This window comes from Eretmochelys imbricata, chromosome 2 (genome assembly GCF_965152235.1).
Source record: "Eretmochelys imbricata isolate rEreImb1 chromosome 2, rEreImb1.hap1, whole genome shotgun sequence".
NCBI lineage: Eukaryota > Metazoa > Chordata > Testudines > Cheloniidae > Eretmochelys > Eretmochelys imbricata.
Genome location: NC_135573.1, coordinates 13167828 through 13239916, shown reverse-complemented (window position 1 = coordinate 13239916; position 72089 = coordinate 13167828).

Genomic DNA, 72089 nt, shown 5'->3' with positions numbered 1-72089 from the left:
CAGAGAGCTTTCTGAGTCCCTGAGTCCTAGAGAAATGCATTATATAGTCCCCTTTCCCCTGCTGAGTGTCTTTGCACTTTGCACCAACTGTAGCCCTTTCTAGGCCAAAAGCATTAACTCTTTCTTGCCAACACAGACAGTCCCTGCACATCCCATCACAGGGAAGTTGATAAATATTATTCTCACTTTACAGCTGGTGAAACTGAGGCACAGAGAGGTGAAGAGGTCCCTACAGTAAACCCCTGGCAGGATTAGAACTCAGGAGGGCCGGTTGGCTCCATGCACAATCCTCCATACCATACTATCTCCCTACAAGAAACCTCAGCCCAATGGCTTCACACACATTTATAGAGTGAGTTACTTTCTTGACATAGTCCTATCCACTTCCTAAACACAGCATTAATCTTACTATTCTTCAGGTGTCAAAAATGTACAGTGCATGCAGGAAAAGAGCTGGCAATTTATCTCAGAGTTCAGCTGCAGAATCTTAAGGAGACAAAGGAATGGCACAGAGTTGGTTTGACTCAGTTCTGTTGAAAACTCTGGTGTTGGCTGTCTAAGGGTTCAAGGAGCTCTTCTGTCCTTGTTTCTATTATCTCTTTCTCTGCTGAGAGATGACAGTGATCTGATCCGGGTTTAAAACACACCTTCCCGATAAAGTCTTCTCCCATAATTGATGCTCCTACACACACCTATCCAGGCTTCTCTCTCCTGTCTGAACGGTGAGAGATGGTGATAGATGCTATGTAAAAATCTCCGACTGACAGAGAGGTGAGAGTACTCTAATGCTTCTCAATCTTTTCCCTGTTGGGACCCCTACTATCTAGCCAGGAGCAAACTGGAGCCCCTCTTCCCATTTAGCCATCTAGAAAGGGCAGGAAAGTTGTGAATGACCCTGACACTTGTTGGAACCTCCCTAGTGCTACTACCCTAAGAACCCTTGTATTCGATAGATGGAAAGTTATGTAAGAGTTCTTTTAAGTATTAAATGTGAGGCCTTTCAGCTAACCTGAAGAAGTCATGACTAGACAGTGATGCCAGTAACAGTAGTAATGACTACATACATTTCATTAGGGTTTGGTGAACTCATTCGGCTTCATTTTGATCACTGGTTTGAAAGTTTGACTCTAAAGGAAACATAGATTCATAGCTAATAAGGCCAGAAAGGATCACTGTGATCATCTAGTCTGACCTTCTGTATAGCACAGGCACCAGGACTTCCCTAAATTAATTCCTGTTTGAAGTAGAGCATTTTTAATGCTTTAAAAAAAAAACAAAAAAAAAAACATCCAATTTTGATTTTAAAACTGCCAGTGAAGGATATGTGTTCAAATGGCTAATTATTCTCACTGTTAAAAATGTGTGCCTTATTTCTGGTCTGAATTTGTCTACCTTCAACCCCCAGCCATTGGATCTTGTTAAACCTTTGTCTGCGAGACTAAAGAACCCTCAACTATCAAATACCTGTTCCCCATGTAGGTACTTATAGAGTGTGATCTAGTCACTCTTTAGCCTTCTGTCCATTAAGTTAAGTAGATTGAGCTTCTTGACTCTTTCACTATGAGACATGTTTTCTGATCCTTTAATCAGTCTCATGGCTCTTCTCTGTACCCTCTCCAATTTATCAACATCCTTGAACTGTGGAGGACAGAACTGGACATGGTTATACCAGTAGTGATCACACCAGTGCCAAATAAAGAGGTAATATAACCTCTCTATTCTCATTCAATATTCCCTTGTGTATATTCCAAGGATCACTTTGGCTGCAGCATTGCAATGGGAGTTGTATTCAGCTGATTATCCACCCTAACCCCCAAGTCCTTTCAGAATTACTGCTTCTCACGATAGAGTCCTGCATCCTATAAGTATGGCTTGCGTTCTTTCTGTCTAGATGTATAATCTTGTATTTGGTAGTATTGAAACTTGTTATTTGCTTGTGCCCAGTTTACCAAGTGAACCAGATATCTCTATATCAGTGATGTTGTATTGCTTATTTACCATTCCCCCAGTCTTTGTGTCATCTGCAAATTTTATCAGTAACAATTTCATATTTTCTTCCACATCATTGATGTTAAATAGTATAGGGCCAAGGACCACCCCTGTGGGATCCCACTAGAAACACACCCACTTGGTGATGATTCCCTGTTTATGATTACATTTTGAGATCTGTCAGTTATCCACTTTTTAATCCATTTAATATGTACCATGTTAATTTTGCATCATAATTGTGTTAGTTTCTTAATCAAAATTTCTTACATTTATCTATATTACATCAAGCCTATTTCATTTGTCAGCTAAACTTGTAATTCCATCAAAGAAAGATATCAAGTTAGTTTGACAAGATCCATTTTCCATAAACCTATGTTGATTGGCATTAATTATATTGCTTTCTTCTAGTTCCTTAATAGTCAAGTCCCGTAGCCGCCACTCTGTTATTTTGCCTGGGATCAACGTCAGGTTGACATTGGAGCAGATGCAGCCACACACGACTTGTGGATACCCAGCTAAAAACAGTGTTGTGGTGCATCATGGGAACCCTTAAGTCGACTCTAACACCATGGCTACCTGTCCTGTCTAACATCACTCCTCTGCCGATACCCAGAACTGCTGAAACATTTAGTGAAGCTCAGCAAATCCAGGAAAATAGATATCTTCCTATTCACCAAGACCTTGACAACGCCTGCCCACAATGTCTTCAGTCCCGCAAGCCTTTCTGGGAACATTTGTTTAGCCTCATGCAATCAGGCTATGATCAGAAGGAGGCTTGGAAAGCAGATTGGGCTAAACAAGACTTAAAAAATATAAGTGCCAGATCCCATGCAGAAGGTTTCTGGGTTTGATCTTCCATGATCATCTTGGTCACCTCTGAACTGAATTCGAATCTACCAGGGTAGATGTGGATATCTAATACACAAATGGAAAATCAAGGACTCCCCAGTGTGCAAGTGTGGCTCCCAACAATAGACCATTGAACATATTACTATCTACTGCCCAATTTATAAATATGATGGAGGCATTACTGATGGGCAAGATCCCCTGGGACAATAACATGAGGGGGAAAGGAGTCCAGGAGAGCTGTCTGTATTTTAAAGAATCCTTATTGAGGTTACAGGGACAAACCATCCCGATGTGTAGAAAGAATAGTAAATATGGCAGGCGACCAGCTTGGCTTAACAGTGAAATCCTTGCTGATCTTAAATACAAAAAAGAAGCTTACAAGAAGTGGAAGATAGGACAAATGAACAGGGATGAGTATAAAAATATTGCTCGGGCTTGCAGGAGTGAAATCAGGAAGGCCAAATCACACCTGGAGTTGCAGCTAGCAAGAGATGTTAAGAGTAACAAGGAGGGTTTCTTCAGGTATGTTAGCAACAAGAAGAAAGTCAAGGAAAGTGTGGGCCCCTTCCTGAATGAGGGAGGCAACCTAGTGACAGAGGATGTGGAAAAAGCTAATGTACTCAATGCTTTTTTTGCCTCTGTCTTCACGGACAAGGTCAGCTCCCAGACTACTGCACTGGGCAGCACAGCATGGGGAGAAGGTGACCAGCCCCCTGTGGAGAAAGAAGTGGTTTGGGACTATTTAGAAAAGCTGGACCAGCACAAGTCCATGGGGCCGGATGCGTTGCATCTGAGAGTGCTAAAGGAGTTGGCGGATGTGATTGCAGAGCCATTGGCCATTATCTTTGAAAACTCATGGCAATCGGGGGAGGTCCCAGATGACTGGAAAAAGGCTAATGTAGTGCCCATCTTTAAAAAAGGGAAGAAGGAGGATCCTGGGAACTACAGGACAGTCAGCCTCACCTCAGTCCCTGGAAAAATCATGGAGCAGGTCCTCAAGGAATCAATTCTGAAGCACTTAGAGGAGAGGAAAGTGATCAGGAACAGTCAGCATGGATTCACCAAGGGCAAGTCATGCCTGACTAATCTAATTGCCTTCTATGACGAGATAACTGGCTCTGTGGATGAAGGGAAAGCAGTGGACGTGTTGTTCCTTGACTTTAGCAAAGCTTTTGACACGGTCTCCCACAGTATACTTGCCAGCAAGTTAAAGAAGTATGGGCTGGATGGACTATAAGGTGGATATAAAGCTGGCTAGAATGGACTATAAGGTGGATATAAAGCTGGCTAGATTGTCAGGCTCAAGAGATAGTGATCAATGGCTCCATGTCTAGTTGGCAGCCGGTATCAAGTGGAGTGCCCCAGGGGTCGGTCCTGGGGCCGGTTTTTTTCAATATCTTCATAAATGATCTGGAGGATGGTGTGGATTGCACCCTCAGCAAGTTTGCAGATGACACTAAACTGGGAGGAGTGGTAGATATGCTGGAGGGTAAGGATAGGATACAGAGGGACCTAGACAAATTAGAGGATTGGGCCAAAAGAAATCTGATGAGGTTCAACAAGGACAAGTGCAGAGTCCTGCACTTAGGACGGAAGAATCCCATGCACCGCTACAGACTAGGGACCAAATGGCTCGGCAGTAGTTCTGCAGAAAAGGACCTAGGGGTTACAGTGGACAAGAATCTGGATATGAGTCAACAGTGTGCCCTTGTTGCCAAGAAGGCCAATGGCATTTGGGGATGTATAAGTAGGGGCATTGCCAGCAGATCGAGGGACGTGATCGTTCCCCTCTATTCGACATTGGTGAGGCCTCATCTGCAGTACTGTGTCCAGTTTTGGGCCCCACATTAGAAGAAGGATGTGGAAAAATTGGAAAGAGTCCAGCGGAGGGCAGCAAAAATGATTAGGGGACTGGAACACATGAGTTATGAGGAGAGGCTGAGGGAACTGGGATTGTTTAGTCTGTGGAAGAGAAGAATGAGGGGGGATTTGATAGCTGCTTTCAACTACGTGAAAGATGCTTCCAAAGAGGATGGATCTAGACCGTTCTCAGTGGTACCTGATGACAGAACGAGGAGTAATGGTCTCAAGTTGCAGTGGGGGAGGTTTAGGTTGGATATTAGGAAAAACTTTTTCACTAGGAGGGTGGTGAAGCACTGGAATGTGTTACCTAGGGAGGTGGTGGAATCTCCTTCCTTAGATATTTTTAAGGTCAGGCTTGACAAAGCCCTGGCTGGGATGATTTAACTGGGGATCGGTCCTGCTTTGAGCAGGGGGTTTGTCATAAATATAAAGGGAAGGGTAAACCCCTTTGAAATTCCTCCTGGCCAGGGGAAAGCTCCTCTCACCTGTAAAGGGTTAAGAAGCTAAAGGTAACCTCGCTGGCACCTGACCAAAATGACCAATGAGGAGACAAGATACTTTCAAAAGCTGGGAGGAGGGAGAGAAACAAAGGGTCTGTGTGTCTGTCTATAGTCTGTCTGTATGCTGGGTCTTGGCCGGGGATAGACCAGGAATGGAGTCTTAGAACTTTTAGTAAGTAATCTAGCTAGGTATGTGTTAGATTATGATTTCTTTAAATGGCTGAGAAAAGAATTGTGCTGAATAGAATAACTATTTCTGTCTGTGTATCTTTTTTGTAACTTAAGGTTTTGCCTAGAGGGGTTCTCTATGTTTTTTAATCTAATTACCCTGTAAGATATCTACCATCCTGATTTTACAGGGGGGATTTCTTTATTTCTATTTACTTCTATTTTTTATTAAAAGTCTTCTTGTAAAAAACTGAATGCTTTTTCATTGTTCTCAGATCCAAGGGTCTGGGTCTGTAGTCACCTATGCAAATTGGTGAGGCTTTTTACCAAACCTTGTCCAGGAAGTGGGGTGCAAGGTTTTGGGAAGTATTTTGGGGGGAAGGACGCATCCAAACAGCTCTTCCCCAGTAACCAGTATTAGTTTGGTGGTGGTAGCGGCCAGTCCAAGGACAACGGGGGGAATATTTTGTACCTTGGGGAAGTTTTTGACCTAAGCTGGTAAAGATAAGCTTAGGAGGTTTTTCATGCAGGTCCCCACATCTGTACCCTAGAGTTCAGAGTGGGGGAGGAACCTTGACAGGGTTGGAGTAGATGACCTCCTGAGATCCCTTCCAACCCTGATATTCTTTGATTCTATGATTCTATGATTACTGCAATAAATTTTGCTACTCCTGATGTAGCCATTTGGCTTAATCAACTTCAGGTGAAATTGTAATTGCTGCTCTACCCCAGCCATACGAAAGAAGAAGGTGGCCTATAATTATTACCCAGGGCATCCCATTTACCCTTTTTAAATATTGGCACAATATTAGCTTTTTTCTGATCCTCTGGAACTTCTCCAGGGTTCCAAGACTTAATGAAAAACAACATTAACAGTTGAGAGAGCAACTTGGTCAGCGCTTTTAAAACTCTTGAATACAAGTTATCCGGACCTTTTGATTTTAAAAGGTCTAACTCTAGTTATTGCTGTTTAATGCCTTCTTAGTTACCTTTGGAAAATATTTCATCATTATCCTATGATATGATGACATATTTATCTCTTTCCCAAATGCAGCTCTGAAATATTTATTGAACTCTTCTTCCTTTCCTGTTTTTGTATTGACAATTCTACTATTTCCATCTAGTAATGGACAAATACCACTAAGAATCCTTTTGTTGCTAATATACTTGGAAAAATTCATTGTTCTTTCTTTCTTTCTTTCTTTCTTTCTTTCTTTCTTTCTTTCTTTCTTTCTTTCTTTCTTTCTAGCTGCTTTCACATCCCCTGTAAGCCAGGTTGGTTTGTTTACCAGTGTGGCGTTCTTTCTTGATTATGGGATTGTATTTTTGGGGAGACATCTAGTAAAATGTTTGAACATCTTATAAATTGAAGCGGCTCGTGTTTCATTTTAGAGATGTTGTGAAAAAGTTGAGAGGGGAAAATAGGTAGTGAAAAAGACAGAAAAGAGAGATCAACCAGAATGACAAAAATATACAGACACACACGCTGAAACGCTGTAGAGACACACTCTAGAGTATTTAGGGCACCCACTTGTGACATCCTAATTCTAATATGCTCTGGGAATTCTTTGGGGGAAGTTCTGTGGCCTGTGTTACACAGGAGATCAGACTAGATGATCACAATTGTTCCTTCTGGCATTGGAACATATGGATATAGAGCACAAGCTTCTTTTTAATTAATGATACATTTTCTGGCATCCCTACTATTCATCCAGGAGGACTGAGAAGTGCTTTAATATGACGTGGGGATAGTCTAGTGCTTTCACCACAAGACAATTCTGCAGAAGACCTCTGAAAATTTCTGTTAGTTAAAACTCAGGTATCTTCCACTGTATTCTTGCTCTTGAAAGAGTTTTTTAGGAGCCCATTTGCGACATATGGGCTAAATCCTGCAGTCCTTAATCAAGCAAAGACTGCCATTAAAGTCATGAAAAGTTTTTTACTGAATACAGACTTCAGAATATAACTCACTGAGAAGTGCATTTAAAAAAAAAATGGCCAATTGGTGATTACTTCATGTTCCCTTCCTCAATTTAAAGAGAAGTTTCAGGGGGAAGAGGGATTTCTCCATTGTCTAGCATCTATTATTTATGTACATGAAAGAACACCTGTGAACATGTAGGATATGAATCATATTTTTTTACCCAAATAAATGGACTGAACTGTGAATGTACTGTGTACTCTCTTGTATTAGGAACTTATAAGCTGTGAATTTTTGCCACAATTACTTTTTGAAGTCTGCCTTCTTTCAGAGTGATTTATGGACCCCTTAGTATGGGAAAATTATTTGATAACACACAGCAGCCTTGGGCAAAAATAGATTTTTTAAAAAAAAATCCAGAGCTGAGATAATACATTTTCTGTGAGATTGACTTGTTAACCCTTAAACCGACATTTTCCCTCCCACTGTGGCAGCCACAATGAATGAAAAATGGAAGACTGCAAGTTGCAGCACCCTGAAGGCTATCCACACTGGAGGTGTTTGAACTAAAATATGGTTACTCTTACTTAACAGTATAATTAACTTGAAAATGGCTATGTGGGCTTTAGCATCATCAGAGCCTTTGCAAGTTTCAGAATGTGTGCAAAATTTTCCTGATATGTCCGTGAAGAGATCTCAACACATGCAGGCACTGATGGATAGAGGCCAACTAGTGAAAATCCAGACACCAAGTGAATACTATACAGTATATTGTGATCTTATTGAAATGTTTAGGCCAGGTAATGAATTTTTATCTGACTAACCTACACGTTAGTGTTTATCACGAGTAATTCATTAGCAGTTCAAGGAGTTCCCCATCTCCATTCCTGTTCTATGTCTCAAACCTTGTCTTTTATCTCCTCTCATCCACCAGCCTTGAAACCCTAATCACAGAAATGTAGGACTGGAAGGGACCTCATTGATCATCGAGTCCAGTCTCCTGCACTGAGGCAGGACTAAGTATTGTCTAGAACATCTAGTCTAGTATTTGTCTAACCTGTTCTTAAAAACCTCCAATTGCAGAGATTCCACAACCTCCTTAGGTAATGTGTACCCTTATAGTTAGGAAGTTTTCCTTATAGTTAGGAAGTTTTTCTTGCTGTAGTTTAAGCCAATTACTTCTTGTCCTGTCCTTAGTGTTTAAGGAAAATAATTTATCACCCTCCTCCTTTTAGGAACTTGAAGACTGTGATCATGTCTCCTCTCAGTCTTCTCTTCTCCAGACTAAATAAACCCAGTTTTTTCAATCTTTCTTTCTAGGTCATGTTTTCTAGACCTTTAATCATTTTTGTTGATTTCTTCTGGACTTTCTCCAATTTGTCCACATTATTCCCAAAGTGTGGTGTCCAGAACTGGACACAGTATTACAGTTGAGGCCTTATCAGTGCTGAGTAGAGTTGAAAAATTACTTCTTGTGTCTTGCTTACAACACTCCTGCTAATACATCCGAGAATGATGTTTGCTTTTTGACTCATATTTAGTTTGTGGTCCACTATAACCCCCAGATGCTTTTCTGCAGTACTCCTTCCTGTGCAGTCATTTCCCATTTTGTATTTGTGCAATTGATTATTCCTTCCTAAGTGAAGTACTTTGCATGTGTCCTTATTGAATTTCATCCTATTTAATTTAGACCATTTCTCCAGTTTGTCCAGATCGTTTTGAATTATAACCCTGTCCTCCAAAGTACTTACAACCCCTCCCAGCTTGGTAACATCTGCAAACCTTATAAGTGTACTCTCAATGCCATTATCAAAATAATGTATGAAGATATTGAATAGACCCAAGCCCAGGATGGATCACTGTGGGACCCCACTCTATATGCCCTTTCAGCTTGATTGTGAACCACTGATAACTGCTCTCTGGGAGTGGCTGAGTCATTATGCAAAGTAACCTATTTCCCCTTGTTTTTTCCTAACCCCACCCTCCCCAGACGTTCTTGCTAAACCCTGGATTGGTGCTGGAAATGGCCCACCTTGTTTATCATACACATTATAAGGAGAGTGATCACTTTAGATAAGCTATTAGCAACAGGAGAGTGGGTTTGTTGGGGGTGGGTGGGGAGAAAACCTGGATTTGTGCTGGAAATGGCCCAACTTGATTATCATACACATTGTAAGGAGAGTGATCACTTTAGATAAGCTATTCCCAGCAGGAGAGTGGGGTGGGAGGAGAGAAAACCTTTTGTAATGGCAAGCACCCATTTTTTTCATGCTTTGTGTGTATAAAAAGATCTTCTGTACTTTCCACAGTATGCATCTGATGAAGTGAGCTGTAGCTCATGAAAGCTTATGCTCAAATAAATTGGTTAGTCTCTAATGTGCCACAAGTACTCCTTTTCTTTTTGTGAATACAGACTAACACAGCTGTTATTCTGAAACCTCTCTGAGCACTGTTTTCTACCAGTTGTGCACCCCCTTCTAATAGGTTCAAAATCCTTAATGAATTTGAGATATGTCACATCTACTGCTTCCCTCCTATCTGGAAGGCTTGTTATCCTGTCAAAGAAGAATATTAGATTGGTCTGAAATGATTTGTTCTTGACAAATCCATGTTGACTGTTAGTTACTGTATTTTCTTTGAGGTGCTTACAAATGAATTGATTATTTGCTCCTTTATTTTTCCAGGTACTGAAGTTAAGGTGACTGGTCTATAATTTCCTGAATAGTCCTTATTTCCCATTTTATAGATAGGTACTATATTTGCCCTTTTCCGGTCCTCTGGCATCTCACCTGTCCTCCACAAGTTCTCAGAGTTAATCAGAATGGTCCAGAGGTCTCTTCAGCCAGTTTCTTAAGTATTGTAGGATGTATTTCTTCAGGCCCTGCCAACTTGAAAACATCTAACTTGTCTAAGTAATTCTTAACTTGTTCTTTTCCTATTTTAGTCTCAGATCCTACTCCATATACACTGATGTTCACTATCTTAGTGGTAGGGTGATCAGATGTCCTGATTTTATAGAGAGAGTCTTGATATTTGGGGCAATTTTATTATATGGGCACCTAATACACCCGACCCACATCCCAATTTTTCACATTTGCTATCTGGTCACCCTAGTTAGTGTTCCAATCACTACTAACTTTTTTGGTGAAAACTGAAACAAAAAGGTATTTAATCATAGAATCATAGAATCATAGAATATCAGGGTTGGAAGGGACCCCTGAAGGTCATCTAGTCCAACCCCCTGCTCGAAGCAGGACCAATTCCCAGTTAAATCATCCCAGCCAGGGCTTTGTCAAGCCTGACCTTAAAAACTTCCAAGGAAGGAGATTCCACCACCTCCCTAGGCAACGCATTCCAGTGTTTCACCACCCTCTTAGTGAAAAAGTTTTTCCTAATATCCAATCTAAACCTCCCCCACTGCAACTTGAGGCCATTACTCCTCGTTCTGTCATCTGCTACCATTGAGAACAGTCTAGAGCCATCCTCTTTGGAACCCCCTTTCAGGTAGTTGAAAGCAGCTATCAAATCCCCCCTCATTCTTCTCTTCTGCAGGCTAAACAATCCCAGCTCCCTCAGCCTCTCCTCATAAGTCATGTGTTCTAGACCCCTAATCATTTTTGTTGCCCTTCGCTGGACTCTCTCCAATTTATCCACATCCTTCTTGTAGTGTGGGGCCCAAAACTGGACACAGTACTCCAGATGAGGCCTCACCAATGTCGAATAGAGGGGGACGATCACGTCCCTCGATCTGCTCGCTATGCCCCTACTTATACATCCCAAAATGCCATTGGCCTTCTTGGCAACAAGGGCACACTGCTGACTCATATCCAGCTTCTCGTCCACTGTCACCCCTAGGTCCTTTTCCGCAGAACTGCTGCCTAGCCATTCGGTCCCTAGTCTGTAGCGGTGCATTGGATTCTTCCGTCCTAAGTGCAGGACCCTGCACTTATCCTTATTGAACCTCATCAGATTTCTTTTGGCCCAATCCTCCAATTTGTCTAGGTCCTTCTGTATCCTATCCCTCCCCTCCAGCATATCTACCACTCCTCCCAGTTTAGTATCGTCCGCAAATTTGCTGAGAGTGCAATCCACACCATCCTCCAGATCATTTATGAAGATATTGAACAAAACCGGCCCCAGGACCGACCCCTGGGGGACTCCACTTGACACCGGCTGCCAACTAGACATGGAGCCATTGATCACTACCCGTTGAGCCCGACAATCTAGCCAGCTTTCTACCCACCCTATAGTGCATTCATCCAGCCCATACTTCCTTAACTTGCTGACAAGAATACTGTGGGAGACCGTGTCAAAAGCTTTGCTAAAGTCAAGAAACAATACATCCACTGCTTTCCCTTCATCCACAGAACCAGTAATCTCATGATAAAAGGTGATTAGATTAGTCAGGCATGACCTTCCCTTGGTGAATCCATGCTGGCTGTTCCTGATCACTTTCCTCTCATGCAAGTACTTCAAGATTGATTCTTTGAGGACCTGCTCCATGATTTTTCCAGGGACTGAGGTGAGGCTGACTGGCCTGTAGTTCCCAGGATCCTCCTTCTTCCCTTTTTTAAAGATTGGCACTACATTAGCCTTTTTCCAGTCATCCTGCTTAATGCTTTGGCCATTGCTGCATTTTCTGTTATTGTCATTCCCTCCTCATTGCGTAACATGTATACCATGTCCTTGGTCTTCCTCTTGCTTCTCATGTATTTGTAAAATGTTTTCTTGTTACCCTTAATGTCCCTAGCTAGTTTTTTTGTCTTTGTCTTTCTAATTTTGTTCCTACTTGCTTGTGTTGTTTGGTGGGGAATTTTTTGTATCCATCCTTTGTAATTTGACCTAGCTTCCTATTATTATATGAGTCTTTTTGAATGTCAGGTCATTGAAGATCTCCTGATTAAGCCATCATTTGTCTCTTACCATACTTCCTATCTTTCCTACGCATTGGAATACTTTTCTCTTGTGGCCTTAATAATCTTCTTTGAAACACTGCCAACACTCCTGCACTCTTTCTTTCCTCTAGCCATGTTTCCCATGGGATCTTACCTACCAGTTATCTGAGTTTGCTTAAGTCTGCCTTCTTGATGTCCATTGTCTTTATTCTACTGTTTTCCCTCCTACCATTCCATAGAATCATGAACTCTATCATTTCACAATCACTTTTACCCAAGCTGCCTCCCACCTACAAATTCTCAACTAGTTCCTCCCTATATATTAGAATCAAATCTAGTATAGCCTCTTGCCTGGTTGCTTTCTTCATATTCTGCAATAAAAAAAGATAAAAAAGATATAATAATAATTTTACCTCCTTCTCCCACTCCCATGTCTGTGCATGCCTTCATACTGTGCCCCATGGACCTGGTGGTTTTTTGCCTTCCTCTGCAGTGTGGGGCACTTGCTGCTTTGAATTAGAGTAAATGGTGGATTCCCTGTAACTTGAAGTTTTTAAATAAAGATTTGTGGACATTGTGACAGATTTCTGTTACCATTCTGCCTGAGGTGTCAGGTGATCAGGCTGAGGCCGCAGGATCGTTAAGGGAGGATATGATGGAGCACACCAAGTAACTGAGTTTTAAAGCTTTATTGGTAAAATAATAAAATAACAGCAGAGAGTGCTGGAGTGGGCGGAGAGGGTTCCCATATCACTCAGAGGAAGGAAGAAAGTGCTAGTGCCCCAAGCCCTAACCCACTTTTATACTCACACCTGCACTACCTGAAGCTGGCCAAGCCTGGGTGTAACATAAGAAGAAGAGGGGGAAGGGTGGACGGGAGTTCTTGTTCTGTGCACAGGTTGTCCAGGGTCCGCTGTTGATCTCCGATTTGCCTCAGCTCCCGGGAGGGTTTTTAAGTCCCTGGGGTCTCTTGGGGGCATCTCCTTCTGGGACCTTTGTTCCCCAAGCTCTGTGTACCAGTTCAAACTGGCCAGCCATGGCTTTCTCAGCATTCCCAAAACACACCAGCTTCAGGGCCATGAGACACTTATTTTTCTCTTGCTGAGCTTGTTGTCTCACGCCTTTTCGTGGCCCCTGCAATTTTGTTCAGCAACTCTCCTTACGGCTGGTCATGGGGCGGGGGGGAGTGGATTCCCTTGCTTCTGTCTTGGCAGGTATCAGAGTGTGTGCAATGGCTTTGGGCTAGAGTCAGCTCCTTATCTTTGGGTTTAGCTGGAACATCAAGTTAACCCGTTCCTTTCTCCTTTCCTCCCCCTTCAGCCTTTTGCCGCCTGTAAAGAAACCTTTCGTTCTGCATTCATACCTTTAACCCTTCCCAAAATTCTTTCCAATATAAACAACAGCATTATCAATATATGAGGCTGGTGTTTACCCAGGGGACTCCCGGGGGTGGGGGGGCAGCCATCTTGTGACAACATCAGTAACTCAGCCAGAGATTATGGGTTTATTACAGGAGTGGGTGAGTGCAGTGATGAGCTGCCAAAATCTTAACAACCAGTTCCCTCCTCACCCCATGAGGGGATCGTGGCCCACCCCTGCCCCCCGGGACCCCTGCCCCATCGAAGCCCCCATGTTCCCTGACGACCCCCCGGGGCCCCTGCCCCATCCACACCCTCCTCTGTCCCCTGACTGCCCCCAGAACCAGGCAGGAGTGTCTCATGGGCCACCGTAGTGGATGCCCCGACCCTAGGAGCCAGAGGGACCTGCCGGGGGGCAAGGTGGGGAGTCCCGGCAGTGCTTACCTGGGGCAGCTCCCAGGAAGCATCTAGCAGGTCCCTCTGGCTCCAAGGGGTGGGGTAGCGTAGCTGGGGGGAGCAGGGGGAGCAGCTGCTCTCCCCACCAATCACTTCAAAAGTGGCGCCTTAGGCACCGACTCCGTGGGTGCTCTGGGGTTGGAACACCCACAGGGAAAGTTTGGTGGGTGCAGAGAACCCACTGGCAGCTCCCCTCTCCGTGCTCAGCCCCAGCTCATCTCCGCTCCGCCTCCACCCATGAACGCGCTGCCCTGCTCTTCTTCTCTGCGCCCCCCTGACTTCCTGTGAATCAGCTGTTTGCGCGGGAAGCCTGGGAGGGCTGAGAAGCAGGCGGTGGCTTCATGCTCAGGCCCAGGGAGGCGGAGGCCAGCTGAGGCGGGGAGCAGTTCCCCTGCACACCCCCGAGTTACCTGCTGCGGCACGGGCGGCCCTCCTCGTCCCCCCCCCACCACCCCAGCTCACCTCCACTCTGCCTCTGTTTCTTTGGGCTTGATCACGAAGAAGCCACTTGCTTCTTAGCCCTTCAAGGCTTCCCGCGCGAACGGATGATTCGTGGGAAACTTGGGGGTTTGGGACGGACAAGCAGAGTGGGGCAGTGCATTCAGGGGACGAGACGGAGGCGGAGCAGAGGTGAGTTGGGGCCAGGTTTGGGGCAGGGCATGGAGCTGCTGGTTGGTGCTCTGCACCCACCAAATCCAGCCCCCGAGCACCCATGGAGTCAGTGCCTAAGGTGCCACTTTTGGCCGGTTGTTACATTTAGAAGCCCTTTTAGAACCAGTTGTCCCTCGCGGGACAACCGGTTCTAAAAGATCTTCTAAATTTAACAACCAGTTCCAGTGAACCGGTGCAAACCAGCTCCAGCTCACCACTGGGTGAGTGAGGTTCTGTGGCCTCCAATGTGCAGGAGTCCATGATGATCATGATGGTCTTTCCCGGCCTTAAAGTCAATGAGTTTATGAAGTCAATGAGAGGCTTTCCACATACCTCACTGGGTACTGAATTAGGACCTATAGTCTCCCTCATTCAAAATGCTGAGCACCCTCTTCTCCGGTTGAATTCAGTGCACGTTGAGCTGGCTCAGCACCTTACAGGAGTGCCCAGCTCTTTCAGGTTTGAGCTCTCTGAATGGCCATACTGGATCAGACTAATGGTCTATCTAACCCAGTATCATGTCTTCTCACAGTAGCCAGTGCCAGATGCTTCAGAGGGAATGAACAGAATTGGACAATTATCAAGTGATCCATACTCTGTCATCCAGTTCCTACTTCTGGCAATCAGAGGTTGAAGTTAACCCGGAGCATGAGGTTGCAGTGTGACCATCTTGGCTAATACTTATTGATTGACCTATCCTGCATGAACTTATCTAATTCTTGCTTGAACCCAGTTATACTTTTGTTTCCACAATATCCCCTGGCAATGAGTTCCACAGGTTGACTGCATTGTGTAAAGAAGTACTTCCTTATGTTCATTTTAAACCTGCTGTTTTAACCAAAAGCTATTTGTTTTATTCCACTATTACAACACTGTCCCTAGTGGTAAATACTGTTTATTTGTGGCATTTATATGGCCCCCATTACAGTAGTATCTAAGATCTCACAGGCTTAAATGTATTTATTCCTCTAACACTGCATGAGGTAAGGCAGCGCTATTATGCCCATGTTATAGATGGGAAACTGAGGCACGGAGAGGCTAAGTGAGTTGCGTGTGGTCACACAGGAAGTCTGTAGTGGAGCAGGGAATTGACTCCAGGATCTCCTAGGTTTCAAGACAGTGCCTCAACCATTCAACCATCCTTCCTCTCTCTAGTGGGCCATAGCACACTGGGTTGTTCTGTCATGCCATCCTGCCTTAATAGGAAGGATATTTTAGAAATCAGTTGTCATATCTAAGTGTGGCGTGCCCAGCAAATGGAGCCCAGGCAGAGTCTTGACATACTGTGGACTTCAGATTCTTTCCCAGTCAGGTAGTACTATGTAAAACACTTGTAAAATGTTTCAGAGTAGCAGCTGTGTTAGTCTGTATTCGCAAAAAGAAAAGGAGTACTTGTGGCACCTTAGAGACTAACCAATTTATTTGAGCATAAGCTTTCCTGAGCTACAGCTCACTTCATCGGATGCATTCAGTGGAAAATACAGTGGGGAGATTTATATACACAGAGAACATGAAACAATGGGTGTTACCATACACACTGTATCAAGAGTGATCAGGTAAGGTGAGCTATTACCAGCAGGAGAGCCGGGTGGGGGGGAAACCTTTTGTAGAGATAATCAAGGTAGGCCATTTCCAGCAGTTGACAAGAACATCTGAGGAACAGTGGGGGTTGGGAGGGGGATAAACATGGGGAAATAGTTTTACTTTGTGTAATGACCCATCCACTCCCAGTCTCTGTTCAAGCCTAAGTTAATTGTATCCAGTTTGCAAATTAATTCCAATTCAGCAGTCTCTCCCTGGAAGTTTTGTTGAAGTATTGCCACTTTTAGGTCTGTAATCGAGTGACCAGAGAGATTGAAGTGTTCTCCAACTGGTTTTTGAATATTATAATTCTTGACATCTGATTTGTGTCCATTTATTCTTTTACGTAGAGACTGTCCAGTTTGGCCAATGTACATGGCAGAGGGGCACTGCTGGCACATGATGGCATATTTCACATTGGTAGATGTGCAGGTGAACGAGCCTCTGATAGTGTGGCTGATGTGATTAGGCCCTATGATGGTGTCCCCTGAATAGATATGTGGACACTGTTGGCGACGGGCTTTGTTGCAAGGATAGGTTCCTGGTTTAGTGGTTCTGTGGTGTGGTGTGTGGTTGTTGGTGAGTATTTGTTTCAGGTTGGGGGGCTAAAATGTGTATTCTATTCCCTCTGGTGGTTGGTCCACATACAGGATAACTGTTCGCTATAGCTACCAGCAAGTGGAGTTACTCTTTTAGCTCAAGTAGTGGAGACCTGTACTTCAGTGCTGAAAGTTGTGGAGGAGGTGGCAGGGAAGCCAAAATGGAATTAATTAGTGGGCTTTCTGGTTCATAATTGGGATTAAGCCCTTATATTTTTAATGCAGGGCCTACTGGAATCAAAGTAGAAAGGACATTTACACCAAATGATGCGGGAAAATATTGTTCCTTCAGCATCCTATCACTAAAGTGACACAGCAGGACAGCTCAGAACTGTTTGTATTGGAATGAGGTAATACATTATTCTCCTCCTCTTGGGTTTCTCCTACCAGAAGACCTCTTAAGCACTTCCATTTTGGTGGAGAAAACCCCATGAGCTCCATCCCCATGTGCCTGTTATCATCTAGTCAGTCTCCCGCTGATAGCTATCTTCATGGGTTCCTGCTTCCTAGGATAGAAAAGCAACAGGGAGGGTGGGTGAGGGAACCTAGGAAGGGAATGAGGGAAGCAGCCAGTCAGGGGAAGGCCATGAAAGGTCGGGGATAATGTTTACTCATGATTCCAGCTCTATGCTAAGTGTCTCATCCACAGCCCATAGGGGTCAATGGGTGTCTTTCCAGTGACTTCAATGGGCTGTGGATCAGGCCCTACATGACAACTTGATGAAATGAGAAAACTAAACTTTCGTTCATTTGTCTTTTTCTATCACTGTTAACCCCCCAAATAAAGAGCTAAAGCCAGATACTCAGGTGCTGCACACTGGCCGAAGTAAGAGAATGACATATTCAGTGCAATGTATGTTCCTTAAACATCAGAAATGAAATGCCGGGCATGAAATTTAGCCCCTTGCTGTACATTTTGGCAGTATCTACTAATCAGATGAAGGGTTTTCAAACCTAGCCTCCAGTTTTGTGGTAAAGTTTTGTCCTTGAAATGAATTGCCTCCATTCCCCCTGGTTTTGTACCAGCAGGTCATTCATGTCTTTCCTTTGCAATTCTGGATGGGCAACATTGTCGGTAAAACTGGGCCCACAAAATGGAGATTCATTTTGAAAATCAGGCCCTTATTTGGTGTTTGAGATATGGGCTAGAGGCCCTGATATAGCAAAGAACCAAACATTTGTTTTAAGCATATTTTAACTCCCATTGACTTAAAGAATATGCTTAAGTGCTTTGTTGAACTGTAGTGGGAGAGCCCTGCAACTCGCCTGTTGTTAGAAATAATTGCTATCAACTAACTTCCTCATTCTTTGTATCTACAAAAAGAACAATAATATTAGTATATTGCAAGTATTCCCCACTGGCACATTGCAATTCATTTGGAGGTTCTGCTGAAGACATTTACAAAATCACATTTCTTTATCAACAGCCTGTACAAAGTTATTTCGAGAAGCTACAATGAACAAGACAGCCTTTCAATAATACTTTGTCAACATGCTTCCCCTCCCTGTGTCGAGGCAGATAAAACAACGGTAGTGAATACTGTGCACCTAGACCCTTCTATTAAATAAAACAGTGGTTGAAAAATAATCAGTACAGACCCAGCAGCTTCTCCTCCCACTTGTTTAATGTTCGTGCACCTGGATGCATATACACTCATGTTCATTTGTTTTGTGACACCGGAATTAAATACACCCTGACTTGCATATTCACAATCTGTGACAAACTGAGTAGTAGCATTACTCTCTGGTTTTTATTCCATTTTTCATGCATCGGGCTCCAGTCTCGTGCAGTGTCTGGGTTCAGTCACAGAATCTGTGCTGGCCGATCGGCTCCTCTCAGCAGAAGGTGCCACTCCTGCCGAGAGCCAGTAGAAGCTATTGTAGATGCTTTCATGGGAGCTGGGGATAATTCAGTCTGCCTAAAAAGACATAAGCTAATTTTGAAAGAAATCCTCTTGCTGTCGTCTGCTATAACACATTCAATTTAGATAAATACTTCAGCGGAGATTTCTTATGCATAATATATGCTGCTAAACAAATAGAAGCATGACCAGAACATTAATAGTATCCACATGATTGCTTAGGTTTAGCACCCTGGCTGTCCAGTGTTTTATCTAAAGTCTGGCAAACAAAGGCAGAATCAGAAAATTAACAATTTTCAAGTGACTGCTGAAGTTCAAAGAGTGCTTGTATTTTAATAACAAGCACTGAACGTGTTCCATGGACATGTTAGCCCACTGATCTATATGTTAATTAGGCTGTAATTTGAAAGGGAAGAATGACTCTACTGCTTTCATCTCATTTCCAGCACAGGCAGCCACGATTAGGCTGCACCACCCCTGCATATTCTGGGCTAGATTGTGCCCATGCTTGTGTGGTTGAGTAGGAGGAATTAAACCCCTACACACACTTCTCCCACTTCTAGTGTAAGATCAGTCTGGATGGCAGCTCCCAGGGTGAGAGTGGCAGAAGCAGCTAAGCAGGAGAAAGCCATAAAAAGCCTGGGGTGAAATCTACTCATGAGAGCAAGAGTTGCAGGTAGCTGGCTACACATGTGGATAGATCAATCTATCTCTCATGGCATCTAAGCTCCTGTAAAGATTATGTCCCTTGCTCCTTGCTACCCCATTCCATACGCCATGCAGCAAAGGGGTCACAGAGGAACTCAACTCTCTCCGAAACATAGTGTCTCCCAGCATCTTATCCAAAGAAGAGCTCTGTGTGGCTCAAAACCTTGTCTCTCCCACCCAACAGAAGTTGGTCCAATAAAAGATATTACCTCAGGCAACTTGTCTCTCTAGGGTCTCCCAGAGGTATTCATAGGGCAGTTCAAGTTACACACTACCCTAAGGGTACATCTAGCCCACGATGAATTCCATTTGAACTGCAAAGAGTCCGGTGGCACTTTAAAGACTAATAGATTCATTTGGACATTCCGTGGGTAAAAAATGCATCTGAAGAAGTGGGGTTTTTTTACCCACAAAGCTTATGCTCAAATAAATCTGTTAGTCTTTAAGGTGCCACCAGACTCCTCGTCATTTTTGTGGATACAGACTAACATGGCTACCCCTCTGATACCTGACTCCATTTGAACTGGGATCTTACGGTATAGTCCAAACACCTGGAATCCAGTGGGGTGTGTTTATAACACTGAACATATAGAATGTGAGGCTCCTGCGTTGGGTGAAGTACACTTTATTCTGCTCTGTGATATGAATCATAATTTTTAACAGAAAATGGGAATTAAAGATTCTGGCTTTCACTGATTAATCATGCACAAGAACACCTTGGAGAAATAACCACTGCAAGCTCTGAACTACGCACTTGAACAGAAACACTTTGGAGTGGGGGGGAAGCATGAGGTGATGCTGCTACTGAGCAACAGTAAAAAGCAAAATGCTGGCGAAGCTCTCAGTGGAAGTGATAAAACATGTTCATTTCGGTATTCGCTGGGCTGTTCAGACCAAACCTGGAAACAAAGCTGCATGCAAGTGAATATTTCAAAATATTAGAGCTACTTGTCATTTTCCTAGCTGGGAATAGTTCTGGTTGGCAAAATATTTGATATTATTTCTCACTTTCTGTTCCGGTCTTTTGTTAGGTGCTGATTGAACTTTTCAAAACATTTCATCATTGATATCTTGGCGAATGTATCACCAAATAACTGCATGTAGAGGAATTTCTGTGGGAGTGTATGATGGACTGGGGCCAGGTGTCTTGTGAAAATATACCAGACCACCTCCTCATCTGGTGAAAATCAACATAATTGTATTGAAATCCATGGAGCTGAGATGATATACGCCAGTTGAGGACCTGGCGCATTTTGAAGGAATAAGCGATATCGTTCCTTTGGGGTCAGAGGCCTGGAGCTGGCCTGGCTGTCTGATTAGCATAACCTGTTGCACCTAAGACAGAGGTGGTACTTAACTGGCTGATCCTTATGTAAAGAAAACAGCAGGAGGGGACGGAGGAGGAGGAGCGGGAACTGTAACACCCTGCAGGAAACCGAGGGGTTAGAGGTGGTATCCAGGAGGATTGCTACTAGAGTTACTACTGATGGGAAGTGCTTCAGAAAACCAAACAGACAATAGATGGGGACTGGTTGGGAGCTCTGAATTGCCAAAGTAAGAGCCAGGAAAATCTGGTTACTAGAATTATTGATGTGAAAGACTAATTTGGGGGAAAGGACTACAATGCTAGCACAGAGTTTGAATAAGAGTCTGCGAGGGCTTGATTATGTTTTGTTCATTTTTTCATTGCTCAGTGAAAGAAACTATCCCAGCTAAGAAATAGCTTCCCTGGATTCCTTGAGAAAACTTGGTTGAACCACTCAGAGTGAGATGACCCCCATTTGGACACTCAGATCAACTCTTTGAATCCTTGGGCTGAATCCTATTGACTCAAAATCAATAAAAGTTTTGCCATTGATTGCAAGGGGGTCCAGGATTTGGCCCTAGAATCTTAGGAGATGTCTATACTACCCGCTGGATCAGTGGGCAGCAATCGATCCAGCGGGCGTTGATTTATCGCATCTAGTCTAGACATGATAAATCGATCCCTGAGTGCTCTCCCATTGACTCCTGTACTCCACTGCCACGAGAGGCACAGGCAGAGTTGATGAGGGAGTGGCAGCAGTCGACTCACTGAAGCAATGACCCCGCGGTGAGTAGGTCTAAGTACGTCGACTTCGGCTACGTTATTCATGTAGCTGAAGTTGCGTAATTTAGGTCAATCCCCCCGCCTACTGTAGACCAGGCCTTAATGTTTCACATAAGAATGGCTATACTGTGTCATACCAATGGTCCTCTAATCCAGTATCCTGTTTTATAACAATAGCCAGTGCCAGATGCTTCAGAGGGAATGAACAGAACAGGACAATTATTGAGTGATCCATTCCCTTTCATTCAGGGCCAGCATCTAGCAGTCAGAGGCTTAGGGACACCCAAAGCATGGGGTTGTGTCCCTCACCATTTTAGCTAATAGCCATTAATGGACCTATCCTCCATGAACGCATCAAATTCTTATTTGAACCCAGTGATACTTTTGGCCTTCGCAACATCTCCTGAGAACTAGTTCTACAGGTTGACCGTGCGTTGAATGAAGAAGTATTTCTTTATGTTTGTTTTAATCCTGCTACCTATTAATTTCATTGGTTCTTGTGTTAGGCAAAGGTGTAAACAACACGTCCTTATTCACTTTCTCCACATCACTCATGATTGTATAGACTCTGTCATTTCCCTCCTCAGCCGTCTCTTTTCCAAGCTGAACGGTCCCAGTCCTTTTAATCTCTCCTCATGTCGAAGGTGTTCCAGACGCCTAATCATTTGTATTGCCCTTCCCTGTACTTCCAATTCGAATATATCTTTTTTGAGATGGGGCAATCAGAATTGCATGCAGTATTCAAGGTGTGGGTATACCATGGATTTATATAATGACTTTATGATATTTACTGTCTTATAATCGATCCCTTTCTTAATGGTTTCTAACATTCTGGCAGCTTTTTCTGGACACTGCCGTACATTGAGTGGATGTTTTCAGTTGCAGGGTGAATCCAATGAGTAACATTGAGCTCCTATAAATAAAGACACTCATTCCTTGCAAGCTAGTTAGAATTTTAAGGCTGTAGAAAGACTGATGCTGAAATGAACATTAATAGAAAGAAACAGCTCATGTTTGTGACTATTTGTGGCCCTGGGCTGATATCTGTGGACATGGAATGACTGGGGTGATCCTGATTTGGGGTTGGTTTCTTGTTCCTTTTTGCACATCCTTGTGGCCTTTCCCAGAACCATATCAATGAAAGATGAAATTTCCCTACTAGGCCACCTTCCCAATTTCCTTGCTAGTGCATTATCACTTCCTAGGGCATAGCTTCTGAGCACAGGTTCCTAGGGCATAGGTTCACAAACCAGTATCAGAGGGTCACAACTACCTTATGACTAGAGGGGAAGTGTCGCAAAATGTATGGGATGGGTTGTTGTAACATGGAGTCCTGCTATGGAAAAGGTTGTGTGTGCTTAATCTATTGATTGTGTATTGATTAGGTTATTGATTTAGTTTGCCCAGTTAGCAGTCTATAATTTAGTAGGTTGTCATCCCAAGATCAGTAGGGTACCAGATGTCCCGGTTTTATAGAGACAGTCCCAATATTTGAGGCTTTGTTTTATCTAGATACCTATTACCTCCCACCCTGTGTCGTGACTTTTCACACTTGCTGTCTGGTCACCCTAAAGCTTAGGCCTCAGTATTAGCAGAGTTACTGCTTTGGGAGCCCCGTGAGATACAGCAATGACAATAACCTTAGGTAAGACCCTCTGTAACTGTGAAAGTTTTATTATTATAATGATTAGTCGAATAAGTAAAACAATCCAAACAAGCAAAGTGAGATAGTACAATACTGTAAGAGCGACCAGCACCATTACATGTATATACTTACACATTCCTTGGGGAGAGCGCTAAATGTTGAGACAGAACCTAGTTTGAACTTGGCATGCCAATGAACAACTCCAATAGCTGTTCCTGAGACAAATTGTTTTATAGGTCACAGTGTCCCTCATATGTATGTAGGCATAGCTCTTCCCTCCTTTACCATATCTTAACTTCCTCACCCTCATAATGTTTGAGTGTCCTTATCCCATAGGTTAGTATATTAATTAAGTTAAGCTCATTAACATATACAGCAGCTGGGATTACTATGTTTATCTGCAGTTAGGCATCTTCTGATGGTCCCTACCAAAAATACTCTAAACTGGTACAAACTGCCTTCTTGCACCACTTTTGATTATTACAAAACAATAAGCAAAGTATTATGCCATCTTGTGACTTAAGGTTAACATTAGTTTGCTTGCTTATCCTAACTTACTGAGCAACTATTCCTACTCAGGCTATAAGGCCTTATGTTAACTGCCTAAGCTATTCTTATAAGTCTGGGCCTATATATCTCTTGTGTTTCTGCTCTCAGTTCCTTACCCCTTTATTTTATGATTATTCTATGGGCTACACTTGAGATCCACTAACTTAGAAGTTCATCCTTCAGCGATGTATCCAATCGAGTTCTAAATGTCCTCTGTGATGGGGGTTCTTCCACTTGGGAAGCTATTTCACAAACTGTTAAGGCATTTCCCCCAATCTCCAGATTGAATTTTCCTGAATTTTCATCCCATGAAAGCAAGATCGCAGTGCCTTACACAGACAAGAAGGATCCTGTTATAGGCATACCTCCACAGGACCAAGCTGAGTCACCAGCCCCTTGCGAGACCATGGTTAGTGCTGCCGTTGTCACTTCTCTGCTCCACAGGTGACCAGCAACCCCACCAGCTGAGCCATACCGACAAACATTATTGAATCTAAACTGGCCACTGGCATGTCCCTGACCTCCACCAACCAAAGTGTGAGAATGAATGTCTGCAGTTGGAGGCTTCTGAACACCACTGGGCAGCAGGTAAGTTAAAATCTCTGACTGATCTCTAATTTTAAATGTAAGTAACATTTTTCCCCACCGCTAATTTAAAATGACAGCTATTATGTCAGTGCTCAGCAATGTCAGCTGCTGCCAGAGGTCAGATTAAATTAAAAGGGAAGGTCCAGAAAAGCAACTTTTATTATCTCCCAGAAAGGTCGCACTCTTGATCTTTAATGGTAAACTTAGATTGTTTTTTTTTTGCACATGTGATTTTTGATTTATATTCTGGGCTTAAGATATTAAGTTTTACACTCGCGTCAAAGCCCCAGCAATGCTTGGTATCTACATAGAGTGTGATACTAAAAGACTCCTGTGTACCCTGATAAGGTCTCTCTCTGAGTCCAGCAATAATCAGCTAGACCTGTGGGATCCTTGAAAGGTCTGCCAACAGATTTTAGCCTCCCTCTGGAAGGCAATTACTGTGCCATCAGTTGAAGAGAGTGACCTATCTGCTTCTGGCATGCCTTTCAATTGCAGTCATGAAGTCCGGTTTTGAACTTGCTGTACTACCAACATGTAATGAAGCCCTAATAGCCAGTGCCATTAGTGCATTGAGCTGTCACATGCCTGCCAAACATCAATGTTTAAATAGAGGCTCCAGAATGGAAAATGCCTTTGTCTGTTCTAATTAGGATCAACACTTTTGCTTTCTTAATCAAAAGCTGTTTGCTTTGCTATCTGGGGCTAGCAACAGCAGAATGTGTTAAGAAAGCAAGTGATTCATTCAAGTTTCTTCATTATCCCATGTCTTCCACCTAACATGCATTGCCTGGAAAAGAAAAAGAAGAAAAAGCCTTTGTTCTCGCTCATCTTGCTCCAGTAAGAGAATTCTTTCCTCTGGGAAGAGATACTCCCCAGCCTTTGGCATCTGCAAAGCACTATTGTAGTTTCCTTGTCAGCCTTTGCATGTTGATTAGCTCCATTTGCCCCTCACAGCCATTTCGTTCATTCTCCTCCTCTGAACTCTGCTACCTTATGAAGAGGAGTGTCAATGGTGTGTTCATTTCAGTAAGAGACACTGGGCAATTCCGTACTCACTTTCTCTGTTTTCTCTTTTAAGGACTGACCCTAGGCCTGGTGATATTGAATGGTGCTTTGCTATTGATTTCACTGGATTCAGGGTCAGGTTTTTAAGGAGTATTTTCATCAACCCAATTTTTTTTAAAAAAGGTCTAATCTGGGGGCTAGCAGGGTTGTCACAGGGGTAGACTGCTAGTGTGAATCCAGGTCGGGTTGGCACTGTTCTATCTTTATGGTTATCTTTAGTGGCCTTTGAGGAATGGGTTTGGTGGTCTCAGCTCAGTCCCATTGCTGGAGCATAAATGGCCTGATTTTCAGAGGTGCTGAGCAGTGACTGCCTTGACTTCAGTTGGTGGTGGGGATGCTCAACAGTGCTGAAAGGTGTCTGCATCACCCACATTGGAACTCATTGGTGCCCGCACTGGGAGTCTCACTGGAGAGGCTGAGGACTGAATGGAATTGGAAAAATGAATTAACTAAAGGCAGTTCCTCTCTGGCTGAGGGATGACACACGCTCGGATTGAAGGTGGTGCAGCTATGTTGTATGTCTTACCTGTTCTATGGATAAACAAAGGAACTGAGACTTCTGGGCTTTCAGTCAGGCATGTTTCCTGAGCATTAAATTCAAACCAAGAAGTCACAGTAAGAGGGAAAGAAAGAGAAAAAAATGGAGGGGTTTTTTTGTGCTCTGAAATGGCACCCTTGCAATTGCAGTTTTCACACATGATTACATAGCTGTGCATGTATCTCTAGCACATTATTTATTTAGTTAGTTTAGTTTAGCTCATGGCATGTGGAAGCAATGCAAATAGTCATGCATACTACCCACCTCATAGTAACTGGACCATGACCTCACATAGCAACATAGGGTGTGGAAGGGAGCAAGCCTCTCTTTGTTGATTTAAAGGCCATCCAGGATCCCAGCCCCTGAGCTTGGCACCATGCCTTTGAAGAGCTGTGGCTAGATGACACAGTGTAGGATTACGTGAAAAAGTGAGCCAAAACAGTATGCTTAGTTTTCTATGTACTATATACCTACACCCTTGTACTGGCCTCTAGTGCTGAATATCTGAGAACCTAGCATGTACCCTTTCTGTTAGGCTGTAAATTGATTCATGTTGCAAACAATGTCCTTCTTTTTTATCTGCTCTCTCTTCATGCCATCCTGGTTCCCAGTTTCTCATTAGCAACTCCAAGCCACAGAGTAAATATCTTCTCTGCTAAATAGGCGTACTGAAGAGAAGAACATCCACACTGGCCACAGAATTGTAGCTAGTATGTATGGGAACAGAGAGTATTTATTTATTTAGAAATAAATACTCCAGTTCTCCTGCAATGAGTTAGGTGTTTCCACCTGTGTCTGACCAAGGAGGTGGGGAGTAAGGGGAGGATCCTAATTAAAGGGAGGATGCGAAATCTTTAAAGTAGGGCAATCTCTAGAAATAGAGTGGAGTTTGCCCAGAGTAGAGCAGCCTGGGCAGGAGGGGCTGTAGAAGATGACTTCAAGAAGGTTTTAGATTGTGGAGAGGGTCCTGCGTCTAGGGTTGAACTGTAAACGGAGGTGGCTGGTTGTAGGTGGGAGAAGACCCAGTGAGGAGGATTATGAGAGATGACCTACAGATTGAGTGATTCTGGCGGACTGGTGATAACATGAGACCTCTTTGAAGGGGGATTTTGAGGGTTAAAGAACCAATAAAGGGTTACTCAAAGTAGCAAAATATGCTGGATTTTTGCCATTGGACAAGAAAAAGAAAAACAGAGGGGGGAAACAGGTGTCTAGCAGGATTTGAATTGTGGCATCTGTTCTTCTGGGTTTGGCAGTCGGGACAGATAAAGGAATGAGGAAGAATACTGAGGTATGGCTTGCTTGCAGTGCTGGGACCAGCCAGGGTGGGATGCTCAGTGACAGTAAACCTGTTACACCTGCTCACCTTCATTCTGTTGCCTCAGCACTTTGATTAATTCTGTTGTTCAGCTGTGATCCCTACAGCAGTATCTTCCACTTCACAAGTGTCATCTGAGGGTAATTGATCAAGAAAAGAATTTTAATGTAATAGATTATGTCTTTTATACAAAGGATGTTGCTCTGGTCTTTTCAAAATAGAGTGGCTTCTACTTGACTGCTTAAGTGGTAATTGCTCTCTTTATAGTAATTATCTGAATGAGGTAGGTGACTGACATTGATTGGTATTAGTGACTGCGTCGTGAGTTCTTCCTGTTCGTGACCTGAAGCTTTTAGATAATGAGATTTTTCCTCCTCAGGGTAATAGATGTTTTTAGCTCTAGGCAGACACATTTGCATGGAAGCATTAGTCATATTTTTATTATATGTATCACTTCTCCTTCCTATTTGGTTGTCTAATAAACACTGTTTGTTTAAAGTTGGTGATGGAATTCTATTTGGGTCAGATTCACCCAGTGCAGTGGGCGGAAACAGAGGTCTATGCACCACATGAATTTTATTCTGATGGTTTAAGTACAATTTAAATGGCATGTAATCCTTGTTCTGGCGCTCTGGGCAGGGGTTAGTTTTACCCAGGAGTGTGACGTGGGGTGCAGTCCTTGTGCTGATTCTTTGCACCAGGGGTGAATTTCATTCCTTATGTATTGCCACAGCTTTTTTCTTTTCTAATTGGGTGCTCTGCAGCTATAGCGCCACTGGGACTTTGGGGGCTGGTTTTGCGGGACATGCATGTTTATGGAGCAGGTTTCTAGAGTTCTGATGAGCATACATTCGTGATAGCTTAGTGTTTGTATTTAACATTATTGAAAGCATGGCTGATCCATAGTCCATGTTGGACACAGTAGTCAATGTAACTGTTTCTGATTGCAGGATTGGGGCCCTAGGTAAGCAAAGTCTTAAATAAAAAGACATTCTCAACAGTGCATATTTTGATGCTGTGAGACTGTATTTAAAGATCAAAGACCCTGGTTCACCAAAGCATTTATGTACATGCTTATGTGATGACCACCATCTTGGTTGATACTTGGAATTGAACTGGTGATCTCCAGAGCAAAAAGCATGCTTATTTAATAACTTGAGCTAAAAAACAAGGTATTGTAGGTGTAACATATTCACATCCTATCTGAATTGATCATAGATGGGGACAGGTTACATACACAGAACAACTGGTTACTCTTGTAGTAAAGAGACAGAGCCTGAAGCACTGGGACTGGGGCAACATTTAAGGCCTAAACCAAAAGCTATAAATCCAAGTTAGGCCATTTATTAAAGCAAATGATTAGAAGTTTATTGTTTAGCACATAAAGTTATTGTTACTGTACTAGGCACTAAATCTTTATGTACATATATTTTAGCTAGGACATATACATTTTAATTTAGTACAAAATAAGATGGCTGTTAGGATACAGATATTCAGGCGTGTCTGCAAAGGCCTGTACTTTAAGAATTTAGGGTGTGTTCTTATCACTTGGCTAGTTAGTGGTATAAAAGAAAGAATCAAAATCACTGTCTGCCAGTGTAAGGGCCTTCTCTTACTGTGACAGTCTGAGGCCCTGTGCTTAGGCTAATGCCTTTGGCTAAGCAGCAGAGGCAGCCATAAGCTGGGAAGCAAACCGTCACATCCTCACATTCCAAACTAGTCACATGGAAAGAAGGTGCTATTGGGCTCTTAGGAATACAATCCTGTCCTGATAATGCCTATCGCCTCCAGAGAAAGGGAAGTGCCTAGGAAATGTAAAAGGAAAATTAGTTTGATAGCATCCTGTCTGGCAAGAACTCACTTATCAATAGCTGGAATGAGAAATCCTCACTTCTGTATTGTTTTGTTATTATAGTTCCCACTTTGCTATTGTTTGTCTGTATAATCTCTGTCTGGTTCTGTGATTGGTTCTGTCTGCTGTATAATTAATTTTGCTGGGTGTAAACTAATTAAGGTGGTGGGATATAATTGGTTACATAATCATGTCACAATATGTTAAGATTGGTTAGTTAAATTTCAGGAAAATGATTGGTTAAGGTATAGCTAAGCAGAACTCAAGTTTTACGATAAAGTCTGCAGTCAATCAGGAAGTGAGAGGGTGGGTATGTGGGTGGGGGAAATGGGAACAGGGAATGGGGGTAAAGAAATTGGAATCATGTTTGGCTAAGGGCAGGAATGGGAACAGGGACACAGGTGTAAGGCTCTGTGGTGTCAGAGCTGGGAAGGAGGATACTAAGGAAGGAAACTGGAATCATGCTTGCTGGAAGTTCACCCCAATAAACATTGAATTGTTTGCACCTTTGGACTTTGGGTATTGTTGCTCTCTGTTCATGCGAGAAGGACCAGGGAAGTAAGTGGGTGAAGGAATAAGCCCCCTAACAATGGCTTGACAAAATAATAAATAAAAATGTTTTGTTCAAAATATTAAAAACAAAAACGGTAACAAATATTATAAAACAAGTAAGGTGGTACGTATGTTGTTCATTTCCATTTTTTTTTATTATTATTTTTAAATGTCAGGGCACCTTGCCGTAAGCCTTTGTTTGGCCCTGGGGGCAGGGGAAAAGTTCTACTGCTGACCAAGCTCATTCACTGTAATGGGCATACATGCGTTAATATACCTACGAAATGTCCAGGGCACCAGGACTGTGGTTCGTCAGCAATGAACCTGGCCAACCGCCTTTGCCGCCAGCTAAGTCTGTGGCTTTTTTGGGTTGTACCATTAAGGTATGCTGGGTTAGCTGCCTGCACAGAGTTGGGACAGCACACCAAAAAACCACACATACATGCAAGCCAACTGACAACACTGGTGACACTTGCATCTATTCATATACAATAAGCACAGTGCATTACGCATGGAAGCAGGGCATGAATTTAAGGTTAAGCATGTGCTTAAGTGATTCCCTGAATGGGGATGGACTTACGGCTGTGCCTAAAGTAGTACGGTCTTGGTCCTGAATATTGAAGTTGATGGGAATGTTGCTTTAGGCTTCAATGGGAACAGAAGCAGACACAAAAATACCTTATGTTTCATGTTTAGGTAATCATACAATGGATCGGGCTTTTTAAATAAAAAAAAAATTCTGGATGTTAAGCTAAAATGCGTATGGTGATGGAAATATCATGCATATTTTTACCAGTCTGTGCTGAATATGAAAGAGCACCAGAAAGCAGTTGGGCTAAGTATGTCAACTGGTTTAGTCCAGGTGTGTCATTCACTATTATAACCTTCATGATGCTCAATACGCAAACCCTGCATCTTGGCTGGCAAACAGATATTGTCTCAAATACTGATGACGCTCCAGAACTAACCTTCACTCCAGTTATGGTCCATGGCCAAGCTCCCATTGCTATCATTCACAGTGGTATTGAGACCCTCTGTGAAACGCCACTTGCTCACATGGAATAGATATCGCTCACTTCAGTGTCGTGGCCTCCTCAGTGGCAAACTCATAACATGAGCTCAAACTACCAATGTTGGTCAGTCAAGATTGTAGGGCAATGCGTCCAAAATGAATGTGATGACAATATTTCCAGACGGCCTTTCCTAAACTTAGTTGACAAAGAAAGTGGCATAATTTGGCCATTTTTATTTGTGTGATTAAGGAAAGTTGGCAAGACTTCGCCCCCTCCCTGCCCATTCATTAGATTAAAGTCCTGGTCAGTATCTCCAGAGGACCATTAGCACTTACATGCCAAGGTAATAGGCAACTTGGAAATAACCTGGACAGGAAATGCCCATAATTACAGTGTAAGCAGGTACATATATGACCAGAACTTTTTTTTCTACTTGTTGGGCCAGATCCTCAGCTGGTGCAAATAAACAAAGAGCTATTAAGAGCAATGTAGCTAAGTTGATTTACACCAGATGAGGATCTGGATCCTAATTTTTAAAAACTCCTTCCCTCACCACCTTTCTGCTTTATTTACTGGTTCCCATGGTACAGTACTTGAACCAGTTAGACAAGTGAAAGAAAAGACTTTTTGAACTAGAAAGAAAGAGAATGTTTGAGTGAATTCTGAGGTAAAGGCTGCATTGCAGTGCTCACTAGTAGTTTATCATATTCTCTCTGTGTGAAATTCACTGTATGGGGCAGGGGAATCATGGGTTCCAATGTTCCAGTGTTCAAGGAAAGAGCAAGTGTTATGTGTTTAAGGCAAGAAGGAAGGGTGGTTGAAGCATGAAGGGAGATATGAATCTTTAGCGCATCTGGCACGTAAATATCTTGCGATGCTGGCTACAACAGTGCAATGTGAACACTTGTTCTCACTTTCAGGTGACGTGAACAAGAAGCGGGAGAATTGTTCCTGCAAAGGTAAACAAACTTGTTTGTCTGAATGATTGGCCGACCAAGAAATAGGACTGAGTGGACTTGTAGGCTTTAAAGTTTTACATTGTTTTATTTTTGAATGCAGTTATTTTTTGTACATAAACCTACATTTGTAAGTGCAACTTTCCTGATAAAGAGATTGCACTACAGTACTTGTATTACGTGAATTGAAAAATACTATTTCTTTTGTTTTTTACAGAGCAAATATTTTTAATCAAAAATATAAAGTGATCACTGTACACATTGTATTATGTGTTATAATTAAAATGAATATATTTTAAAATGTGAAAAACATCCAAAATATTTAAATAAATGGTATTCTATTATTGTTTAACAGTGCGATTAATCACAGTTAATTTTTTTAACCGGGCGATTAATCACAATTAGTGTTTTTAATTGCTTGACAGACCTAATTTTGAGTCAGCCAAAACATTTTGTTTCAACAAAATCAAAACATTCCATTTAGATTTCAACTATTTAAAAACACTTTAAAAAAATTCAATAAATGGAAAGTTTGAAACAGTCATTTTAAGCTGAAAAATCAAAACATTTTTATTTGACCATCTGGACATGAAACACTGATTTTTTTCAATTTTTTTTTTCCCAAAATGAACAATTTGCAACATCAACACATATGTGCAAACCATTTCAATGTCAAGGTGCATTTTGTTCCCAAAAAAGGAGTTTGGGCCTGAAAACTTAACCCAGCTCTCGTTAAGACAACTAATATTCACATAATGCATGTGCCATTAATAAGATAATGGATCTGTGAGAGTAGGTGAAGGAGAAAACCCAGTTTCAATTGATCTACAACAGCACTTTTACTATTTAAATTAAATAGGATGCTACTATTAGCACCAACCAAGGACGAGGCCCCATTGTACTCGGCACGGTACAACTACTGAGCAATAGCCAATCCGTACCCTGAAGAGTTTACAATCTAAATAGAAAAGATAGACAAGGGGGAGAGGAAAGAGATGTAACATACAAGTAGAGTGAGCAATGAGCTGGGCTGTAAATTTCATATTAATGGATTGAGGTTTTGGGGGGCAGGGTGTGTTTGTTAGGACCGGATTAGCTCAATTGAAAAATGAGGGGAAGGTTATGAAGGGCTGGTGGAGGGAGACTGAGGAGAAGAGGCTGTAAGGAGGAGCCTGAAGGGGGCTGGAGGAAACAGGCAATCAGCATAGGGCAGGGAACATCCAGGCAAGACTGTGGCAAACTTTCCTATGAGAGTTTCTGAATTCCTCACGGTCAGTGATGTATTTTATATTCATGGCAGTCCTGTGCATACAGATCTATTATCACCATTTTACAGGTGGGGAACTGAGGCACAGGGTAGATTAAGTGACATGTCGAAGGTCACACAGGGATTCTGTGACAGAATGAAGTATTGAGTCCCAGTCTAGTATCTATCCGTATGATGTCCCTTCCTCCCTGCAGTAAGAAAATATGTAACAGGTTGTATAAGTTAAAAAAAATGCAGAAAGAAAGTGCCAATATTCACGTTAATACATTTAAATATTTAAATTATTTTCTTCATAAAACAAGCACCATGGAACGCCAGTGTTTAAAAAATCTGTGTAATCTTTCATTACAGAATCTCTGTAAAGGAGACATTTTACATCACAATGCCTAGTAAATTGCCATATGCTGATTGGCCATTAAATAACAATAATGTAGCAGGAGCAAGGCAGCCAATTACATTAAGAGATGGAGACACAGTTGCAGCAGTTAAGGTTTCCCTTGTATGTGATTATCTAGTAGCTGTAAATTTCAAATGGACAACAGGAGCATTTGAAAATTTGGCTCTGCTCTGGAAATACAGCATTGGGAAGCTGTTACTGTTACAAATCTAGAGAACATTTACTAATTTGGATTTTATGAAGAACTTCTCTGAGCTATACTTCTGAAATCCAGCATCACCAGATGCTCTGTGTGCTTCCAGCCTTTGCGGTTTTGAATACAGATGTGTGCCAAGGAAATAATGCTCAGAGTCCAGAGAACCTTATCAAACTGCTCACATCAGGGAGAATTCCCCCAGGGATTCATTTGAATAATTGTATTCATCAGTCACCAGTTTGTTGGCTGGTTTAGAACATAAGAATGGCTATACTGGGTCAGACCAAAGTTCCATCCAGCCCAGTATCCTGTCTGCTGACAGTGGCCAATGCCAGGTGCCCCAGAGGGAGTGGACCTAACAGGTAATGATCAAGTGATCTCTCTCCTGCCATCCATTTCCACCCTCTGACAAACAGAGGCTAGGGACACCATCCCTTACTTATCTATCCCAGGCAGTTAAAAAAAATATCCATAAGATGAAGAGTGTCAAAAACAATTTCCTTTTGGGTCTGCAAGTGATAAATACATAGTTGTTTTTTTATCAGTAGATCTCTCAAAAAGTTTGCAAAAGAGGTTATTATCATTGTTATATATAGGAGAAACTGAGGCAAAGGGAGGGGAAGTGGCTTACCAAATTTCTCCCAGAAAGCCACTGGCCAAGTCATCACAATAGATGTGAGGGTCTCAACACTTCCAAAGTGCTGTAACTTAACCCCTGCATCTATTATCAGGATCCTGATCAAAGGTGCATTCATAGATTCTTAGTGTCTAAGGCCAGAATGGAGAATTGTGATCATCTAGTCTGATCTCCTGTAAAACACAAGCCAGAGAACTTCCCCAAAATAATTCCTGGAGTAGATTGTTTAGAAAAAATCCAATCTTGATTTAAAAGTTGCCAGTGATGGAGAATCTACCACAACTCTTGCTAAATTGTTCCGATGTTGAATTACTTTCACTGTTAAAATGAATGCTTTATTTCCAGTCTAAATTTGACTAGTTTCAACTTCCAGCCATTAGATCATTTTACACCTTTCTCTGCAAAACTGAAGAGCTCATTATTAAATATTTGTTTCCCATGTAGATACTAACAGACTGTAATGAAGTCACCCCTTAACCTTCTTTTTGTTAAACTAAATAGACTGAGGTCCTTGAGTCTATCACTATAAGGCATGTTTTCTAATCCTTTAGTCATTCGCGTGGCTCTTCTCTGAATCTTCTCCAATATGTTAATATCCTCTTGACTTATGGACACCAGAATTGGACACAATATTCCAGCAGACAATTGCATCAGTGCCAAATACTCAAGTAAAATAATCACTCTGCTCCTGCTTGTGATCCTCCTATTTATGCAGCATTTGTCCTCTCAGCCACAGCGTCTCACTGGGAGCTCACGTTCAGCTGATTAACCAGCAAACCCCCCCACCCTCAATCCTTCTCAGAGTCACTGCTTCCCAGGATTGTCCCCCATCCTATACCTATGGCCTGCATTCCTTGTTTCCAGATGTACACCTTTACATTTAGTTGTATTAAAACACACATTGTTTGCTTGCCTCCAGCTTGCCAAGTGACCCAGATAGCCCTGTATCAATGACCTGCCCTCTTTGTTCTTTATCACTCCCTCAATGTTTGTGTCATCTGCAAACTTGAGCAGTGATTTTCTTTTCACTTTGTCATTGATAAAAATGTTGAATAGCCTGGGGCCAAGAATCAATCCTGCAGGACTCCACTAGAAACAGAGCTACTGGCTGTTGACTTCCCATTTACAATAATATTCAGCCTATCAGTTAGTTAGCTTTTAATCCATTACAAGTGTGCCATGGTCATAGGGGGAAAATTAGTGGGTGCTCTGCACACATCGGCAGCCAAGCACCCCCCACCCCCATCCCCACACTCCACCTCACCTCCGTCTCTGCCTCCTCCCCTGAGCATGAAGCATCCCGCTCCTCCGCCTACCTCCCAGCACTTACTGCTGCCAAACAGCTGTAGCAAACTTTGGGAGTGAGGGGGTAGGAGCGGGAACGTGGCATGCTCAGGGGAGGAGGCAGGGAAGAGGTGGGGCCAGGGCGGGGATTTCGGGAAGGAGTTGGAATAAGGGCAGGGAGGGGTTGGAGTTGGGGAGGGTACTTTGGGGAAGGGGTTGGAATGGGTGCAGGGCATGGGTGGAGGGGGCGGGACGGGGTGGAGGTGCGGCGGGGCCGGGGGCAGAGCGGGGTCGAGCATCCACCGGCTCAAGCATAAGTTGGCGCCTGTGGCCATAGTAACTTTATATCATTTTACTTTTGTAATCAAAATGTTGTGCAGTACCAAGTCCAATAGCTTACAGAAGTTTCAGTGTATTATGTCAACACTATCGACCAAACTCATAAACAAATCAAGTTAGTTTGACAGGACCTATCCTCCACAAATCCTGTCGATTGGCATTAATCATATTACAGTCCTTTAATTCTTTATTCATATCAGCCACTCCATTATTTTTCTGGGAGCACCATCAAAATGACAGGCCTATAATTACCGAGGTCATCTTATTTACCCTTTTAAAATATTGGCAGATTAGCTTTCTGCTAGTCTTCTGGAACTTCTCCAGTGTTCCAAGAGTTACTAAAAAAGAGTTTCTTAATGGTCCAGCAAGTTCCTCTGTCATTTCTTTTAAATCTCTTGGATGCAACTTATCTGGAGCTGCTGATTTAAAATGTCTCACTTTTGTAGCTGCTGTTTAGCATCCCTTTGAGATATTAGTGGAATAGAAAGTGGTTTCATTTGATATGAATACATCATATTTATTTCCCAAATACAGAACAGAAATATTTATGCCTCTTCTTCATTATGTATTAACAATTATATCTATCCCATCTACCAATGGATCAATACCATTATCAGCATTCTTTTTGTTCCTAATATACTTGAAAAACTCCATTTCATTATTATTAAGTCTATTAGTTATAGATTTTATCTTGTGCCCCTTTGCTTCCTGTGATGTTCCCCTCTGGTGTTTTCTGGACCGGTGATCTGCAAGGTCATTCCAATCCTTGACTCTGGGAGCCAGCCTTACCCTGCTCTGCTGTGAGAACCCCCTCTCCCGGGCTGTTCACGCAGAGCCTCTGGCATGTAAGCTGTTCCCAGCTCCTTGCAACCGAATGATGCTAGCCAATATCTCCGATCCCAGACACAACCCTAGGAACCTCCGTCTTGCAGTGTCCAGTTATGCCCACTGGACACTGCGAGCTTATATGAGTTCATCAATTTAACAAAAAAATTGATATTTACCAGGCTTGTTATCCCAAGGGGAGCCTCTGACACACTTCAAACCAAACGCACTGCTTCAGGTAGAATAAACAAACACATTTATTAACTATGAAGATAGATGTTAAGCGATTATAAGTCAGAGCATAACAAGTCATATTTAGTCAAATGAAATAAAAGCAAAACACATTCTAAGCTGATCTTAACACTTTCAATGTCCTTACAAATGTAGATGCTTCTCACCACAGGCTGGCTGGTTGCTCTTCAGCCAGGCTCTCCCCTTTGATCAGCGCTTCAGTCGCTTGGTGGTGGTGGTGGCTGTAGATGTCGGTGGAAGAGAGAGAGCATGGCAAACATCTCCCCCTCTTATCATGTCCTTTCTTCTCTCTTGGCTTTGCCCCCTCCCCACTTCAGAGCCAGGTGAGCATTACTGAGTCTCTCCAAGCAAGATTGAACCATTCCCCTGGTGTGGCCTCATGCAGGTGAGTCATTGCATTGTAGCTCCCTTGCTGGACAATGGCTGTTGATGGGTTGTTTGACACCCCATCTGGGTGTTAGTTACTTTCCTGGCTGTTGCCTCTGGGGAGCTAATATCTGGCTGATTCCCCCAATTTAGAGCATGTTTTAGTGACGACTGTACTACACAGTTCTCATAATTCATATTCATTAATGATACACATATATAGATAGAGAAATGACTTTCAGGAGATCATAACCTTTCCCCTGATACTTTACAAGGCATGCTTTGTACGCAAGATCATGATTATATGAAAATGAGGAATATGGGGGTTACAGCATGCTCCCCCAAAGTATAGAATGTCACATCTCCCCCCTTAGTTTACTGCAAGAAGGTTATTCACTGACTAGCTCGAAGGCAGTTTCTGTTATAGTTCTTTTGGCACCCAGCCATCAAGCCATGAGGCGGTGTGCCTCAGTTTCCCCATTCACACACAGCAAACCAGGTTTTTATGATTTCTCTGCTGTGATAAGCTTTAAACTTGTTTACGGGTATTCATTGAAAAGTGGCATTATCATAAGGTTTAACATCCATGTTGAAAATCTTATCCCCCAAAACTTATCATTAATACCAACATTTTTATCACAGATGGGTGTTTACAAGTATATTTATGATACCATGTCCCCTGTTCAGATAGTCTGGTTTGAGGTTAATTTGTTCATTACGCATGGTGTCCTTTGACACTGTCCTATGTAATCAGTCACTGGCTTTTCTTTCCCTCTCGTGTTCCCTTCTATGTGGGCTCTTAATTTAATCATGTTTCTGGAATGTTGGTACCTCAGGGTCTGGCAAGATAGATGTTCAGGGGAATCCTGCACATTGGCTGGCCCTTTGGAGAGTGGTCTCCCAACCCCAGGATTTGTATGTATGTAGAAAATCCAGCTCCTGTTTTGGGGTTACCCTGTGTTTCCCCCTCCCAGCACTGAGTCCTTCCCTGTCCCCGAGAGGGCTGTGAGCCCTGCTCTCTGGGCGAGGGGTGTATTTACCCTTCGATCAGATTCACCTTTTTCCAGCAGCTTTCCCATAACTGCTCTCTGAGTCTCACCAGCCTGGGGGAAAACACACCCCTTCTCTGCCAGCTGGGTCATTTGTATTCTGGCAAACGACCACCTGGCAATGTCCTGGTCCCAACTCCTCTGTTATCACAGGCATTGGAGCTGCATCTTGATTTAAAGAGACAAAGTTGCTTTCCAAAAACTTATCAGAAACGGCATCCTGAAAAATTGGGACCTGGATTGGAGTACCCTCCGCCACCCTTTTCTCTGTCCCTGAGAAGTCAGCTGAGTGATGGCTCCCCTCCAGGAGGTCAGTTACACAGTTTGTTCTCAAAACCTGGGTCACAGGCTGAGTGCCTGGGTGCACATATGTTGACCCTGCCGTCCTCCTAGTGTCCTGGGCATCCTGCCTCGAGTGACTAGTGAGGAGACGTTCCTGTACCACCCCTATTCTTTCCCCAATTTCCTGCTCTGGGCCCCCTCCTATGACACATTTCTCTGTGCTTTCTATAAGGGGTTCAGTCTCTTGTTCAGCTGTAAAACGTTGCCAGCTAACAACTGGGATAGCTTCCTTATTCACTGACAACACCTCTCCTGCCCCTGCACCTGAGGGCATGTTGCCTTGTTCTGGAAAGGAACTTCTCTCAGCCCCTTCCGCACTTGAAAGCACCCTGCTTTCCTGTGTTACAGAGCCACAGGAATCCTCACCCACCTCAGTGGTTTCTGAGATTCCCTGACCCTTCTCTGGGCTTTCCTCTGGGACACATTCCTCTCTGCTCCCTAGAGCGGGGATTGTCTCTGGTTCAGCTGCTAGTTTCTGATATATATTCGTTATTACGGATTTCTCCTTCTTCCGTTTTTTAGAATTATTTTTACAGCTGCTTTCACTGGCCCTCTAAACGACATCAGTTTTTAACCAATATGGCCTTCTTCCCCGATTGTGGCTTTTTGTGAATCTAGTGAAATGTTCTTAAATTATTTCCAATTATCATTCACATTTTTCTCATTAAATTCTTCCACCCAGCTGATTTGGCTCATAATTGTTTTCAGCTTTGTGAAATTGGCCTTCTTACAACACCCCAAGTGTATCTATTACTGCTCTGGACTTTATTCTGTTTGCATATCATAAATGTGATCACATCATGATCACTTAAACCTAAGCTCCCGTTATTTTTTAATTCTGTAATCAGTTTCTTGTTAGCTGTCGAGATGAGAGATCTAATGTAGAATTCCCCCATGTTGGATGCAATGCTTTTTGAGTTATGAAATTGTCATGCATCAATTAGAAATTCCAAACATGTTTAATACTGGCAACTTGAGACCTCTAGCATATGTCACTCAAATTGTAGTACCCCATGATCATGCAGCTTTTCTTCATATACATTATAGATTGGTGCGAAAAGAGACAGTCATAGTGTTCCCCAGTGTGATTTGGTGGTCTGTAGCAGACACCAATTAATACCCCATCTTATGCTTTATCTGTTAGGACATTGATCCATAAGCATTCAAGATCATTTTCTTCTGAGTTGTCAGTAACTCAATGGCTAACACCACTTGTTACAGACAGTGTCACTCTCCCTCCCTTTTTGTCTACTTGATCCTTCTTGAATGGGTTATAACCATTGATTTTAATATTCTAATCATATGAATCATCCAATCAGGTTTCTCTAATATTAAGTAGATCAAGGTTATGCTCACAAATTATCAATTTTGATTCCTCTTTTTCGTTGCCCAGGCTCCTAGCATTGACGAACAAGCAATTAAAGATTTTCTTCTATTTGTATACTTTGGTTTCCTTGATTAAGTTTGTTCTCAAGTACTTGTTTTTGTTTGTTTCTTTGTTTGTTTTGCTGAGTGCTCATATCTTCCCTCTTTTTACCCTCCCTTTTTATTATAAGTTTTAACGCCTTCCTGACTACTTTAGCCAACCCATATCTCTGAGGAAGTTGGATGGCCTCCACCTCAGTACAAGTGGAACCAAATTATAAATCCCCTTCTTCCAATAGAACGTGGACCACTGTTCCACAAAACCCAAACCTTACATACTACATCACTTACCTACCAGCGATTCATTCCCAGAATCTTCTGCCTTCTGTCTTCCTTCAAATGTGGGACAAGAAGGATCTCAAAAAATTGTTTGGACATAGGCAGCGGCGTATTATCACCTAGGCCGACAAGGCCTAGGCCTACGGCGGCAAATTTGCAGGGGCGGCAAATTTATAATAGCCATAGGCGCCGACTTTACCCAGTGCTGGTGGGGGCTTGTGCCCCCCCACCCCAACTCCGCCCCTTCCCCACCTCCCATTCCAGCCCCTTCCCCAAATCCCTGGCCCTATCTCCTCCCGCGGGCGTGCTGCATTTCCCCTCCTTCCCCCTCCCTCCCAGGCTTGCCATATGAAAGCACCGGGAGCGAGGAGAAGCGGAGCGGCAGCGTGCTCAGGGGAGGAGGCGGAGCAGAGGTGAGCTGGGGGCGCAGAGGGGACACGGGGAGGGCCGCAGAAAGTAATCTTGGGGGTGGGGGGGCAGACGAACCGCTCCCTGCCCCAGCTCACCTCCGCTCCACCGCCGCCTCCTCCCCCAAGCACGCCGCCACTCCACTTCTACCCCCTCCCTCCCAGGCTTGCCGCAGGAAACAGCTGCCAGTGGGTTCAAACGAATTTGTACAAAAACTAAAACAAGTTCATATGGGGCCAGAGGCGGCAATTATTTCAGGGCCTAGGGTCGGCAAAATCATTAATCCACCACTGGACATAGGGAATGAAGAAGTTAAACATTACTTAGACAAGTTAGATATTTTGAAGTCAGGGCCTGATGAAATAAATCCTAGAATACTTAAGGAGCTGACTGAGCAGATATCTGAACCATTAGCAATTATCTTTGAAAAGTCACAGGAAATGGGAGGGATTCCAGAGGACTGGAAAAGGGAAAATATAGTGCCCATCTATAAAAAGGAAAATAAGGATAACGTGAGAAATTACAGACCAGTCATCTTAACTACTGTACCCAGAAAGATAATGGAGCAAACAATCAAGCAATCAATTTGCAAAGACCACCATATCAAGTGGTGTCCCACAGGGATCAGTTCTGGGTCTGGTTCTGTTCAATATTTTCATCAATGATTTAGATAAAAGCATAGAGAGTACCCTTATAAAGTTTCAGACAATACCAAGGTCGGAAGGGTTGCACATGCTTTGGAGGATAGGATTAAAATTCAAAATGATCTAGACAAACTGGAGAAATGGTCTGAAGAAAATGGGATGATCTTCAATTAGGATAAATGCAAAGTACTCCACTTAGGAAGGAATAATCAGGTGTATATATACAAAATGGGAAATGACTGCCTAGGAAGAAGTACGGCAGTCAGAGTAGGAGTCAACAAAAAAAGCAAACATTATTCTGGGATATATTAGTAGGAGTGTTGTAAGCAAGACACAAGAAGAAATTCTTCTGATCTACTCCAAGCTGATTAGGCCTCAACTGGAGTACTGTGCCTTTACTAAGGCACCAATAAACAGAGCTGTCTCAGCTGCTTACTCAGGGGCCCACAGCCCAGCTTATATACAGAGAACAAACAAATTGCTCACTGACAGACCATACACACCACTTACCAGGGCCTGCTACCTCCAAGAACAGACTCCCACTGATTTCAATGGGATGTGAATCAAACACCCAATTAACATAGGGCTACTAGCACTCACTGCTATAATTAAGCTCTTACTGTGCATGCTTCTTACCTTCCAGCCTCTTTCAATTGCTGCTACACCCTGTACATATAGGAGGGGGGAAACATAGCCCTGAACTAGCTAATACTCCCCCCTACTCCCACCCACGACAGGGAAACACCCCACTACAAATTTGTTCCTGATGCTTCTGCTCCTATACATAGGAGGTGGGGATGGACACACATGGACTCAACCATTCATTGATCCTAATCTAATCTTGTATTTCTAGTCCAGCCACCATCATGGTGTTTAAATCACTGTCCCTGCTGGGAACTTTTGAGGTAGAGTGTTTTTTGCACTCCCCTTGCGGACTGTGTCTTTAGGCACAATCTAACTCTAAATAACTCAGACAAAGATTTTCAAAGAACAAGGCTAGAGAGCTTCCAAACTTTCCTCTACTTCCTTGTGTTTAAATTGCCTGTCAGTCAAAATTATACCAGTTGCATCACAGAAGGAAATACCCAGATTTCTTTGTATGATGGGCTGAGTGAGAATACACGTTAGTACAGGACACTGGGATGGCATTGCAAAAAAAAGGGCATTGTGTCATTTTTCAGTAGTGGGACCATCGGATCAACACCAGATAGACAATCTGGTCTCTTGATGTTCTAGGAAAAGTGATCTAGAACTCAATCATTTCCATCTGGGACATCAGAACTGTCATTAAATCTAGTTCCTTTATTGCCTGTTTTGGTGAGACAGGCCAGATTGTGGTTTTGGCTGCATGTACTCAGGGCCTTAAGGGGGAATAAGAACTCCCCTGACACCTCTGCTCAGGCAACAAGGACCTTGGGCCTGCATATACAGATGTATCAACTGCTGTGTGCCTACCAATCCCACCACTCCTGTCTCTCAGAGCAGGAGAGTAGAGAGGGGTGAGTCATGAGCAGGGTATTGATTCCATCTCCCAGCAGCACTGCTGAGGCAGCACATGTGATGTCGAAATTTTCTGTTTGCTTAGACCAGCAGCAAATTCCTACCCCCTGTATCTCTACTCCTTGCACAAGGGGGGAGCAGGGTGTCTCTGAGACACAATATTTCCTGGGTCTTCTGAGTTAGTGCTGCTTAGCCACTCCCTCTTGATGAGGCCTGCACCTAAAGGCACAATCTAGCCATTAACATCTGTATCCATTCCTGTATGAGGAGGGCTCTACATTCAGACTCCCATAGGGTGACCACATGTCCCAATTTTATAGGGACAGTCCCGATATTTGGGGCTTTTTCTTATATAGGCTCCTATTACCCCCACCCTCTGTCCTGATTTTTCACACTTGCTATCTGGTCACCCTAGTCTCCCATCCACCTTCACATTTACTTGAAATGTCCACATCCTAATTTGACATTCAAATATCTTACAGCTCAGAAGCCCTTTGCTGACCTTTCACTCCTTAATGAGTTGAAAACAAAACAAAACAATGGCAGTGTTTGTTTGCATTATTTGGTATGTATATATTTCTTATTCACTCCTCATTCCATTTATCATTCCATTTCTCTTATCATTTCTTTTCATTCTCTTCATGGAATGGCATTGACTCCCTCCTCCTGGTGTATCCTTGACTTCTGGTATTTCACACCTGTCTCTTCATATCACTGATTAGTTTGTGCACTTCCTTGTTCTTCCACATTGACATTTTTCTCCTCCTAGTGTATCTGTTTCCAGATGGACAAATAACCCTCAGGCATGAAGCAATTCCTCTGCAAGTGCTGTACATTTCTCCTCTGTGTTCTCCTTCCCACTGCTTTGCCACACTGAATATCACCTGGCACCTGCCTTGTACTGTACCCTGCAAACATTGAAAAGCTCAGGGCTAGGTTCACAATGGGGACTCAGATTTAACAATGGCAACACTTAACTTTTAAGTGCCCCCTGCTGCCTAATGAAATCCACCAATCCTGAATTAGATACCCAGGATCCCGGTACAATGCATGGGGAGAGTTAGGTGCTTAAGAACATGATTCACAAAAACCAGAAAGCTGAATGGGAAGTTGCCTAACCAATAGGAAATGCTGAAGAAAGAGGTGGGACCTGAGCCCTGCCCCTCAATAGGACTTAGGTGTCTAACTAAGGCACCTCTTTCTGCTTGGGATTCACAGCCATGAACCTTCTCCTGGAGTTAGCATTGATCTGGCTGAGGCACATTTCTTTCAAACACTGAGAAGGAGGAGGTACTGTCTACTCAATTGGCCCAGGATGGTCAAAATGAGAGTGAGACCTCCACACCAAAATATCCAGTAGCCCAGTGCTGCAAATCAGGACTTGAACTGCATCTCCCACATTCCATGTGGACAATCTCATCACCGGGTCATTCTGGCATAGATCTTGCTCACTCATTTTTTTCATTGAAAGATCTCATTTTTGGTTCCAATGCAGACCAAAGAGTATTCTTGTTTTCCAACCAGGCATAGTCACAACTCACAACCCATACTCCCGAAACTGTGACAAAGGATGTGTAAAAATATCAGGCACTTTTCCAATAGGACTGGTGAGAAACGTATGGAAATGCACACTGCTTGCCTAGCTGGTGGCATGGTGAATACTTAGAAAAGACTTTGTTGCTTAAACCTCTATCCCTCACTAATCAGTCCACAGAAGCAATTACAAATATGTAAACTGTTTTATATTCAGATGGAGGACAGGGGCCAGATACATTTATGATGAATGGACATTAAGGCTGTGATCTTCAAAGATGCTTAAGGGATTTGGATGTCCAATTTCCATTCATTCTAATCCCTTGGGCAGCCTTGAAAATCTTAACCTTATTGTGCTTCTTCTGTACCCTATTCAGCATCACTGACAGCAAGAGATTACAAATATGACTATATATATGCACACACACACACACACACTCACAGTGGGCCAGATAGACTGTTGTGAAACTTTTGGTTTCAGAGTAGCAGCCGTGTTAGTCTCTATTCGCAAAAAAAAAAAAAAAAAAAGAACAGGAGTACTTGTGGCACCTCAGAGACTAACAAATTTATTTGAGCATAAGCTTTCATGAGCTATAGCTCACTTCTGTGACATCTATTTCCATGCTTCTATCTCCCACAAGCATTGGGCTTTGACTGACAGTGTCAGTAACTATGGCGGCTCCCGCCACCCAAAGTATTTCAAAACATAGCTTTGGGGCCAGTGACTTGTACAATTCGCAGCAATCTATGTATTGTGAACTAAGTTCCAAGTTCTTTGGACTGACAGAGATTGTGGTTACAAAAAGTTGTGTCACAACTTTTAAAGCAGACTCAATGTCCTTTGACCTAACTGGACAGGAATGATGGGCACAAAATCAACAGAGGGAGAGCTCAAAACATGTACCTCCCTGTCTTCCAGCTGGCAGGGTGATGCTGAAGTCAGTTCTGCTAATATATAAATGCAGAAGGAGTGGAGTACAGTGATGAGTCAACAGATGTTTCACATGCTACCAAGTCAGTTGTGTGTCAGTTAGAAAGGAGGTCATCTTAATGTGATAAACAGCTTACATGCCTGCCTAGGAGATTATGTGCAAGGTCCTCAGTACATGCCAATTAGCATAGTTCCATTGACTTCAGTGCAGTTATGTTGATTTACACCAGCTGAGGATCTGGCCCATTATATTTGGGGCCATTCAGGCAGTGGTTTGCTTTGGATGTTGGTGGAGCTGCACCAGCCCAACAACTGTTCAGAGTGATGGAGACACAATCCCATCCAGAGCTGTCCCCCGTAGCTAGTGTTTGTACACTTCACAGAGGAAGTGAGTTATGAGGATGAAATTGAAGGAAGAACTGGAGAGGGCCTGATGCTCTACGGTAGGCAGAGAAATCCAGGGGAGAGAGTTCCAAGGGCAGAACAGAAGAACAGTGAGTAGGAGACAGAAATGAGACAGGATCATTGGCAGAGCAAAGTGACTAAGTGGGAATTTCAGCTAATAAGGAAAAAAAAACAAATGTAAAAAGGGAGACGATTGTCTGGGGCTTTGAAGGCAGAGAAACTTGAGTCTCCTACAGAAGATGGAAGGAAACCAGCAGAGGGATTCAAATAGGTGAATAATGTGCCAAGTGTTCGCAGGATCAGGGCCTTAGACTGTCAGGTCTCTGAGATGAGATCCATGCTTTCTCACAACACTATGTCTGTAAAATGCCTAGAACATTTGGGACACAAAGTAAATAATCAATATGGATGACTGATTACTATTAATATAATCCTATGCAAGGTGAAATAATTTCTGGGCTCATCCTTTAGTTTCTGAGCATGACTCTCAATAGTTAATACTCAGCAGATTTCAGAAAATTCCCTGCTATACGTTGGTAAAAAATATATGGGGGTAGGAAAAGAGCAGAGGGTACAAAAGAAGAATCACGGTATTCAGAGAGCCCCTGTAAATGTGGCCTTGGCAGAATATCATGAAGCAGGGTCCTCCGTGTTATCACCAGATTATTACTTTAATCTTTAAAGGATTATTATGTGGCAGGTGTCATTTTTTATTGCTGTGATTTCCTATTGAAATAATGGCTGGTAGCTACTTTGAACAAGGGGGACACAGCATGCAAAATTGCAGGCTGAGAGGAGCAAGCTGTGTGAAACTGTTGCACTAGATAAAATGAACCATGGCAGATTAAGGCTGCATCGTTGGTACCAGGCCTAAAGAATGGTGTGGTGTGTGGGGGCTCTGGATCTGGAACCGTACAAGACCCAATTGATCCACTACCAGCAGCACGGGAGAAGCTGCCTACCCTGCTGCTCTTTCTCAATGAGCTGATTGGTGATTGGCTCACTTTGCCTGAGAGCAGCATAGAGAATGTCAACAAGGTTGGCAAGAAAAAAAAAGCAGGTGGCATCAAGGCCCCTATCACCTATGTTCAGGTGGGAGCAGGAAGTAGCAGGAGCTGAGGAGATACCTCCCAGCACAGTGGGCGGGATAGGCAGCTGAAGAGTAGGTGTTAGAGCCAGGTCCAGATTGGCCAGTGGTTTTGTGGTGAGTTTACTGGGGAGGAGGAACTGGGGACTGATGAGGGTCACCAAGATGCCATATCAAATATCCCATCTGTAGATGCTTTGTGAGAAAGGACTTGCTGCCTTCTTGATAAAGCCATATCTGACTGCAGCCTTGTGTTCCGTAAGATGCAGACTCCCACTCCACGGCAAGGTTCCTTAAATGCTGAAACATTCAAGTAGGTACTTGGTTTGGCTGAAAGCCTTTAAGTGATCCTTCCAAACTACCCAAACCAAGCACCTACTTGAATGCACAGCACCCCTTACAAAAACAATGTAGCCGGCCAACTGAAGCACTATGAATGGATAACAAAATAAGCCTCTTTAGGAAAGGATTAATTATATTTTACCACAGCAGCGGAATAACAAGTACTGCAACTCAGTTGGCATCCAGGAGGGTCTGCGTCTGGAAGTCACTTCCTGGAGGAGCCAAGATAAATCTAAAGCTTATTCCTCTGAAACACAACCCTCTGGAACTGATGCAAAGCTCTCCAGATTGTTGGACTTGAAGACTACCTGCACTCACAGAACTGTAGCATTCTAAGGGTATGTCTATACTGCCCGCCGGATTGGCGGGCAGCAATCGATCCAGCGGGGGTCGATTTATCGCATCTAGTCTAGACACGGTAAATCGACCCTTGAGTGCTCTCCCGTCAACTCCTGTAGTCCACCGCCGCGAGAAGCACAGGCAGAGTCGACGGGGGAGCGGCAGCAGTCGACTCACTGCAGTGAAGACACCGTGGTGAATAAGTCTAAGTACATCGACTTCAGCTACGTTATTCATGTAGTTGAAGTTGCGTAACTTAGACTGATCCCCCCACAGTGTAGACCAGGCCTAACTGTACTACAGGGAAAGCGGGTGAAGCGTGAGGTAAAGTGGGAGGTTAGTTGAGAGGATCTCACCCTGCAGAGTAGGATGTCCTCAGCTGACTGGATGGAATTTAAAAATTCCCAAACCATTCAGTTTGGGAACTCAAATTTTACCCTTATTTACTCCTGAAATCCTATAGAGTACACTGGAGTCAGAAAGATTTAAGAGATGGTAGGGTTTTGCTGTAGCTGTATTATGCCTTTGAAAGAGTAACAAGCATTTTGGATAGGGGGGAAGTGGTAGATGTGGTAGATCTTCACTTTAGTAAGGCTTTTGATACTGTCTGTCATGGCCTTCTCATAAACAAGCTAGCAAAATACAGCCTAGATGGAGTTACTATAAGACGGGTGCATAACTGGTTGGAAAGCCATTTCCAGAGAGTAGTTATCAGTTGTTCACAGTCAAGCTGGAAGGCCATAACAAGTGATGTCCCACAGGGATCAGTTTTGGGTCCAGTTCTGTTCAATATCTTCATCAATGATTTAGAGAATGGCATAGAGTTCACTTATAAAGTTTGCTGACAACACCAAGCTAGAAAGGGTTTTAAGTGCTTTGGCAGATAGGATTAAAATTCCAAATGATCTGGACAAACTGGAGAAATGGTCTGAAGTCAATAGGATGAAATTCAATAAGGACACATCCAAAGTACTCCACTTAGGAAGCAACAATCATATGCACACATACAAAATGGGAAATGACTGCCTAGGAAGGAATACTGCACAAAGGGATCTCAGGGTCATAGTGGATCACAAGCTAAATATGAGTCAACAGTGTAACACTGTTGCAAAAAGAGTAAACATCATTCTGGGATGCATTAGCAGGAATGTTGTAAGCAAGACCAAGGAAGTAATTCTTCCGCTCTACTCCTTTCTGATTAGCCTCAATCGGAGGATTGTGTCCAGTTCTGGGCACCACGTTTCAGGAAAGATATGGACAAATTGAACAAAGTCCAGAGAAGAGCAACAAAAATGATTAAAATTCTAGAAAACATGACCTATGAGGGAAAATTGAAAAAAATTGGGTTTGTTTAGTCTGGAGAATAGAAGACTGAGAGAGGACATGATAACAGTTTTCAAGTACATAAAAGGTTGTTACAAAGAAGAGGGAGAAAAAATATTTTTCTTAAACTCTGAGGATAGGACAAAGCCCTGGCTGGGATGATTTAATTGGGGATTGGTCCTGCTTTTGAGCAGGGGGTTGGACTAGATGACCTCCTGAGGGCCCTTCCAACCCTGATATTCTATGATTCTATGATTCTATAGGACAAGAAGGAATGGGCTTAAATTGCAGCAAGGGCAGTTTAGGTCAGACATTAGGAAAAACTTCCTAACTATCAGGGTGGTTAAGTACTGGAATAAATTGCCCAGGGAGGTTGTGGAATCTCCAACATTGGAGTTTTTTAAGAGCAGGTTAGACAAATACCTGTCAGGAATGGTCTAGATAATAGTCCTGCCATGAGAGCAGGGGATGGACTACATGACCTCTCAAGGTCCCTTCCAGTCCTACGATTCTATGATTCTATGTTACACAGTTTGTACCACTGTAAAAATAGAAATACAAGAAAGAAATATACATAGATTGCAAACTATGCGTCAAATTATGTCCAGGTGATGACTAAAAAGAACCATGATTGTCTACTATATATTAACAGGGCTTCAGGTCTTATTCCCATTAGAGAGGATTGTGGGATAATGCATGTGCAAATGATCATTCAAATGCAGAAATTAACATAAATTTAACCAAGTTTATAACTAGAGCTGGTCAAAAATTTACCTGTGATTTTTTTTCTGTTGTAAAATGCTGATTCATTGAAAGCTAAACCTTTTACGCATATATGTCAATTATGATAAAAGTTCATTTTGAAAATAACATTGAAAACAACATGTTGATAAGGTCAGGAAGTTCTGTTTCAACGTTTCTGGAATGGAACATACTGATTTTTTCTATTTTGAAACAACTTTTTGTTTCAATTGTTTAAAATTTGTACATATAAAAAAGTAAAAATTGGAAAATTCTGTTTTGCGGGACATTGCTTTTGTTGTTGGTTGTTGATTTTTTGTTCTATTGTTGTTACATGTAGTAAAGAATTTTGAAACTGAAGAATTCCCTGTGAAACGAAAAATATGATTCCCAACCAGCTCTATTTATGACTCCTTCGAGTTCACTCTCTGAGAACCTCAAGCACTCAAGTTATGCTAGTGAGAAAATTTGCAAAAATAAAAAAAAACAACCGAACAATTAATTAAAGCTCACATACTTGGATACATTTTCTGGACGGTGAGCTGCAGACTAGATTACCATAATGGTCCCTTCTGTTTTTAACATCCAAGAATCTATGAATATCCATCAAAATGAATTTCAACTTGAATGTTCAATTGTATTATTTGCAGTTTGTACCATATTGGTTAGTTACTGACATCAACCAGTTAGAGTACAATAGCACCCATGGCAGGCTACTTTGTAACTCACTAGCACAACACACATTTCAAGTGGAATACTTGCAACAAACTTTTCATTAACTGTTAAAGAGGGGAATAATTCTGTGAACATTATTCAATAGCAAATACACTTGGTGATTTTACAGCCTCCTCACAAACAACTCATTAAGGGAGGGGAAACTCTAGGAATACATGATTTGTTGCAAATGATTTACTTAGATCTATTGCCAATTCACGCTCTTGATTTTAGTGTATGTTTGCCTGGGAGTAGCATGTCTAAACCTTCCCTTCTGCCAAACTAGATTTGCCAAAAAATGTTAGAGTAATGCCATTGTTACCATAGAGTTGTTTCATTTTATAAACCTGTGATAGTTTATAAAAGCAGCTTTCATTCAGGCTACTAATGCTACTGTATTTTGCCTTTTGGTTTAAGGCAGATCTAAATTATGATAAACTCTCCAATGTTTCCCTTTTTGGATGTCTAACTTGACACATAGTTAGTTAGGTGCTTGAAGTGTCTTGCCATATGTCCTATGGTTTTCCAGGCATACCTGGGCAGGAGGCTCTTCCTCCCCCCCCACCATCCCCCCCACCATCTCCCTCCAAAAAAAAAAAAAGTAAAAGAAAGAAAAGGGGTAGAGTGTTAGGATATAGATATTCAGGCCTGTCTGGAAAGGCCTATATTTTAAGAATTTAGGTATATGTTTATCATTTAGCTAGTTATAGAGGTATAAAAGAAAGAATTTGTGTAAGGGCCTTCTCTCACTGTGACAGTCTGAGGCCAGTTCTTAGGCTAATGCCTTCGGCCAAGCAGCTGAGGCAGCCATAAACTGGGAAGCAACCGGTCACCTCCTCACATTCCAAACTAGTCACATTAAAAGAAGGTGCTATTGGGCTGTAAGGAATACAATCCTGTCCTGATAATGCCTGTCACCTCCAGAGAAAGGGAAGTGCCTAGAAAATGTAAAAGGAAACTTTGTTTGATAGCATCCTGTCTGGCAAGAACTCACTTATCAATAGTTGGGATGTGAAATCCTCATTTCTTTGTTGTTCTAGGATTGTAGTCCCCACTTCCCTATTGTTTGCCTGTATAATTTCTGTCTGGTTCTGTGATTGTTTCTGTCTGCTGTATAATTAATTTTGCTGGGTGTAAACTAATTAAGGTGGTGGGATAACATTGGTTAGATAATCATGTTACAATAGTTAGGATTGGTTAGTTAAATTTCAGTAAAATGATTGGGTAAGGTATAGCTAAGCAGAACTCAAGGTTTACTGTATAGTCTGCAATCAATCAGGAAGTAAGTGGGAGGGAATGGGAACAGGGAATGGGGGTGGACGAATTGGAATCATGTTTTGCTAAGGGTGGGGAATGGGAACAGGGACTGGGAACAGGGACACAGGCAAGGCTCTGTGGTGTCAGAGCTCAGAAGTGGGACACTGAGGGAGGAAATTGGAATCGTTGCTTGCTGGAAGTTCACCTCAATAAACATTGAATTGTTTGCACCTTTGGACTTCAGGTATTTTTGCTCTCTGTTCATGTGAAAAGGACCAGGGAAGTAAGCGGGTGAAGGAATAAGCCCTCTAACAGCCTAATATTAAATTTCCAGATCCTTTAATATTGGTCAGAGTAACTCCATTGGCTTCACTGATGTGAGATCAGAATTTGGCCCTGTTAAGGTTCCTCCCCCACTCTGAACGCTAGGGTACAGATGTGGGGACCTGCAAACCTCCTAAGCTTATCTTTACCAGCTTAGGTCAAAAACTTCCCCAAGGTACAAAATATTCCACCCTTTGTCCTTGGATTGGCCGCTACCACCACCAAACAAATACTGGTTACTAGGGAAGAGCTGTTTGGAAACGTCTTTCCCCCAAAAATACTTCCCAAAACCTTGCACCCCACTTCCTGGACAAGGTTTGGTAAAAAGCCTCACCAATTTGCATAGGTGATCACAGACCCAAACCCTTGGATCTGAGAACAATGAAAAAACATTCAGTTTTCTTAGAAAAAGACTTTTAATAGAAATAGGAGTAAATAGAAGTAAAGAAATCCGCTCTGTAAAATCAGGATAGTAGATACCTTACAGGGTAATTAGATTCAAAACATAGAGAATCCCTCTAGGCAAAACCTTAAGTTACAAAAAAGATACACAGACAGAAATAGTTATTCTATTCAGCACAATTCTTTTCTCAGCCATTTAAAGAAATCATAATCTAATGCATACCTAGCTAGATTACTTACTAAAAGTTCTAAGACTCCATTACTGGTCTATCCCCGACAAAAGCAGCATATAGACAGACAGAGACCCTTTGTTTCTCTCCCTCCTCCCAGCTTTTGAAAGTATCTTGTCTCCTCATTGGTCATTTTGGTCAGGTGCCAGCAAGGTTACCTTTAGCTTCTTAACCCTTTACAGGTGAGAAGAGTTTTCCTTTGGCCAGGAGGGGTTTTAAAGGGGTTTACCCTTCCCTTTATATTTATGACAGGCCCCAACCCCAAAGTTGGTCATTCATTATCTCAGCCATGAAATACAAAAGACAAGGGTAAACCCTGGCCCCATTGAAGTCAATGAGAGTTTTGCCATTGATTTCAATGAGGCCAGGATTTCACACCAAATGTCACTCACATGAACCACAAATGACAGTGAAAGGGAAAAGAAAAAAGGGAGCTAGTGGTTTTTGTGTCAGCTACATAAAGAATGTGTTGATTCTGATTAACCAAGCTCTTAGATTCTACAAATCATATTTGGATGGAGAGTTGGTCTAAATTAGATTCATATCTTCTAAGGCCAGAAGGGACCATTGTGATTATCTAGTCTGACCTCCTGTATAACACAGGCCATAGAACTTCCCCAAAATATTTCCAAGAGCAGATCTTTCAGAATCTTGATTTAAAAAAATGCAGTGATGAAGAATCTACCATGGCCCTTGGTGAATTGTGCCAATGGTTAATTACCCTCACTGTTATACATGTATACCTAATTTCTGATCTGAATTTATCTAGCTTCAACTTTCACTCAATGGATTGTATTATACCTTTATCTGCTAGAATGAAAAGTTCATGATTAAATATTTGTTTTCCATGTAGACACTGATAGAATAATCAAGGCATCCATAGACTCATAAACTTTAAGGCCAAAAGGGACCACCGTGATCATCTAGTCTGACCTCGTGCACATTGCAGGCCACAAGAACATCATCCACCCACTCCTGAAGTAGGCCCATATTCTCTGACTGAGTTACTAAAGTCCTCAAATCTTGACTGAACGATTTCAAGTTACAAAGATTCAAACATTTACTCTAGTTCAAAACCAGCAAGTGATCCACATCCCACACTGCAGAGAAAGGCAAAAAGAACCCATGGTCTCTTCCAATCTGGGGAAAATTCTTCTCCAACCCCAAATATCATGATCAGTTAGACCCTGAGCACATAGTCAAGACCCACCAGCCAGACACCTGGGGAAAAATTCTCGGTAATATCTCAGAGCTGTCCCCAGATAGTGTTCCACCAATAGCTGTTGGGAGATGTTTGCTAACATCAGTCAGAGATGGGTTGTATGCTATTGCAGGCAACTTCATCATACCATCCCCTCCATAAACTTATCAAGCCCTGTCTTAAAACAAGTTACGTTTTTTTGCCCCCACTATTCCTCGTGCAAGTCTATTCCAGGACTTCACTTCTTTGATGGTAAGAAACCATCTCATTTCAAGGCTAAACTTATTGAGGGCCAGTTTATATCCATTTGTTCTTGTGCCAGCATTGGCCCTTAACTTAAATAGCTCCTCTCCCTTCCTGGTGTTCATGTGCCAGTTTCTTTAATATTCTTGGATGAGATTATCTGGGACCCCCAATTTGGTCCCATTAAACTGTTTGAGTTTGGCTTCTATCTCACATGTGATACTTTCTACTTCCATATCCTTGTTCCCATTAGCCACCTTGTTACGGCGTGTGTGCAGATCAGTGATCAGAAGAGAATGGTTTAACACTGACCCAGTGGGGTGGCTCCCATTTTCAATTGAGTGGATTGCAGATTGTTGGGATGGAGAGGGCTAAGGAAGTTATCCTGTGGAATTGTGGAATACTTCCGGCTGACTCTTGGAACCCAAGTCAGGTGGGGCTGCATCTACATTGCAAAGAAATAGGGCTTGGACTCTGGATCCTGGCTTAACTTGAGCTTCGACCCACCTACCCTGCAGAGTCCTGAGACCCTGAGTCCAAGCTCTGGGTTAGTGCAATTACAGTGTAGATGCAAGGTGGGGAGTTAGGCTTGAGCACAAGCTAAAGCTTGGGCTTATATTGCAGTGTAGACATGCCATTGGAGTCTATATCACTACAAAGAATGTTTCCTAATCCTTTAATCATCCTTGTGCCTCTTCTCTGAATCATCTCCAGTTTATCAACATCCTTCTTGTAATGTGGTCAAGAGAACTTGACACAATATTTTAGCAGTGGTTGCACCAATGCCAAATACAGAAATAAAATAACCTCTCTACTCTTACTTGAGATTCCCCTGTTTATACAGTCCAGGATCGCATTAGCTCTTTTGGCCACAGAATCACTCATGGGAGCTCATGTTCAGCTGATTATCCACCACAAATCTTTTTCAGAGTCACTGCTTCTCAGGATAGAGTCCCCCATCATGTAAGTATGGCCTACATTCTTTTTCCGTAGCTGTATATATTTACATTTATCCATATTAAAATGCATATTTTTGCTTGTGCCCAGCTTGCCAAGCGATCCAGATTACTCTATATCAGTGACCTCTCCTCTTCATTATTTATCACTCCCCTAATTTTTGTGTCATCTGCAAACTTTATAAGTAATTATTTTGTTTTCTTCCAGGTCATTGATATGACTGTTTCATAGATTCATAGATATTTAGGTCAGAAGGGACCATTATGATCATCTAGTCTGACATCCTGCACAACGCAGGCTACAGAATTCCACCCAGCACTCCTGCAAAAAATCTCACACCTATATCTGTGCTATTGAAGTCCTCAAATCGTAGCTTAAAGACTTCAAGGAGCAGAGAATCCTCTAGCAAGTGACTCGTGCCCCATGCTACAGAGGAAGGTGAAAAACCTCCAGGGCCTCTTCCAATCTGCCCTGGAGGAAAATTCCTTCCCGACCCCAAATATGGCGATCAGCTAAACCCTGAGCATATGGGCAAGATTCATCAGCCAGATACTACAGAAAATTCTTTCCTGGGTAACTCAGATCCCACCCCATCTAATATCCCATCACAGGCCATTGGGCCTATTTACCATGAATATTTAACTACCAAAACCATGTTATCCCATCATACCATCTCCTCCATAAACTTATTGAGTTTAATCTTAAAGCCAGATAGATCTTTTGCCCCCACTGCTTCCCTTGGAAGGCTATTCCAAAACTTCACTCCTCTGATGGTTAGAAACCTTTGTCTAATTTCTAGTCTATATTTCCTAGTGGCCAGTTTATATCCATTTGTTCTTGTGTCCACATTGGTACTGAGCTTAAATAATTCCTCTCCCTCTCCGGTATTTATCCCTCTGATATATTTATAGAGAGCAATCATATCTCCGGTCAACCTTCTTTTAGTTAGGCTAAACAAGCCAAGCTCCTTGAGTCTCCTTTCATAAGACAAGTTTTCCACTCCTCGGATCATCCCAGTAGCCCTTCTCTGTACCTGTTCCAGTTTGAACTCATCCTTCTTAAACATGGGAGACCAGAACTGCACACAGTATTCCAGGTGAGGTCTCACCAGAGCCTTGTATAACGGTACTAAAACCTCCTTATCCCTACTGGAAATGCCTCTCCTGATGCACCCCAAGACCGCATTAGCTTTTTTCATGGCCATATCACATTGGCGGCTCATAGTCATCCTATGATCAACCAATACTCCAAGGTCCTTCTCCTCCTCCGTTACTTCTAATTGATGTGTCCCTATCTTATAACTAAAATTCTTGTTATTAATCCCTAAATGCATGACCTTACACTTCTCACTATTAAATTTCATCCTATTACTATTACTCCAGTTTACAAGTTCATCCAGATCCTCCTGTAGGATATTCCTGTCCTTCTCTAAATTGGCAATACCTCCCAGCTTTGTATCATCCACAAACTTTATTAGCACACTCCCACTTTTTGTACTGTTAAATAGCATAGGGACAAAAAACATTCCCTGCAGGACCCTACTAAAAACACAGCTGCTCAGTGATGATTCCCCATTTATAATTACCTTTGGAGATCTATCAGTTAGTCAGTTTTTAATCTATTTAATGTGTGCCACATTAATTTTATATCACTCTAGTTTTTTAATCAAGATGTTGTGCGATACCAAGTCAGGTGCCATACCGAAGTCTGGTTGATAAAGGTAATTGTGTGGGCATAATATACTTAAACTTGTAATCTCATGAAAAAAGATATCAAGTTAGTCTGATAGGATCAATTATCCATAAACCCATGTGTGATGCAGATGCCAGCTCTTGCCAAGTCTGTAGGCATCAGCTGAAAACCAGACTAGCTCACCTATATGTTAATATTGTTCATGACAGGTGCTGAGCTTGCAAAAATATGTTTAGTGTTTAGACTCCGTGAAATGCTTGTACGTTGCTCCATACATTAATCTTACTTGTAATGTCTGTATTATATGCTACAAGATAAAATATAAATTTGTTCTATAATTGTCAAAATTCCTGTTCTGAATTTGTGAACTCAGATGGGAACAGTGGCTCTCCACACTCATCCAGGAAGACTATTAAAATTAAGTGGGCCATTGTAGGACAAAAGCTTTGTTGATTGAGTACCCCATCCACCTTTGTAGAAGTACAGGCAGAAGGCCTCATCCCATCAGTTTAAATACTGAAAGAGAGAAATAAAGGGAAATAAAGATAGTGGGCACGAAGATTTTTTATCACTTCGCTGTTTGCACTCTTACAAGGGCTGGAGCTAAGAAAGAAAAAGCAGAGATTCCACAGGGTTGACATGAGTTTAGCCCTAAAATAGGGTTGCCAACTTTCTACTTTCACAAAATCAAACATCCTACCCCTGCCCCTTCCTTGAGTTCCCGCCCCTGCCCTGCCCCTTCCACCAGCCCCCCGCTCACTACATTCCCCCTCCTTCGGTGGCTTACTCTCCCCCACCCTCACTCACTTTCACTGGGCTGAGGGAAGGGGTTAGGGTTTGTGTGTGGGGGGTGAGGACTCTAACTGGGGGTGCGAGCTTCAGGGTGGGGCCAGAAATGAGGGGTTCAGGGTGCAGGAGGGGGCTCCGAGTTGTGGTGCAGGGGGCGAGGGCTCTGGGGTGGGGCTAGGGATGATGGGTTTGGAGTGGAGGAGGGGACTTCAGGCTGGGGGGTAGGAATGAGGCATTCAGAGTGCGGGAGGGGGCTGTGGATTGAGGCAGGAGGTGAGGGCTCTGGGCTGGGCGTGCTGCTCTGGGGTGGGACCAGGGATGAGAGGTTTGGGGTGCAGGAGCGGGCTCCAGGTTGAAGAAGGGGGTTGGGGTGCAGAAGGGAGTGAGGCCTCTGGGGTGGGGCCAGAGATGAGGGGTTCAGAGTATGGGAGGGGGCTCTGGGCTGGGGTGCAGGGTGGTTCGGGCTCTTGGCTGGGGGTTCGGGCTCTGGGGTGGGGCCGGAGATGAGGGGTTTGGGGTGCAGGAGGGTGCTCTGGCTTTGGGAGCATTCAGGACTGGGGCAGAGGGTTTGGGGTGTGGACTTTCCTCAGGCAGCTCCTGGTCAGTGTCACAGGGGAGCCAAGTCAGGCTGCCTTCCCCTCCTGGCTCTGCGCTTCGCATACCCCGGAAGCATTCAGCAGGTTCAGTTCCTAGGTGGGGGGGGCAGGAGATTCCACACGCTGCTCTCGCTTGCAGGCACACACCCCGCCCCCCCAGCTCCCATTGGCTGGGAACCAGCCAAAGGGAGTGTGGAGCCGGTGCTCAGGGCGGAGGCACTGCACGGAGCCCCATAGCCCCCCTGCCTAGGAACTGGACCTGCAGGCTGCTTCCGGGGCGCAGCACAGACCCAGGACAGTTAGGGACTATCCTTTCTTAGGACTGCAGCACCGCCGACCGGACATTTAATGGCCCAGTCAGTGGTGCTGACTGGAGCCACCAGGGTCCCTTTTCAACCAGGTGTTCCAGTCGAAAACCGCTCACCTGGTCACCCTACCCTAAAAAGACATTCAGTGCTGACAGATTACTACATCTCTGTCATCTTTTGAATCACAGACTGAAACTCATTTGTATATATATGCTTGCTTGCTTTAACCTGTACATAATTCTCTTATTTTTCCTAGTTAATAAACCTTTAATTAGTTTATTACAGGACTGGCTGCAGGCATTGTCTTCAGTGTGAGATCTAACATTCAAATTGAAGTTGGGTAAGTGACTGGTTTCTTAGGAGTGGGAGCAACATGCATATTTTGGGATTTGGGGTTTAAATGACCACTTATCACTAAATCCAGCTTGCCTGCGTGACCAGGTAGCCTGGGAATCCCAACAGGACTGTCAGTCACTTCATGATAAAAGTTATAGTAATCCAGGAGTTCATATTTGTTACTGGCTTGGTAAAATCGAATTATACAACACACCACAATTTGGGATGTCTGCCCTGCTTTTGGCAGTCTGCCTTGAGGTTTCCACTCAGGGTTGTGAACTATGCCAGACAGCGTGATACCATGTTGATTTGCATTAATTACATTACCCTCCTTTAATTCTTTTTGTTGAGTCCCATATCATTCACTCCATAATCTTACCACGGATCGATTTCAGATTGACAGACCTATAATTAACCGGATCATTCCATTTACCCTTTTTTAAAATTGGCACAATTTTAGCTTTCTTTCAATCTTCTGGAATTACCTTAGTAGGAAAGTAATGGTCCTCTCCATGTTAAGTGGTTACATAGTAAAGTGATGTGTGATATAGAAAACAGACAGATAGATTTGGCAGAATTATTAATTGCAATTAATGTCTGTCGCAATGTATCTCTTTGTTTCTTTGTGAACTGTTCACAAATTCATCCTTATTTCTAGGAAAGTACTTATTTTTTGGTAGAATTCATTGACAATTTTGAAATTTTCAAAGTTTTTATGACAATTTTGGGCAAAATGTTTTTGAATTGTTTCTTATTATTATTTCTTGTTTTTACTAGCTTATAGAGTGGAGCCGATTTTTCAAAAATTTGCCATTTCATATAAATGCTTTTGAAAGTTTTTTTTCCACTGCATTTTTCTACCTTTTCTGCTCATATCCCTTACCCAAACAATTTGTGCAAAACCGCATTTCCACTTAAACTTTTCAACTATTCATTATTTGTGTTGTGTGATTGTGCACCTAAGTTAAATGGTGTTGTTTCTTCTCCATGACCAAATGACTGAAACTTTTAAAAATAAGATAATTAGAACAGAAGAATAGCAAGAAACACACTTCCTGGTTAGAATGATTCTTTGCACTAATATTTGTGAAACTTTGTGGATTTGTAAATATTTTCACAAGTATCATATAGGTATCCAAATACTCAAATAACAAATAATATAAACCCATATAGAACAACAAACTCAATTCCACCACTAGAGCTGGTCAATATATTTAAAATTAAATATTAATTGAAAACTGACCTTTTCCCAAAAATAAGATTAAAAAAAAATTTGCATTATTAATGAAACCTGAAAACAAAACTTGTTCTGTTTTTCTTTTTTTCATTCTTGCAATTTTTTTTCTCTTCCTTCCTTCCTTCTTCAATGACAAAATACAAAGAAGGAAATAGGGGCTGGTGGAGAAATAGGAGAAAAAGAAAAAAGAGGAAAAACAAAGCAAAGAACATTTGTATATTTTTAAAATGTGAAAATTTTTGAATAAATGAAAAAAATAATTCTTTTTTGAAAAGAACAGGACACAAAATTACGACTTTTTTGAATGTTTGTTAGAAAACATTATAAAATGTTGACCGGTTCTGCTCACTGAAGTATGTCAAAAATATTTGCTAGTCATGTTTTTGTAATATTCAAACAGCTCTGTTTGATACCGCACCCCAATCACTAAAAGCCTGTAAATATATTTTACCAGAGTAATATTTTGAGAAAGTTTCTGATAATGACTAATGACTTTTACACAACAGCAAAATAATGTATTAACTGGGTTTAGTGCCCTTGTCATTTTATCCTGCTTTAAGACTAAATTTTATTTATGAAATACAGTTAATTTAATAGGGATCAATTTGTGCACATCAATTCCCCATAGTCATGCTAGTCTATTAACACTTTGGTTTAAAGGTTATGTGCATATGTGTGTGAATTGATGGTGTTCCTTTGCATCATGTAATATACTGAGAAATTAATTTCCAAAATGTCTACTAATTTTGAGTGCCCAATTTGACACTCCTAGAGCCTACACTTTTAGAGTACTTAGTGTTTGTATAACTTTTCACGTTCAAAGCACAGTTCCAGTTGACTTTCATTACAGGTGTGAGTACTCAGCACTCAGTACTTCTGCAAATAAGACCCCAAGTGTCTCATGTTGAGCACCCAGAAAATGAAGCACACACAGTTAGTGGCCATTGGGGAAAAGTCTGGTTTATGTGACTTGCCTAGCCTCAAATAGGAATTCCATGACAGAGGAAGGGATAGAATCCATTTACCCAGGGTGATATTCAACTTTCTTAGCCGTAAGACAATCCATTCTCTTCCTGCAGTCCCCTGCCTCATTCACTACATATCTTCCAACTTCAGGAACAAATGATGCTGGGATTCTACAGATAATAGCCACATTCACTCCACAACTCTCATTAATTTCCAGAGCAATGTCCATCCTGTGCACTTAATGAGGCAAGAATCCTATGTGATTGTATAATTAAAGACTGTATCATGATGCATACCTACAAGAGGGCTGAATTCTAGCATTTCCTAATTTTTGAATACTTGACTTTGCAACATTAACATTCTTTTAACATATCCTTTGGATGCAATATTACATTTACCATCACTTAGGACTATGTTCAGAGTTAGAAATGGTTGCAAATTTTCTGCCAAAAGGATTTTTCAATGGAAAATTCATTTTCCACAAAATGAAAAATTTCTATGGGGAAATTTTGATTTTGCTGGAAATTAATATATTGTTTTGGGTAAGTTTGATTTGAATCAGAGTATTTCATTTTTTTGAAGTAACCCAAAATATTTAAAAAGAAAAGGAGTACTTGTGGCACCTTAGCGACTAACCAATTTATTTGATCATAAGCTTTCGTGAGCTAGAGCTCACTTCATCAGATGCATACTGTGGAAAATACAGAAAATGTTTATATACATACAAACCATGAAAAAATGGGTGTTTACCACTACAAAAGGTTTTCTCTCCCCCTACCCCACTCTCCTGCTGGTAATAGCTTATCTAAAGTGATCACTCTCCTTACAATGTGTATGATAATCAAGGTGGGCCATTTCCAGCACAAATCCAGGTTTTCTCCCCCCCGTTTTTTTTAGGGTTTGTGTGTGTGAAAAAAGGGGGGGGGGAGAGAAAACCTGGATTTGTGCTGGAAATGGCCCACCTTGATTATCATACACATTGTAAGGAGAGTGATTACTTTAGATAAGCTATTACCAGCAGGAGAGTGGGGTACGGGGAGAGAAAACCTTTTGTAGTGGTAAACACCCATTTTTTCATGGTTTGTATGTATATAAACATCTTCTGTATTTTCCACAGTATGCATCCGATGAAGTGAGCTCTAGCTCACGAAAGCTTATGCTCAAATAAATTGGTTAGTCGCTAAGGTGCCACAAGTACTCCTTTTCTTTTTGAGAATACAGACTAACACGGCTGTTGCTCTGTAACTTGCCAAAATATTTAGTTTTTAATCAATTCAATAAAACATTAATCTGAATTTCCTTATCAATATATTTGCCTTATGGGAGTTGTAGTTCAGGACACCTATTTTTTCCGGGAGGACTACATCTCCTATAATATAATTCAGTTTCTCTGCCAGTGAGCTATAGGGTGCATCATGGAAGTCACATGATTATAGGTGCATTGTGGGAAATGTAGTCCAGCTTGGAGCCTGGCTCATAGAGGAGAATGGGGCACCAGTCTCCTGAGCTACAACTCCCATGAAGCAATGCACCACTAGGGGAAAATGGAGCATAATTTTGAACTAACTCAAAATGAAGCTTTTTGGGTCAGTTCAATAAACAAATAAAATTTTGGGAGCGTTGTAATGTTTTGTTATGATCACAAATATGAAAATGTTTCATTTCAAGATTTCTGAAGTGACTCTTTTCAGAATGTCCATTCCACCAAAAATGTGGAAACGTCTACTGTTTGTCCTGTTGGGAGAGAAACAAAGTTTGGAATTTCCTGTCGGATTGTTCAGCTATATTCATAGTTTACTCTTGGCCCTGTCCAAAGGCTCACAAAAAGATCCACCATACCAAGAGGAGCTGCAGTTAGGAAATGTGTCTCTGATACACGCCTGAGTAACTTGGGCCAAAACCTCAACCAACGTGAATTGGGGTCACACTCCCTGAAGGCCACCAACCCCCATGGTTAGCATATATGAATAGGTTCTGTGGGCTAATACCAACAGAACTCTGTCATGATATATTTACTGTTTACACAATATATCAAATACAACTATTTTACACACAGGATCCCTTAGTAGCCATTGCCTTATATACTCTACCAAGAAAACAAATCCAAATATATAGAGCAGTGCCAGCTACGCTGTTGTTTTAGGTATTGATTGTTTGACAAAACCACCATGGTAGATCATATTAAATCCTCTGTAACTGCTTCCCTCATACATTAGGGACTGCTTGGATTCACTGCTGTGGTTGAAAAATGTGACAATTACACAAAGGATTACACCTGACGGTCGAGAGTCTTCCCAGGAATGTGCCCTGTCTCAGGGTTTTAAAGTCTCTAAGATATTTATTTAAATAGACACAGAAATGACAGCTGATCCCCAGGAAAGGTTCTTAATAAAAAAAGAAATTAGCTCATCTGGGCTTAATGAAAACTTCTTCTCCTCTTGTTGGACACTGTAATTTATATAAACTCAGGTACAGGTACAAGAAGAGCCACAACATACCGTAGCATCCTAGAGCATATTTTTAACAGAAAGATTCATATGGCTGAAATCTGCTTGAGGTTAAACACATCCATACTCATTAGGCATGCTCCTGCCCACATTTACACTATTTTAACACCAGGGTTATTCTTCTAACTACAGTGGGAATGAACATAGAATCATAGAATATCAGGGTTGGAAGGGACCTCAGGAGGTCATCTAGTCCAACCCCCTCTTCAAAGCAGGACCAATCACCAACTAAATCATCCCAGCCAGGGCTTTCTCAAGCCTGACCTTAAAAATATCTAAGGAAGGAGATTCCACCACCTCCCTAGCTAACGCATTCCAGTATTTCACCACCCTCCTAGTGAAAAAGTTTTTCCTAATATCCAACCTAAACTTCCCCCACTGCAACTTGAGACCATTGCTCCTTGTTCTGTCATCAGCTACCACTGAGAACAGTCTAGACCCAACTTCTTTGCAAACCCCTTTCAGGTAGTTGAAAACAGCTATCAAATCCCCCCTCATTCTTCTCTTCCGCAGACTAAACAATCCCAGTTCCCTCAGCCCCTCCTCATAAGTCATGTGTTCCACTCCCCTAATCATTTTTGTTGCCCTCCGCTGAATGTTTTCCAATTTTTCCACATCCTTCTTGCAGTGTGGGGCCCAAAACTGGACACAGTACTCCAGATGAGGCCTCACTGATGTCGAACAGAGGGGAACGATCACATCCCTTGATCTGCTGGAAATGGCCCTACCTATACAGCCCAAAATGCCATTGGCCTTCTTGGCAACAAGGGCACACTGTTGATTCATATCCAGCTTCTTGTCCGCTGTAACCCCTAGGTCCTTTTCTGCAGAACTGCTGCTGAGCCATTCGGTCCCTAATCTGTAGCGGTGCATGGGATCCTTCCGTCCTCAGTACAGGACTCTGCTCTTGTCCTTGTTGAACCTCATCAGATTTCTTTTGGCCCAATCCTCTAATTTGTCTAGAGCCCTATGTATCCTTTCTCTACCCTCCAGCGTATCTACCTCTCCTCCCAGTTTAGTGTCATCTGCAAACTTGCTGAGGGTGCAATCCACACCATCCTCCAGATCATTTATGAAAATATTGAACAAAACCGGCCCCAGGACCGACCCTTGGGGCACTCCACTTGATACCGGCTGCCAACTAGACATGGAGTCATTGATCACTACCCGTTGAGCCCGACGATCTAGCCAGGTTTCTATCCACCTTATAGTCTATTCATCCAGCCCATACTTCTTTAACCTGCTGGCAAGAATACTGTGGGAGACCGTGTCAAAAGCTTTGCTAAAGTCAAGGAACAACACGTCCACTGCTTTCCCCTCATCCACACAGCCAGTTATCTCATCATAGCAGGCAATTAGATTAGTCAAGCATGACTTGCCCTTGGTGAATCCATGCTGACTGCTCCTGATCACTTTCCTCTCCTCTAAGTGCTTCAGAATTGATTCCTTGAGGACCTGCTCCATGATTTTTCCAGGGACTGAGGTGAGGCTGACTGGCCTGTAGTTCCCAGGATCATCCTTCTTCCCTTTTTTAAAGATGGGCACTACATTACCCTTTTTCCAGTCATCTGGGACCTCTCCCGATTGCCATGAGTTTTCAAAGAGAATGGCCAATGGCTCTGCAATCACATCCGCCAACTCCTTTAGCACTCTCGGATGCAGTGCATCCAGCCCCATGGACTTGTGCTGGTCCAGCTTTTCTCAATAGTCGCGAACCACTTCTTTCTTCACAGAGGGCTGGTCACCTCCTCCCCATGCTGTGCTGCCAAGTGCAGGAGTCTGGGAGCTAACCTTGTTCGTGAAGACAGAGGCAAAAAAAGCATTAAGTACATTAGCTTTCTGCACATCCTCTGTCACTAGATTGCCTTCCTCATTCAGGAAGGGGCCCACACTTTCCTTGACTTTCTTCTTGTTACTAACATACCTGAAGAAACCCTTCTTGTTACTCTTAACGTCTCTTTCTAGCTGCAACTCCAGGTGTGATTTGGCCTTCCTGATTTCAATCCTGTATGCCCGAGCAATATTTGTATACTCTTCCCTGGTCATTTGTCCAATCTTCCACTTCTTGTAAGCTTCTTTTTTGCGTTTAAGATCAGCAAGGATTTCACGGTTAAGCCAAGCTGGTCGCCTGCCATATTTACTCTTCTTTCTACACATCAGGATGGTTTGTCCCTGTAACCTCAATAAGGCTTCTTTAAAATACAGCCAGCTCTCCTGGACTCCTTTCCCTCTCATGTTATTCTCCCAGGGGATCCTTCCCATCAGTTCCCAGAGGGAGTCAAAGTCTGCTTTTCTGAAGTCCAAGGTCAGTATTCTGCTGCTCTCCTTTCTTCCTTTGTCAGGATCCTGAACTCGACCATCTCATGATCACTGCCTCCCACATTCCCATCCACTTTAGCTTCCCCTACTAATTCTTCCCAGTTTGTGAGCAGCAGGTCAAGAAGAGCTCTGCCCCTAGTTGGTTCCTCCAGCACTTGTAGCAGCAAATTGTCCCCTACACTTCCCAAAAGCTTCCTGGATTGTCTGTGCACTGCTGTATTGCTCTCCCAGCAGATATCAGGGTGATTGAAGTCTTCCATGAGAACCAGAGCCTGTGACCTAGTAACTTCCGTTAGTTGCCAGAAGAAGCCTCATCCACCTCATCCCCTTGGTCCGGTGGTCTATAGCAGACTCCCACCATGACATCAACCTTGTTGCTCACACTTCTATACTTAATCCAGAGAATCTCAGTTTTTTCTGCAGTTACATACCGGAGCTCTGAGCAGTCATACTACTCCCTTACATACAATGCAACTCCCCCACCTTTTCTGCCCTGCCTGTCCTTCCTGAACAGTTTATATCCATCCATGACAGCACTCCAGTCATGTGAGTTATCCCACCAAGTCTCCGTTATTCCAATCACATCATAATTCCTTGACTGTTCCAGGACTTCCAGTTCTCCCTGCTTGTTTCCCAGGCTTCTTGCATTTGTGTATAGGCACTTGAGAGACTTTGCTGATCATCCCTCTTTCTCAGTATGAGGCAGGAGCACTCCCTTCTCGCGCTCTCCTGTTCGTACTTCCTCCCAGTATCACATGTCCCCACTTACCTCAGGGCTTTGGTCTCCTTCCACCAGTAAACCTAGTTTAAAGCCCTCCTCACTAGGTCAGCCAGCCTGCTTCCGAAGATGCTCTTCCCTCTCTTCGTTAGGTGGAGCCTGTCTCTGCCTAGCACTCCTCCTTGGAACAGCATCCCATGGTCAAAGAATCCAAAGCCTTCTCTCCGACACCACCTGTGTAGCCATTCGTTGACTTCCACGATTCGACGGTCTCTACCCAGGCCTTTTCCTTCCATGGGGAGGATGGACGAGAACACCATTTGTGCCTCAAACTCCGTTATCCTTCTTCCCAGAGCCACGTAGTCTGCAGTGATCCGCTCAAGGTCATTCTTGGCAGTATCACTGGTGCCCACGTGGAGAAGCAGGAAGGGGTAGCGATCCAAGGGCTTGATGAGTTTCGGCAGTCTCTCCGTCACATCGTGAATCCTAGCTCCTGGCAATCAGCAGACTTCTCGGTTTTCCTGGTCGGGACGGCAGATAGATGACTCAGTCCCCCTGAGGAGAGAGTCTCCAACCACTACCACCCGCCTCCTTCTCTTGGGAGCGGTGGTCTTGGAACCCCCATCCCTAGGACAGTGCATCTCATGCCTTCCCATCGGTGGAGTCTCCTTCTGTTCCCTTCCCTCAGATGCATCATCTAGGCCCCTCTCCGCATTAGTACCTGTGGAGAGAGCATGAAAGTCATTACTTACCTGTATCTGTGTTGCTGGTACATGGACGCTCCCCTTTCTTCTTCTGGAGGTCACATGCTGCCAAATTTCTTCACCGTCCTTCTGTCCCCGCTGAGCAGCCTGCTCTGAATCTTCAGAACGTTGTGTCCGTAGAAGCATATCCTGACATCTGTCCAGGAAATCTTCAGTTTCTCTTATGCAACGCAGGGTTGATACTTGTTTCTCCAGACCTTGAACCTTCTCTTCCATTATGGAGACCAGCTTGCACTTTGTACAGACAAAGTCGCTTCTGTCCTGTGGAAGAAGACAAACATGGCACATCCTGTGCAGGTCACAACAGCTGAACACTCCCCATCCATCTTACCTTCCTTCTACGAGCTTCCTCAGGAGTTGTAGTAACTACTCAGAGAAGCCGGCAAGATGTAAGCCTCAGGGGGCTCTCCCCAGGCAAACTCCCAGGCAAACTCCCTCTGTTAGCCTCTCTGCTGTTTGCCGCTCAGCTGGTTTTCATAACGGTCAGACCCACTCAAGGTCTTTTTATAACAGTCAGACCCACTCGAGGCGCACCTGGAACAAAGCACTCCCAATTCACACTTTTCAAACACGCAATCAAGCACACTGTCAAACTGTCCCCACAACAGACACTCAGATACTCACCAACACAGCCCCCCTAATGCAGCACTTAGCGTACCTCCTCACAAACAGATCCCAGGCAAACTCCCTCTGTTAGCCTCTCTGCTGTTCACCGCTCAGCTGGTTCGCAGCTGACTGGCTTTTTATAACAGTCAGGCCCACTCAAGGCTCACCTGGAACAAAGCACTCCCAATTCACACTTTTCAATCACTATATGGTATAAACATGATTTATACCAATGTAAGAGCTTGTGCAATTTTATTCTCATCCACAGTTCTATTCAAGTTTAAGTAACATCCATGCGCTAAATGCTGCTTGTGCGTTTTGTTATGCTGGAAATTGTCAATGGCAGCCTTCGAGCAGCTTTTTTGATCTATAGACAAGCACAGACCTGACTGAAATTGATGGTTGTGCTAAGCACCCTTGTTTCAGGCTAAATGGAAGGGAAAAAATCAATGCCCCTTTATAGAGTGAGAGCTGGGAACAATAGAAGCCACTGCCCAAGGCAATAGGGCTAAGGGGTTTCCCTAGGACTGCTGGCAAATGCAGGGGTTAGGGGATTGTTTGGCAAGCTGTGTGTATGTTAGGCAGAAAGCCAGCAAACAGGAGAAGCAGTAGTGTGTGTAGCCCTGGGAGGAAGCAGAGGGACAGAGCTCCTTGGGGCACAGGATTCACTGGAAAGGCAGATTTGGAAACTGTGAGCAAGGAAACTTCCTGCTGTTGTTTGTTTCTACTGTGTTGAGGTAAACAGTATTGTGTATAGTCTTTGTAAACAATGATTTCTCCAAAGAAACACCTGACTCATAACATCAGTTTCTCCTAATGGTGACACAATCTCGCAGTGCCCCAATGGCCAGCTACTTGGGCCAAACGAGCAACAGTTTTATCCCTTTCACCACCCTGTGTCTTTCTCATCCATTTAGATTGTAAGCTTTTGGGGGCAGGGACTGTCCATTATTCTGTACTTGTTCAGTGTTAGAACAATGAGGCCACTTTCTCAGTTGGTTCCTAGGCACTGCTGTAATTAACACCATCAATAATAATAGATTGTAGGGCCACATGATAAATTATGTAACCATGACTTGTAGCAAAAAGGTGAGGGGGCAGGGGGGAATCTAAAGTGTCTTTAAAAATAGTTTAACTGAATCTAGAACTACAAACCCTAATATTGTCACAATATGACTGCCCCCGAAGCACCAGAGTTTTATATATATATATATATATATATATAAATTATATACATATATTGCTGATGCTGGTATATGTAGGGGAAAGGATCTAGGGAGGGGCAAAGGTATGAGTGTGGAGTGAAAGATTTCTTTGCAGGTTGCGAGAGGCCAAAAGGGGGGAAAGGAGAAAGGAACGGGTTAACTCAACATTCCAGCTAAACCAAAAGACAAGAAGTTGACTCCAGCCCAAGGCCACTGCACACAACAAATTCTCTGCTAGCTGCCAAGAAAGATGGGGGCCGAGATTCCAGCCCCGACCAGCCGTGAAAAAGGAGAGTTGCTGAATAACATTTCAGGGGTTGCGAAAACGAGTGAGACGGCGAAGGTCAGCAAGTGAAAAATAATCGTCCCACATCCCTGAAGCCGGTGTGTTTTGGGAAAGCTGAGGAAGACACGGAAAGCCGGTTTGGACTAGTACAAAGAGCACGGGGGACAGAGGTCCCTGAACGGAACACCCCCAGAAGAACCAATGGCTTAAACATCCTCCCAAGAGCCAGGGCAGGTCGGAGATCAATAGCGGACCCTGGATGACCCATGCACGGGACAGAACTCCCATCCACCCTTCCCCCTCTTCTTCTTATGTTACACCCTGGCTTGGTCAGCCTCGGGTAGTATGAAAGTGAAAGTGGGTTAGGGCTTGGGGCGCTAATGCTTTCTCCCTTCCTCTGATTGATGTGGGGAACCCCCAGCACTCTCCACTGTTATTTTACTTTATTTTATTAATAAAGCTTTAAAATTTAGTCACTTGGTGTGCTCCTTCATCTCCTCCCCAAATGATCCTACAGCCTCAGCCTGATCACCTGACACCCCAGGCAGATTGGCAACTTAAATCTGTCACAATATGTATTCATACATTTGTTTGTTGAGTGTCTTATGTCTTCCCATGGCAGAATTAAGATGTTGTGTGTATCTCCATACCTGAACATGTTTCTATTACTTTTAGGTTTAACCTTAAATCAGAATTTCCTGGATCTATAATGCTTGTTTTTGGGAGGCATCTTCCCTACTTAGGCATTCTAGACAATCCCACTAGGTGCCCATCTGCATCTTTAGGTGCCTAAATACCTTTAACAGTCTGGCCTTAGGCTCCTAAAAGACAGATTTTCAAAGATATTGAGATGCCTGAAGATGCAGATAGATGCACAACTACCTTTGAAAATCTATGGCTAAGCACCTAAGCCCCTTCTGAAAATGGGACTATGGCTCCTAAACCACTTAGGTGCTTTTGGAACTTGTACCCCATTTCCCTGCTGCAGGAGCATAAAATGTATCTTCCTCCAGTTGTCATCCTAACTAAGATATTTTAAGCTAGCCGGTGCTTAGCCTTTTTCTTACAATGAAAAGCCACTGCTCCTACACAGCTGCTGCTTCATCTGAGGCCACTGCAATAACACAGATTTCCCTCCTGAAATCACAGGTTGCAAACCACTTTGTTTAACAGATGTCTGTCTGAAAAGCTTGCAATTCTTCATGTGCGAATGGAGCTATTAAGCCCCAAACCTCATTACACAAATAATGTCCATTTTGATATTTCAGGGAACCTTCTGCAAAGGTGCTCACAAGAGTGTTCTAAATGATCCATAAACACTGGCGCACGGGGTGGGGGGGGCAAAACTGAGAGTGGGCAATTTGTTTTCACCAAATGTTTCCCTTCAAAGGAGAAAGCAATCGCAGGGGTCACTTGGGGCCCAATCCTGCAGAACCTCCTTCTCACGCAATCTCCCTGGTAAAGCAATTAGCCCCATATAACAGCCTAGTCCTGACAATAAGGGCTACTTGGGTGAGTAAGGGCTTTGAAGGACTGGGTCCTTGGTTTGTAGAGTATTAAACACACAAAACAGACACTCTCTCCAGCCAGCCATGTAACTCACTCCCATCTCTTGACAATTTTGTTTGATTCTTTCTGGCAGTCGTGCCCATTGCCAGCGACAGGAACAGGCAAACCAGCTGGAATCAAATGAGAATTGACCCAAAGTTCAGCCTACCTTGCAGGTATCATATGTGCTGTCTTCTGTATTTCTGAGTGTCTCCTGTATTCTTTGGAAGTGTAAAGTCTGAAATATAATGGGAAAGGCTGCTCGGGAAGTATCTGCAGCCTAACAGAGACGGGGCCCCAATTCTTGGGTATAGTTGAGCTATGGTCAATGGCACGACCTGGGGTGGAAGCATGGGAAGAAGGCAGTTTTATGCCAGCTTTGTGAATCTTCAATTCTGGGGCCAGCTAGAGGGTGGGTTCAGAGTTAGAACATATTAAGGGCTGCTCCGTACAAGAGACTGTGAGGCAAGGGGTGGCATTGAATTTAAACACTACTTATACATCACCATGGATCCTGCTCACCCTCCCATGCTGGTGGAATTCCCAGGCACTGGGTTTACAGCCCCTTTGCACCAGCGGAATGGCACAAAGGAGCCATAGAATCCCAAAGAACTCACTCCGGGAGGGCTAAACAATCCTCTGAAGTTCGGCATGTTCCTTTGGAATGAATCTCAGGGCCGTCTGACCGACCTCCCCCCTCAATGCACACACATTTTGCCCAAAAGAGCGCAGCCACCCCATCTCCGAATTGTGACTAGTGAATCAAAACCAAATGCACCAGATCTGAGTTCCCTGCATTGTACGATCAGCAGCAGAACCTGAAACACTCTGGATTTCCTGCCTCTGCTCACAATCTGTAATTCAGTACAGCTAATGCAGGGTGCTTTCCTGGGGGGTGCCAATGGGCCAGATCCTAAGAGTTGCTGAGCGTGGAGGGCCTGATCCAAAACCCACTGAAGTCAATGGAAGAATTTCATTAGCATCAAGGGGCTTTGGAGTGAGCACCTGCAACTCCCAGTGAAATCAAAGGCCCAGATCCTTCAATGTGAGTTGATTTGAAGCCAGGCCAGTGGGATTTTTGCCTGAATAGGGCATGAACTCAGGATCTGGCCTACTGGGAGCTGCGGGTGTTCTTCAGGTGCTCAGAACTGGTAGGATTGGACCGTTTGACGTCTGCTGGAATTGAGGCTGATAAGCCCTGCACAGGGTTGGGCCCATAAACTATATGCTATAATGCACATGCAATCCTTTATAAACTGGTAAAACTTACTTTTCAGCTGCAACAATGGCTAAGGAACACAATAGAGCTATCTGCCAGCAAAGGGGACAGCTAATTCATCTGTTGCTGAACACTCTTTCCAGATGTAATCACAATGTTTCCTTCCTAGGATTATTGCCACAGAGC